The 72,089-nt window shown below is 37.9% G+C and overlaps 2 protein-coding genes and 1 long non-coding RNA gene across 3 annotated transcripts; 2 read left to right on the top strand and 1 right to left on the bottom strand.

Annotated features, from left to right (window-relative positions):
• Positions 1 to 3,658: 3,658 nt before the first annotated feature.
• Positions 3,659 to 11,884, bottom strand: LOC140244332 (uncharacterized). Its single transcript, XM_072323974.1, has 9 exons — positions 11,482 to 11,884; positions 10,850 to 10,891; positions 8,551 to 8,762; positions 7,356 to 7,445; positions 6,809 to 6,959; positions 6,086 to 6,274; positions 5,005 to 5,304; positions 4,387 to 4,589; positions 3,659 to 3,811 (listed from the first exon to the last, which is right to left on the bottom strand). Exons 1-9 carry the CDS (start codon positions 11,882 to 11,884, stop codon positions 3,659 to 3,661), a joined length of 1,743 nt encoding a protein of 580 aa, XP_072180075.1.
• Positions 11,885 to 41,733: 29,849 nt separating this feature from the next.
• Positions 41,734 to 58,493, top strand: LOC140244190 (probable E3 ubiquitin-protein ligase HERC4). The gene is made up of 13 exons (XM_072323823.1): positions 41,734 to 41,939; positions 44,521 to 44,593; positions 45,135 to 45,381; positions 46,325 to 46,470; positions 47,789 to 47,926; positions 48,676 to 48,759; positions 49,324 to 49,590; positions 50,278 to 50,379; positions 52,023 to 52,144; positions 53,204 to 53,362; positions 55,173 to 55,344; positions 56,697 to 56,799; positions 58,249 to 58,493. The coding sequence occupies exons 1-13, from the start codon at positions 41,734 to 41,736 to the stop codon at positions 58,491 to 58,493; spliced, it is 2,064 nt and encodes a 687-aa protein (XP_072179924.1).
• An 8,966-nt stretch (positions 58,494 to 67,459) lies between these two features.
• LOC140244569 (uncharacterized) lies at positions 67,460 to 69,200 on the top strand. Its single transcript, XR_011902287.1, has 3 exons — positions 67,460 to 67,568; positions 68,440 to 68,658; positions 69,138 to 69,200. It is a non-coding gene; the product is annotated as an uncharacterized lncRNA (long non-coding RNA).
• Positions 69,201 to 72,089: the final 2,889 nt, after the last annotated feature.

Below are 72,089 nucleotides of genomic sequence, written 5' to 3'. Positions count from 1 at the left end.
ACCACAACCGGCGCACGCCCCCCCCCCCCCCGTTATCTTTTGTTGAAACAAAAGAAATAAAAAGAAAAATATGGGGGAGGGGTGCGTGCGCCCCCCTTTAATTTTGTAAACACGCCCCCTCTTTACGGAGTTCCTGGATCCGCCCCTTTATTCATTTTGTATTTATTCATTTATTTTCTCTTTGTTTTGTTTTGTTTTTTTTTTGCAGTTTGTCCAACACAGCTACTCTATTGGGAATATCGTGGGTTTTTTTTTTTCTCCTTTCTTTTTCTCCGGGCGGGCGAGGAGGCTTCCTTTTCTTTTTCTTTATTTTTTTTTTCGTTTCTTTTTGCTCCGACTGTGATGGGCCCGCTTGCTCAGAGCGTTTTAAGTAAATGTAAAGTTGGAGGTGCATGTACATTATGTGGGCATGCTTGTGATCTGCATGTGGGCAAATACTATTTCAGACTGTTCGAGTTGGGAAACTCGGAAATGTGTACATGTATATCTTGATAGTATGTCTGCTCCTAACACTTCTTTTTTGTATCAGTTAAACTGAATTTAGATTTATTTCTAATGGTATTTCGGTTTTAATTGGTCGGTATACAGCAAGAAAAAAATATCTCAGTTTTTTTTTTAAAGAAACAAGTGGTGAATTGTGCCCAATTGCCTTGAGAGAACTATCGTGTTCCCAACTGTGGGCATTTTTCAAGAATAGATGTGTGTTTAAGCAAAACAAAACAAACGGATTTCGTTTTTTCGGTCAAAGGATTCATGATGTAAAATATCTGTACAATGCTTGTACATGTATATAATTTTGTTTGTCTCATGTTTTGTTTTGGTATTGTGAATGGGAATTTTGTGGTACCAAACGAAATTCGAATAAAGAACTCGAAAAAAGTGTGTGTGTGTGTGTGGTGTGTGTTTACATGTAGTTCAGTTTATTTATGCATATACACTCCTTAATGTAACTACGATTATGCTTTTTATTAATGAATTCCCGTTATTGTGCATGGTTGCCTGTCTTCATAATGAAGATTATATGTGTGTGGAGATGTGCAAGTGTATATTACATATCGTCGGCCTTATGCCAAATGATAGGATTTATACAGTGTTAAGGGCCTTTGGCATAAGGCCGACGATATTTGTATCTATTGTGTGTGAGCATAATATGTTAAGCTATACGTGTATATGTAGAGCTTGTTTGTGATTGTAAGTATGTTATATTATGTAAGATTGATGCACATATACACTCCTGTTAGTTTTGTTATTTTCTGCTGTCTCTGCCCCTATCAATGACGTTATCATTTTTACTATTGTCTTGATCGTCATATTATTTTTTGTATACAATATCCATATATCATGTTTTGTATTTTGTCCGATTTCTTTAATCCTCAGTCTTGATAAAGGGCAGGGCCCGAAAGCTCGGTAATTAAAATCATATAGTGAGGATTCAAAAGCTACGTCTACCGCCTCTTCCTTACTCTCATATATGTATATATATATATATATATATATATATATATAGACAGAAAGGGGGTAGACAAATAAAATAACGCATACATTCCTTTTATATGAGTATCTCTATACACCCCATCGAATCCACTCAGTCAATTTTAGTTTACGCGTTAAGTGGGGTGGATGTCTTTCAAAAGTCAAAAGGAGTGTATATCATAGCATCTTCCATTTCAACTTTCATTATCTTAAACCGTTGTTTTCAATAGTTCAATTGTACTATAGTCTATAGCATGGTGATATAGCAGTAAATTATACATTTAAAGGACAAGTCCACCTTCATATACATGCGGATTGAGTGAATGCAACAGTATTGGTAGAGCCCATCAGCAATGTCAGTTAAAGTTTCAGGAAAATCCGACAATCCGTTCAAAAGTTATTAATTTTTAACGTATCTGTGTAATCATTTCTGGATGAGAAGAATACTACAGTGTATGATGTCACATGCGTTGAACGATATAAGGAAAACACAAAGAGAATTTCACACAACTCTTACTCTTTGAATGAAGTGCGATAATTTCTTCGACTTGTTACTCATGTATGTTACGGGTAGTATTAGTCCCTCTGCCTTCTGAAAGAGAGAAGTCGAGTGTTCTTTAGTCATGCGAGAAAAGTGTAATATGTTGAATTTTCTGTATGCTCTCTTTATATCGTTGTACACATGTGACATCACAATCTATAGTAGTCTTCTCATCCAGTCGTGACTGAGCAGAAACTTAACAAAAATCATAACTTTTGAACGGATTGTCTGATTTTCCTAAAACTATCACGGATATGTTCCACTAATATTGCTGCATGCCCTCAACTCACGTGTCTATGAAGTTTAACTTGTCCTTTAAATCGTAATATATATATATATATATATATATATATATATATATATATGAGATCAAAACCTAAAATGGCATTAAAACGCTTTATCCTGGCGATTTTAATGCATATATATATATAATATATATATATATAATGTGTATGTGTATATATACACATACACACATGTATATAATCATATAAATACTACTCGGTCTCGGAAGTCATTACTTGCGCTCGTGTGGGTGTGTGTGTGTGTGTGTGTATGTATGTGCGTGCACGTGAGGGAGAGAGGGACCACTCTACTAAGTCGCCGAATTGGATAGCAATAATCGACACAGAGAATATTATCTCTTGTTACATAGATGCTTTAAGAGGTTGAGATATGATGGAAACTCGATGAAAATATCCAGCCAAGAATGAAATACGAATTAGCTTTAAATGCCATACTTTCTTCTTGAATTTATCACATTTTGAATTCACCCACTCACCAAATAATAGATTTTGAACAAAACAGTACAGTCGTCTGCCGTTTCTGTGAGTCACAAAGTATACATATTGCAATACCAAAAATTCAGGTACATGTTGTATTTTGTTTTGCCTTGAGATCAGTGATTCCGCTTAGGAGCTTATAAGAAAACAGAAATATGTCACACGCCCCCGTACCGGCAGTGACAACAAACCTACTACCATTTGTTTAATTTTGCTCACCTCCGTTTGTTGCTGGTTTTGCCGTATAAACTTCGTATGCCGTAACAGCAGAATAAGAAGAATGATGACGAGAAGAAACTTATCCTGCCATATGCAGATAAATTTATTCTAATGATTTCTACTAGCATTTTAATGAATTTCGAGGAGTATGCCCGGTATATAAAGAAAGAGAGGAAAACAACACGTAAAGTCACGTCAACTACGCCAATGGTTATACTCCCACGAAATTATTCCACGAAGACCGATGCTGTGTAGTAACAGTTTAAGTAATAAAAAAACTCGGGGAAAAAAAGAAATAGATTGGACAAAGATTTGTCTTACTTCATTGGAGTTTCAAAATTTAACTGCAATAAGAGAAAGAAGGAATTGAGTGACTGATGCATACACATTTGACTGTTACATTGATTTGATTTTTTTTCCACCAACCACAAGTATAATCATTATATTGTTTTACTGAAGAAAATGTAAAGTACTTAATCTACTTACGTCCTTTAAAAACAACTAACAAGATTTTGTAACCGTTGATAAAATGATGAGAAATCCAGGACACATTAAAGAATATCATAATCTTGTGATGAAATCAATGTCGTTGTATCTCTTCGCTGGTCTAACAGCTGGCGGACCATTTGAAAATGCTGAGTTATCATTCCGGTTGATAGTAGCAGTACCAGATGCAGATGTTCTCCCCTCCACCTTGCACTCCCTCGTAAGGGGAGGCGCCCCACTCGGAGTCTGCGTTATTCCGGTCCTCGTTGTCCCAGCGGAAAAACTCTTTCGTGTACCTCATTCCATGAACCTTTAATTGGCAAAATTGGCACAAAATAGAGCGGGGAGGCAGTTTATTAGAGCTTGTCCTATTGAAGATGACATTTTTCTATGTCTTCATATTTGTAGTTAATCATATTCTACCATAATAACTGTATTCATCTTTGAATGAGGAGGATAGATCTTCAGATCATGGTTAATATCGATTAATATTTCATATCTGTACCAAACCACTCACTGAATCAAACTTCAATTCACTGGCATTTTACTTCCATCAAAGGTATCCTACGTTGTACATATTGGCTCTACGAAAGAAACATATTTTGTCAAGTCACACTGCTATGCTATTTGAAAGCAGCACAAGTCATAAAGTCACACAAAGAGACATAGACATATCCACATGATAGGCCCTACATAAACATACCTACACGCATACACGCACACATCCTCTCACATATTTTTTTCCAATAATCTTTATTATATTTCAAATTTATACAGCAAAACATTTGTTTCAAAGCATGCAAACAACTAAATCAACTCCCACACACACACACACACACACACACACAAACATAGCGAAAAACCCATACACCACAGTACGTGTACCTTTTGGCACTGGTGGTTGTATTTCATGAGGAAGAAATTATCGTCGGTGGGCAGGTAGATTGGGTTCGATGCCTCTCCGTCCGTCCTGCAGCAGTACCTGATGTCCGTGTTCCCTCCGAAGCCCCCGTCGGGCATCTCACCGGAATGGGAGTTCGAGTTGTCATCGTCCTCGTCGTCCCAGTGGAGGTTCCCTTCCAACATACCTAGATGTGGATCCGTAAAGGGTTTAGTGCTCATGAATATGTAAACCACATTATCCCCCGCACATGACATCACCCAACGTCTCTGTGGCATGATCACCATTTGACACTAGTACAAATACTGTCTATAGTACCCACTCAGGGAGACGAAAAAGTGGCCGCAATGTGCAGGGAACCTCTATAGAGAGATTATTATTAAAACATGGGGTTTCTCTCGGGGGACTTCTTAGTGGCCGTACTGTATACAGCAGGTGGCCGCTTTACACAGGTGAATGCTAAGGTAGGCTTGATTGATGTTTTACATTTGTTTGGGGCTTTTATGCGTGTGTTTGTTTGTGTGTTTGTGTTTGTGTGTGTGTGTTTGTTTGTGTTTTGATGTCTTTAAGATTTGAAATCTGTCATTTCCGCCGCAACTCACCTAGAGGGCACGATCCACCTTTACGCATAATACAGTACTTCCCGGGCTGAAATGTCCAATCGTAATCGTCCTGTTCGGTTACGGTCTTTGAGCAGAACCACTGTTCCATGTTATTGCTCGACTTATAGCCGTAGAGGTGGTTAGGGGAGCTCCAGACGTTATTGGAGTTCTTGTCTTCTGTGTCGTGATATCGGCGTCCTTCTGGCCATCCGAAGTGGGAGTTCGGGCAACCATCGACTGGCTTCGGGAGGGTATATTTTCCACGAGGCCAAGTTACCGGGATAGCAATCGGATCGGGATCTGTTGAAGAGATTGAGTGTGACGTTAATGCTTTCTTGAATCACTCAGGATGAATAAAAGTCTTTTTTTTTATCTCATTGGGCTGGAGACTAGTTGGCGACCTGGTGGTGACTCGAATCTCTCTAGCGTCTCAGTGACTTCTCCGCGACGTTTCATTGAATGTAGTTGAGTCTCCTCGGAGTCACTAGAGAATCGGACATGTTTGATTTTTCAGAGACCCTTTTTAGTCTCCATCTGGTCGCGGAGGGGTCTCCGCGACGTCTCCTCGATGTCTTTATAGTCGAGGCTAAATCGATGAGACTGATTTCTATTTGCTAGGTCTCCGAGATCCATTGGCGACCTACAGGAGACGTCGCGGAGACGTCTCCACGACTGATGAGAAGACGTCTCGGAGACTTCGCGGTAATGTCTCCGTCTCCGTCACCTTATTTGGAGACGTCTCTGGAGTTGTCATGTAATCGCCTTTTTGTTGAGAGCCCAAATAATTCTTTTCTTTTTTAGATGGGGTAGGGTCTTTCGAGTCACACTTGCGACCCATTAGAGCTATTCTTTGTGCATATTGTTGTACTTTTTTTCAGTTACAGCTCAAAATACCGTAGGTCCTGTCTTACAGGATTGTGTATTTCATGATTTATCCGCCATCTTCCTAGACATTAAAGACGATATTCAATTTGAAATATTGATGCAGTATCTATTCCAGAACATCAACCAACAAACGAGCACCTACAATCCGTGCCCATTTCTACACCCACGCGATCAGACTTTGAACGAGTTAACTCACCCGAGGCTTCCTGAGCCTCCCTCCACACGGCGTAGTTGATAAGCGCAGTGATAATATTGGCACGCACCTGCTCCAGGCCGCCGAGCCAGCCGTGAGGGCAGTAACCCTCCGCCACATACTGGTCGAACAAGGCCCAGTATTCAGGCTTGAAAAGCTCGTCCATTTCACGTACGGTCACACGGAACGGTTCTATAAATGTTGGAGTGAAAGATGCGATAAAATTTACATTTTCAAGAAACTTTACGCTTATATTATGGGAATCTGCGTGCCACTTTCATGAACAACATGAGGAACTGCAAGTGTGGAAGGTATAAATGAGGGCAATTCATTTACAGACATCATAACACACCGGTCATTACCATCAGCTACCTTTAGTAAGAATGTCTCCACATCACCAATGGGACGTTCAAATTGTGTTTAACAAGGCCGTGATGTTTCAAAGTGTCATCCAATTCTGGTTTGCTGCATGTGAGTTTGAGCTAAAAACTCAATACTAATTCCAGTGATATGAAATCAACGTTGCGCATGGATTCATATAGAAGTTAATATAATTTGAAGGCGACATGTTTATATCTTGGAAAAGATGCATTTCCTTTGTTTACTCATGATTACGTGTGACACTTTCTAGAGGAATGATACAGGACAAGTACTTTATTTTGGTATATACAAACTGCCGTGTCGCGGAAAAGAAAAATGCATCATTCACACAATGGCTCAACAAACCATGGAAGTCTTCACTGCCGGCAACGTAGGAGTAGGTTTTGGAGCCAAATTTCATCCCAGCCTGCAGACCAGCTCTGAACTCGTTCATCTCTACTTTGACACCGCTCCTGTACCCTTTGTAGTTGGCGAATGTGGAGACGCTACTTCCAACCTTGAAAGGAAAGTCATTAAACACAAGGTTGATTATTTTGTTGCACAATACGTCATGCAATAGGTCTTATATCCTCCATTTGAAAATAATCCTACTATTGCTTATTATTGTTGTTGTTTTTTCCTAGAGAATTTCCCCTATTATTACATGATGATTGTTAAACGCAAGGGCCGAAAGACGGGAGCCTGATGCTCGCCCAGAAACTCTCTTCTTTGATATACAATGAGTCTCACATACGAGTATAGGCGATAGCATCTTATAGTCTCTTTCCGATCCATCTTCATTATTTCAGAGACTGTTATAGAGGGAAGAGCTCGCATTATGCCCTCTCAGGCTCGACATAACATTGAGGAGTTGCTCACGTATTGAGCAGAGTATTGTTAAAAAAACACCCACCTCTTCCATGGCGTAATGCACAAATCCTTCGGTAGTCTCCTCGTAGCGTTCAATGTTCTTGATTCCCAGGTGAACCGCGGTTACCACATGCTGTATACAGGACATGATAAATTAAAATGTCATAATTGTTTCATTGTATATAATATATATATACACGAAATATATATGTATATGTATGTATATATATAATCTATTATATATATATATATATATATATATATATATAAAATTTATCATATATATGTACATAAAAAGATAAGTAACAAAACTGCAATAAAGTTCATGCTGCATTCGCCAACGGTTTATTTCTTCACACAAATTTTCGAGCGTCTCGCCGCCCTTTCTCAAATGTTGATACTGAGAGAACAATAACAAAACCGTTGGTGAATACAGCATGAACTTTGTTGCAGTTTTGTTACTTATCTTTTTATCTTGCCAACACCTGGGGCCCGTTGCATAAAACTTACCGTTGAATTTCAATGGTAACTACCGTCAAAATTAGGCATCACAGCCAATCAGCATCAAGGATTATAAAATTTACCGCTAATTTGAAGACTTACCGCTAGAAAGGAGCGGTAAGTCCAGCGGTAAGGGTTTTATGCAACAGGGTGCTGGACTACCTTATCAACATATATATGTACACACACACACACACACATATATGTACATATATATATATATATATATATATGTATATTATATGTACATATATATATATATATATATATATGTACATATACATATGTATGTATACACATATATGTACATATATATATATATATATATATATATATATATATATATATATATATATTTGGATATTGCTTTGTCCAGTGTTTTGTCAAAAGAGAACGACTTGCACCACGAGGGTGACCAATAACGAATGCAGGGAGAAAATGACACGTCATACAATGATGACTGTAAGTCCTCCAGTCCTCCAGTTCTCACTGCCACTGCAACACACGAACTGCTCCCCTCCCAGTCCCAAAAATATTAAAAAAGAAAAAAGAAATCAGGACTAATGTAAAGCATGTCATTTTACCACCGTGAAAAAACCCAAACAAACATGGATTTAAGTAATCATTATCTTGTCATGCCTCTCACAGACATTAGTTATCTTTCATTTGCGGTAGTTTCTCTGTGAGAAAAGGTATAGACTTGACAATCTATGTCCCTGCAATGAATGGAATCTTACCGTTCCCCGTGCCTGCAGAAATTTCATGTACATCGTTTCGTTGTAGACATGCGGAAGATCACAGGCGAAGGCCACGAAGCCGTTGTCGAGAGGATGTGATTCCTGTTCGGCGGTCTCCAATCTGTACCTGGCCTGCGCACGGCTACACACCGTCTTATCTTCGTAATATACGTGGCTCTGACTGTTGGCACCGACGTACACAGATTCGTAGTCTAGTGAATAAACAGCAATTATATCTCCGTTAAGTCTACAGTGGCTATTGGATTAAGCCAAGAATAACAAGAATGGAAAGCGCAATCATATTCTCGAAATGATGACATTGAGGGTTTTTTTTTTTGTCTTCCAAACTTGTTTAGTTAAAAAATAGGAGAAAACACGACAAAAAATTGTGAGATTTGTTCGTTGTCAAACATTGCATTATTCATTTTGGTATTATAATTTGCTTTTCGTACTACGTGCATTGGTCATTGATACCGTGATGAACTGGAGATGGGAGTTATTGTAATTCTGTGTTTTAATGAGAAGTCGAATTTTTTTTATTTGCTTTTATTTTTGAATTAAGGTTATTTTTTCATTGTTTATTACTCTTTCTTTCTTCTCCCGCTTTCATTCATCACCCTTCTGTATCTGTCAATCATTTTTCTACTTTCTCTCTCTCTCTCTCTCTCACTTCTCTCTCCTCTCCATTCCTTTCACAATTTTTGTTGTTGTTGACTTTAAGGTTCATATCAAAATGAGAATGATTTTTTAAAACATCAAAGGAAGTTAGAAGCAGGATTAATGCTTATTTTGTGTGTGTGTCTGTGTGTGTGTGTGTGTGTGTATAACGTTTTTAAGGAAGAGAATGATATTGCCATTAGAAGAAATAAACCGGGTTTGCATTTGCTGAAATGGGAATGTTTAAATAATTTGTAAAGGATTAGTTTATTTATGCACCCGTACTTCTCCCCTTTTGTGTGTGTTTGATTACTGACTTCTTTTCTTTAGATGTTTTTGAGTTCAGAGATAAGTATTGTGTATATAAAATACATATGCAGGTATGTGGATATGTATATTGTGTGTATGAAATGTGTATGTGCATGCATGTATTGTGTGTATGCAGCATATATCCTAAGCATAATTAGCATAATTATTTATGTTCTGAATGCGAGCAGAAATAACTGTGTGTTGTGTTGAGTGAATGTGTGTGCAGGGGGTGTGGATGTGTGTTTAAGTGGATGTGTGTGTGTGTGTGTGTGTGTGTGTTAAGTGGATGTGGTGCAGGGTGGGTGTGTAAATGGGTGGGTGGATGAAAGGTGGATGAGATGAGAGGTGGATGAGAGGGAGTGTGTCTGTCTCGTGTAAGGAGGTGGATGTGGGGTAGAGGGTGGGGAGGTGGTTTAGAGATGAGAAGGACGTTTTTTTTTTTGTTTTTTTTTTTGGGGGGGGGTTAAAGTTTAAAGTTATGAGTAGTTGAGGGTTGGGTATGGTGGAAAGGTGGGAATGAGGGTGGTTTGTGTTGTTGTTGTTGTCATTGTTCTTTTGATATAATAGAAATTTCATTTCATGTTTTTTAGTGTTTGGCTAAATTGCTCACAATTGCATATATGAATTCTGCTTGTTTGTTTTGTAGTTAAAAAGGAATGATCGGATAATTCATTCTATTTCCTCTCTTCTGTTTGATTTCTGCCTTAAAATGAATTGAATGATTATTCTTGTTTTATGGATTATGGATTATGTCTCATAACTGTAGGAATATCTACATGATTTATGACAGATGTTATGTAGAATGTGTGTAATTTTTTTTGAATTGTTATATTCTCAAAGGAAATGGAATTAATAAAAAGATCACTGAAAACAAAAAAAGTTTTCACATAAATACTATTGATTTTAGCTTGTACATACAGTTAAGTCTATATATTATCGATTGTTTTAGATTCATACCTCAGAGTTTTCAGTGTGTTCTTCAGTGTAATTTTTGAATAACTGTAGACTATAAACAGAAATTCAGTCTGCTGCTTCTCTGTTTTACTGTGTGTTTTTTCATCAATAAACCAATCCAATTGCATGTTGCAAGAGACAATCAAGATGAGTTCTACTTCTCGAAAGTTTGTATTTCATATCTTTGATATGCGTCTTCGAGCTGCAAAGACCATTGTATGCGATATTTTGACCGACACTATAGGAACTATGATAAAATTCTACAAAACTGACAGTTTCTAACTGCCTCATGCTCTCTTTTCTCTTTTACCCCTCTACAAACGCATAACTGACGTTAACATGAATTTTCAAAAATCATGTATGAAACACATGAACTTACGCTTGCTCTTCGAGAAGGAACCGAATACAATCCTGACAGTACCTGCAATTGAAACAATAAGGTTAGAAGTTTGAAAACTAAAGCGCAACTCATAAGTAATTATCTTGATGTACATACGACACAGTGTAAGGGCAAATACAATTTGGACCTTATTCTTAAGATGTGTGTCCCATTCTATCGATTACATTTATAGCTCACTGAATAATGCCAAAATTAATGATTTAATCTTGATTATTGAAGCCTCTAGTTCTAGTTTGCTATCGACAGCGGTATACAGTGCCTTTGTCTTCTCCGTCGGAAAGGGCACTGACGATTGCTTGTATGATAACCATTTCGCTTTGGCCGGAAAATCCAGAAAAAAATCAGAAAATGAATAATAAACCAACCCTATTCAAAGTGGAACACTACTTGCCGTGATAAAGAGGATTACCAAATTAAAGTCACCACACCTGATAAAGAAGTGAACATTTGATGATGTCGAACAATAGTGTTAAGAGCGATATTTTCCTTGCAACGTTCATTGTTGCCGAAGTACTAGTGCAAATTGAAATCCAGGTTCTTAGTGGTTGCTACAGGTGTACGGACCTTCTTCTTCACGAGGACTCCATGACCTCCGTGTGATGGGGACTTACCCTCTCGATCCACATCCTCCTCCAGTTTCTCGACGTAGCTCTGCGTCCCGTAGAAGACATACTGCTGACTGACGCAGCTGTCCCGGCGGGAGTAGACGACCTGGTCGGGGAGTAAGTAGCCGTCCTCGATCACCCTGTCGTTGTAGGTGAGGCGGAACACGGGCCACGTGCTCTTCAGGCCGGGGTCAACGCCTCCGTTTGAGATGTCTCCTCCGTCGGGGTTCCCGTCAATGATGTCGTAGCCGACGCCTAGAAAGTTTTCGATGCCGACTGGTGTAATGGAGGCGATGTTGGCGTCGCCGTCGGAAACTGGAAACTCGGGCTCGTCGACGAGACTCGCAGTGTCGACGCCGATTTGCCCCCAGGCGAGGTAGATCAACATCCATATCAAAAGCTGCCGCATCTTGAATCTCTAAATGGTATGACGCAACAATCATTTCGCTAAGTTAGTACCCGCGGCCAATGGCGTATCTGGGGGGGGGGGGGGGCAAGGGGGGCACGTGCCCCGGGCGCCACTCCTTGGGGGCGCAAAAAACGAAAAAAAAACGAAGAAGAAGAAGAAAAAAAAGAAAAAAAACGAAGAAGAAGAAGAAAAAAAGAAAAGAAGCAGAAAAAGAAGAAGAAGAAGAAGAGAAGAAGAAGAAAAAAAAAAAACTCGCCCGGAAGGGGGAGGGAGAATGGTGGGGGGGGGGGGGGGCAGAAAACCAAATCAAACAAGATAAAAACAAACATGATGATGACGAGGAAAAAATGACAATGTTTATTGTGTTCACACAGAAATTCCATGTACTGTGAGCTGAAATACAATTTTCGGCTCGCTCGCTGCGAAATTTATATGAAAAAGAAGGTAAGAACAAAACGTGATGATGATAAAATGGCAGTGTCTATTGTGTTCACACATGTCATTTTGTATTTAGCAGGCAAAATGTTTCACGGAGCAGCGGCTGCAATTTCATTCGTTCTGAAGCGATCGCCAAGTGGATCAAAAGAGGGCGTCAAAGGTTTCGAACATACGGGGGGGCCCAAAAAAAACCCAACAAATCAAACAAGATAAGAACAAAACGCAATGATGACGCGGAAATATACAAATTTCAGCTCACTCGCTCGTACTAATTTAGAGTATTTTTTCAAGTCCTCAGTTTGTTGGTATAAATCGTTATCTATAAGGCCGTCACTATATCTTGATTAGAATTGTAAGATTTGATAAGCAAAACATGACAAGAGTTTCATGATTTGTAAGCTGAAATACAAAAATTTTTCGGCTCGCTCGCTGCGCTCGCTCGGCTCGCCAAAATTTGTATAAAAAAAGAGAAGAAGATAAGAACAAAACGTGACGATGACGCGGACAAAATGATAATGTCTATGTGTTCACTCATGTCATTTTATATTTAGCAGCAAAAATGTTACACGGAGCAGCGACTGCAATTTCATTCGTTCTGAAGCGATCGCCGATTGGATCAAAAGAGGACGCCAACGGTTTCGAACATACGGGGGAGGGGGGGGGGGGGGCGCAAAAAAAAATCAAAAAAGATAAGAAAAAAAAAGTAATGCTGACGCAGAAATATACAAATTTCGGCTCACTCGCTCGTACTAATTTAGAGCTTTTTCAAGTCCTCAGTTTGTTGGTCATAAATCGTTATCTATAAGGTCGTCACTATAATTGTGAGATTTAATAAGCAAAAAATGCCAAGAATTCCATGTTTTGTAAGCTGAAATACAAAAATTTTGGGCTCGCTCGCTGCGCTCGCTCGCCAAAATCTATATAAAAAAGGTAAGAACAATACGTGATGATGACGAGGACATTTACAAATTTCAGCTCACTCGCGCGCACTAATTTAGAGTATTTTTTAAAGTCCTTAGTTTTTTGGTATAAATCTATAAGGCTGTCACTAAATCTTGATTAGAATTGTAAGATTTGGTAAGCAAAAAATGACAAGAATTCCATGTTTTGTAAGCTGAAATACAAAATTTTCGGCTCGCTCGCTGCGCTCGCACGCCAAAATCTATCACAATTCATTACATTAAATCACCCTCAAAAGATCCCTTTTAAGTGCTTGAAAAAGCATCATGTGGACTTTGTTTAAAGTCCTTACCGGGATGAAGTTGGGGTTGAACTCTTTTTCAGAAATTAGGGGCGCAATTTTCGTGCTTGCCCCGGGCACCGTTTTCCCTAGATACGCCACTGTACCCGCCTTAACAAGATGATAAAGTTGACATCAAAGGTATAGCAATATGGTCGTGTTTCTTATCCAGAGAGCTCGAAATGAATATCATCCCGAAAGTAATGAATGGATCAAAATTTGTTTTCCTACTGCAATCACGGATGGTGCTTCTTTGTTATACCATTACTTACACAATCTTGACTTGATAAAATGTGACCCTGCATCACAAAATCGACAAAAAGTCGCCAGACATGGATTTTTACTTTATAGAGCAGATTCTGAGAGCGAAGACTTAAAGTTTCAAGATGATGTATGTGTATGAAAAGATGCTTTAAAGTATCCGGCTTTTATGTATAGCAACAACAATGAAGGGATTATCAGATTAAGCTGAAATTGATCATGCTCTATCAACATATTCGATCCATGACAAACACAACTTTCAAAGCAGTAGCATCATCTTTGTACTGTTGTAACAGAGATGAAAGCAAAGGGTGTGTAAAGGGTTTAACCCTAAAAAGGCCGGGGGGGGGGGGTTGAATCAACCCCCCCCCCCCGACATTTTTCGCGACTACTCCCCGCGCGAAGTTTTTTGACCGCGCCGTTTGCTGACTTTCTACTTTCAAGTCTCGCGCATCTTTTTTTTTTTTTTTCGACACATGCCTAGTATGAAATATTTGTCTATCCCTCCTCCGCCCTCTTCACCCTCCTCAGCAAAACACTTTGTTTTATTTTTTTATTTTTTGCTCTTTTTACAAGTGAGCGCCTATAATTCCACTGTTTTTTCCCCACTTTGTCAAACAATAGAAGTCATACTGTAGTTTCCATATATGTATGTGTATATATATATATATATATATATGCAACCAGTGCGATGAACTCCGGGAGGGCTGAATCGGGAGCGAAGGTGGGATATACAGTACATCTTTTTCGAACAATAGCCCGGTTTATTCGTGTATCCAAATAATAAATGACGCTTTCCCTAGGACTTTGGAATGAAGTGGTTTTTTTTTTCTTCTTATTTCCTTGTCACCTTTTGTAAGCATGGTATCTAGTTCACATACAGCTGCTGCCCCGTCTGCCCCTGCGAGGGCTGTCAGTATTACTATATTGTTCACTCATTTCAGCAGTTGTCCGACATGTGTAATGTCAGCATATTATTTTAACTTAATTGATTATGCCCCTTGTGTATGATGTACAATGAATGTTAGACTTCCGGGCCTTGATAATTATTATGATACTACATAACGATTTAAGAAATGAAAGGGGTTTTGTTTTTACACGCATTTATTATGCATTCACTATATTTTCATCCTATAAATCAATGATTATTTCCTACAAACAACGATTAATTTTTCCAAATTCGGGAGCTATCTCTATCTCCATGTCCGTTTATATGTTTTGCACTGGTTCTGTCAAAGTTCTTTTACAGGCTTTGACTATTCGTTTGTACGCTTTCTTCCTGTGTTGTTTATGTATTCTATGTTCTTTGATTATGTTGCCTAAAGTCTATGTTTTCGTGAATTTGCCTACTCGCTGTACTATCCGTGAACCCGGAATTGTTCGTGCATCTTTTGTGCCAAAAATTTTCATTCCTTTGCTAACTCGTCAGTTGACATGCTGACATTTTGACATGTTGACAGTTGACATGGCTAATCGACTTAATGCAGCATTTGATTCCCTAGATGATGATGAACTCTTTGATCTGTTTAGACGTTCCCCTTCGGAATTAAGTCGGAATAAGTCACAATCGTCTGCTTTTTTTGACGATCTTATTGCCAATAATGTAAACTCATCTTTAAAAGATATATATAATGATTTTGATTTTGAATATGACTCCCCTCAAATTCCTTATAAATATGTAACTGTTGATCAGTTTAAAGATTATACAAAAAGTTCTTCACAAAGTATATTTTCCATGTTACATCTAAATATAAGGAGTATTAATAAACTTTTTGATGAATTACAGATATTATTAGATAATCAAAATAAACAACAAATTTCAGTAATAGGTTTAACTGAAACATGGTTATCATTTGACGTAAATTTGCCGCATGCATTAAATGGTTATAATTTTATTGTTAATAATAGAGTAAACAGGAAGGGTGGTGGAGTCGCTTTCTATTTATATAAAAAAAAAATGAATTTAGTGTTTGTGATGAATTAAATGTAATGAATGGAATTGTAGAGACTTTGTTCGTGGAAATTTGTATTCCGCAAAGTAAGAATATTATAATTGGTATTGTTTATAGACCCCCAAGTTCTAGTTCCAAAGATTTTTTGAATTGTATGACAAATTTATTAAAAAGTCCTCTATTTATCAATAAAAGCATTTTCATAACGGGTGATTTTAATATTGATTTGATTAAGAAGTTCAAGTTCAAGTTTAAGTTCAAGTTCAATCATAGTTTATTTCCAATCAAAGAAATGATGATAACACATCTCAAGAATTTCTTGAAATGTTTTTGTCAGCCTCTTTCTTGCCATCAATTTCGAAGCTAACTCGTGTTAGTATACAAATCACTCCGCAACACTCCTTGATAATATTTTTTCTTATTCTGTGCAGATTTTAAATTCTGCTATAATTTTATCTGATATAACTGATCATTTCCCTGTTACAACATGTTTTGATCTTAAACATTTGGTTAATAAGTTCCAGTTTTCTTCATTTAGACGTAGAGCTTCACCGGAAAATTTGGCTAGCCTTGGTGCTTGGGTAGATAGGGCTGACTGGTCTAGTGTTTATGATAATGACGACGTTAATGCATCATTTGAAACTTTTTCAGGGATTATGAATAAATATTTAGATGAATATATTCCTAGATTAAAAGATAAGTCAGTTAATTATAAAACGTCTCCTAAACTTCCATGGATTTCAAAATCTGTTCTTCGTTCAATAAATAGGAAATATAGGCTATACTATAAATTCAAAATGAAAAAAAAAGTCAAAAAATAAATACCTTCGTAAAAAAAAAAATATCTTAACGAAGATTATACGGTTGGAAAAGAGGAAATATTATATGATTCAGTTAGAAAAATATAAACATGATATAAAGAATACATGGAAGGTATTGAAGCAGACTATGAATATATCAAAAAAGAAATTAAATATTACAACGCTAAAACATGATAATAAAATTGTTGAAGATCCTAATGATATAGTTAATATTCTTAACTCTTATTTTTCAATGATTGGGGAAAATCTGGCAGAAAAAGTACCACAGTCAAATACGCATTTTTCTACTAGGTCAACCTAATTCTAGTTCTTTTTTTTGTTCCAACTACCAAATATGAAATAATAGATATTGTTACTGCAATATAGAAGTAATTTTATTCTAAAGGGAATTATATTATCAATTGCCGACCCATTTTCACATAATTATTTTCAATAAATCTATACTAAGGTTTTTCCTTTATTTAAGATAGGAGATGAATTTGATGTAAGTAATGGTAAGTAATTATGGACCCATTTCTTTGCTTTCATCCTTATCTAAGATTTTGGAAAAATTGGTGTTTGTAAGAAATATTAATTTTCTTAATTTTCATAATGTTTTTACAAATTCTCAATTTGGGTTTCGTCAGAAACACAGTACCATTCATGCCCTCTTGAAGTTTATTGACCACGCACGCCGCTCATACTATTGATAATCATTCTCATCTTATTGGTATCTTCCTGGACTTCTCCAAGGCCTTCGATACCATAAATCATGACATTTATATAACATTGACTAGCCTCGAGGGAGATACCAGAAAATATTGCCCAAACTGAAAGAATATTGCCCGAGTCGAAGACTCGGGAAATATTCTTTCAGTGCGGGCAATATCTATTTGGTATCTCCCTCAAGGCCAGTCAATATCATAATTATTACCTATCCCCTAGGTAAATTAGGAAAATATGTGAATACGGCTATACACTATGATATAGATCAAGCCACATTTGACTACCTGTAGATCATCACCAACATGTCGAATAATTGAATATTGTTCAATGTATAATCTTTCAACTCCAACTTCAAAGGTACATAATATGATTATGTAGTTGTAACAGGCGAACTTCAAACATTCTGAACGCTTTTACACTTTATTTTGCTTCTGTTTCAATTTGGATAGTTGTAATAACTGATGGCCACTGTGCAGTTATTGAACACAAATGGACTATCATTGACGTGTAGTGCTGCTAGAAGTGGTCGACCTTGTATGAGTTGATTTATCGGCGTTCTTCTGCGGTGCGTGTAATCGTCACGCAGCGACGTTCTTGAATGTTTTCTCATCGTGGTCGATCGGAATGTTTACATGTAAAGCAGGGAGGTGGGAAGAGAGATTCCACTCCTTCTCTTCCCACCTCCTGTTTTGCAGTGCACTCCCGTTATAACGAACACGGTTATAACAAAATTCTGGTTATAACGAAGTAAAAATTTGGGCTGCAATGTCCTCCGCTCTATGTAATTCTATTGTTTATTTGTTCTGTTATAACAAAATTCCGATATAACAAAAGAAAACTGCCGGTCCCGAGGATTTCGTTACAACAGGAATCCACTGTATATGTAAAACCCCGGATGCTCGTGATATGCTCTAATGTCGCCCGCTGAACTCCTGACCCTGCAAAATACCAACTGTAATTGCCTCGCAAAACTACCTCGTACAGGTAATAATCTATTATATAAATTGTCTCATTATGGAATACGGGGGAAGGCCTTGGAGTGGTTCAGGTGTTACCTACAAAATCGAAAACAGTATGTATCTCTGAACGAGAATGACTCAAATCTAGAATTTATTAAATGTGGCGTCCCACAGGGTAGATTATTGGGACCATTACTTTTTATTATTTATGACTTTTGTATATCATCTGATATACTCTCATTTATACTTTTTACTGATGATTCCAATGTTTTCTTTTCTCACCGAAATCCAGATACTCTCGTACGCATTGTTAATTCCGAATTGAAAAAAAGTTACTCAGTGGATAAGAGCTAATAAATTATCACTTAATCTCCAGAAAACTAAGTATATGCTTTTTAGCAATTCCGTTGAAGCTTTGCGCACAAATATCATTTTTGATGACACCCTGCTAGAACGCGTATCTCATATAAAATTCCTTGGTATCACAGTGGACGATAAACTTTCATGGAGACCGCACATTATTAACAGTAGTACAATAATTTCACGTAATATTGGTATCATATTATAGACTCAAGTCTCATATTCCAATGTCCTCTTTGTTGACCTTGTATTTTTCTCTAATTTTACCGTATCTTAATTACGGACTCCCAGCATGGGGTAGTGCCCATCAAACTTTACTAGATAAATTACTGTTACTGCAAAAAAAGGCACTTCGTATTATTTGCGGCGTCCCGCCACGTTCCCATTCAGAGCCATTGTTTACTAAATATAAGATTTTGAAAATTAAAGATTTGTATTTTTTTCAGCTTGGTCAGTTTATGTTTAATTACAATGCAAATGCACTTCCCAGTATTTTAATTCAATCTTTCCACGGAACCAGTTTTTTCATAATTATCCCACTAGGCAATCTAATGAGTTTCATCTGCCCCTTGTGGAGCTGGGAAATGTGCAAACGCCGGGAAATGTGCAAACGCCTGGAAATGTGCAAACGTCTCGCCGGGAAATGTGCAAACGCCGGGAAATGTGCAAACGTCTTGCCGGGAAATGTGCAAATCTCTAAATTTCATCAACGGGAAATGTGCAAACGTGACGCCGGGAAATGTGCAAATGTTAAATTTTGTCGGGAAATGTGCAAAACGTCGCCGGGAAATGTGTAAACCATTCATTTCACCTATATTATGTAGAGATGGAAGAGAATGTTCTCTCAATCAAAGCTGCGCACGAACCATTACCATCTTTACCACCTGTCTTAGCGACCATCTGTCTTGTTTTTTTTAATTACATTTTCAGCATTTTCTTGCAAACCCTACAACGAATTTTCACCAGATTTGGCAGATAACACCTTAATGGTGATATGATCGTAATTTGTCAAAATAACCCCCCCCCCCACACCAGTCCTAAGGAGGGGGGGGGGGGAGGAGTTGAAGCCTCAGAGTCAACGCTTGATTTTTTTTTCTTCATCTGTCGAACCGAAAAAGAAAGAGCTAAGTTAGGTTTGATTATGGCGGACCCAGGGGTGCCCTGATCGGGGGTGAGGGGGAGGAGGGGGATTTTCCACATTTTCAGCACATTCTCGAAAAATCTAGGACGGATTTTCACCCAACTTGTGAAATACAGTCATATTTATGGTAATATAATCTTGATTTGTTAAAATGCCCCCCCCCCCCCATCGCCGAAGGGGGGGGGGGGGGGTTAAAGCTTCACTTTTAACATCCCAAAAATCTGGATTTTTATTTTTTTAAATCTTCTTCTGTCAAACCGAAAAAGATAGATCTAAGTTAGTGCTATGAAGACATTAACGTGATGAATGAATGAAATTTCATGTTTAATTATGGCGGATCAAGGGGTGCCCAGATCGGGGGGGGGGGGGGGGTGATGGGTGGAGGGGGATATTCCACATTTTTAGGATCTTATTCTTGAAATATCTATGAGGGATTTTCACCAAACTTGACAGATAGCAACATTATGGTAATAATTATGATCTTAATTTGTTCAAATGAGCCCCCCCCCCCTTCCCCTACCGCCGAAGGGGGGTGGGGCTGCGGGGGGTTGAAGCTTCAGCGTCCCTAAACTCTGGAATTTTTTTAATCTTCAGTCAAACCGAGTTAGTGCTATGAAGACACAGCGTTAATGAATGAAATTTTATGTTTGGTTATGGCGCGGATCAAGGGGTCTCCAGATCGAGGGGGGTGAGGGCAAGGAGAGGAATTTTCCACATTTTCAGCATCTTCTTGAAAAATCTAAGAAGGATTTTCACCAAAATAATTGGCAGATTGCGTCTTTACGGTGATATGCACTTAATTTGTTAAAAAATGAGCCCCCTCCCATACACACACACATACGCGCACCGCTTAAGGGGGGGGGGGGTGAAGCCTCGGAGTCCCTAAACTCAATTTTCATCTTCTGTCAAACCGGAAAAGAGAGCTTAGTTAGTGCTATGAAGACATTAATGCATGAAATTTTATTTCACGTTTGATAAGTGGTGGATCGAGGGGTGTCCTTATGGGGGGGGGGGGGGGGTGAGGGGGGGGGGGGAGGAGGGGGGATTTTCACATATTCTGCATCCTCTTGGGAAATCTTTGACGGATTTTCACCCAACGTGGGAGGTAGCATCTCTAGGGTAATAGAATCCCACTTTGTTCGAAGGGGCAACAAGTCCAAGTTGTTCCCCTTCCCCAAAGCTAGGGATAAGACCAGGGTAGCCCCCACGTCATTTAGTAAGCAGACGTGAAATTTCATCAAAGTAGTGATCTACCTTCTAAAAATGTGATAAAATTGTGTTCTATTACTCTTGGTTGTATAAAAAAGTTCTTTAAAAAGTATGTATTCCGTTTTTTTTTTCATATGTGTAGGGTTTTCAATAAAATTCTGAATTCCACCCGAACGACCCCACCCCCTCGTCTTGGTCTCTTTCAAGTTCAAGGGGCGGAGATGGGGTAGGGGGCTCCATCTCCTCCCACCTTAGGGGTTGGGGCAGTGCTCATTTAGACAAATTGAGGTCATATCACCAGATAAATACGCTTCGCTACGTTTCAAGCTTGGCAAATAATATCTATTATATAAGGGTTTCAAGAAGAAGCTGAATATGTGACAAATCCGCCTCCGCCGCACTTAACATTAATTCATGAATTAACTTACCATAACAGGCACTAGCACTCTATTAGCTCCATCATTTTTGTATAGAAGTTTTTTTTTTTTTTTTTTTTTTTTTTTTTTTTTTTTTTTTTTTTTTTTTAAAGCTGATATATGATTCTATTATCCGAGGGATGCGTCTTGAGTTTTCAGGAAAAAGGCAAAAAATGTGAAAATTAAGCCTCCTTCCTACCCACTCCCCTTTTTGGGCATCCCTTCATCTGTCATAGTAAACTTGAACCTACATCATGCATTAACTGTATTTACAGTACTATCACCATAAAGATGCTATCTGCCAAGTTTGGTGAAAATTCGTCATAGATTTTTCAAGAAGATGGAGGAAATTGTGAAAATCCCCCTCCTCCCCCTAGTTACAGCTCGTTATTCCGAAGGTTCGTTATTCCGAAGGCTCTTTATTCCTAAGATTCGTTATTCCGAAGGTTCATTGTTCCGAATTTCATTTACGGATTAACCAGTTTTCGGAATAACGAACCTTCGGAATAACGCCACAAATTTTCGGATTAACGAACCTCTAGGTATAGGGACTTTGCGTGTTTCGGATTAACGACTCAGGGTGGGATTTCACGGGGCACGCGAACGATTTGCGAAGGACGCGAATGGCAAAATCCAGCATTCGCATTTTGGTCTGCAAAAGATCGCCAAACGAACGTGAGGGTTCGGAAGCGTCGTCAATTGTTCGCGAATGTCGTTTTTAGGGTGGGATTTCACGGAGCACGCGAACGATTTGCGAAGGACGCGAATGACAAAATCCAGCATTCGGAAAAGTTTTTCTCCGAATGTTTTCCGACAATGAAGCCGAAAACTATTCTTGCGCAATTTGTACAAAGTTTCCGCGACGTATGTGCGAATGTCGTGTGTATCATTGCTAAGGGTGGGATTTCACGGAGCACGCGAACGATTTGCGAAGGACGCGAATGGCAAAATCCAGCATTCGCATTTTGGTCTGCAAAAGATCGCCAAACGAACGTGAGGGTTCGGAAGCGTCGTCAATTGTTCGCGAATGTCGTTTTTACTTCGGCGAGAATTTCAAAAAAGTTTGAAATTTTCTGCGAACCTTTTCCGCACACTTGGTCGTGATTTGCTCGTGAATTGTTCTTGAAAGTGTCTTTAAAGCCTCGTCATATGCGCAAGACCTTCGCAAGACACGCGCGATGTTCGCAAAATGTTCGTGAAACCCCAAACAGACTCCGAAACTTTGGAGAATGTCTCGCGTATGTTACGCGAAATCTGCGAAGTTTTTCCGATCATTTTACGACGTAATCGCAAACTGTTCGCGTACCTTTTGAGACATTCTCGCGAACGTTTAGCGCACGTTTGGGGGATGTATGACCTTAATTGACCTATATGTACGTTTTCTACAAATGAAAATCGTAGCATACACCTAAACATCGAACAATTATTAACAACTATAGTAACAAAAGAAATTAAAGACTAGCAAAGAGAAAGAAGTGTTTGATATACAAAATAAATCACAGAATACAGTTGAAATTAATCTAAAGTATGTAAAATGTCATTTGAAGTAAAGAGATTATGTGTTGGAGGAACTGCAAAAAAAAAATCATATGCTTTACTAGTGGAGGAGATACGTCCTAGGAAAAAAAAAATGTAGGCAAGCACACAATAGAAAAATGAGAGAAAAAGAAAGGAGATATAGAGGAAAGAAAAAAAAAGATCAACTCAAGACAGCTTCCACCTCTCCTTGGGTACATTTTCTCCCATGATTATTGAAAATTTTTCGTTGTTCGCATTTCCGTCGCGTGTTCTTCGTGTACGTAACATGCTGCACTTTAGCAATGATACACACGACATTCGCACATACGTCGTGGAAACTTCGCACAAATTGCGCAAGAATAGTTTTCGGCTTCATTGTCGGAAAACATTCGGAGAAAAACTTTTCCGAATGTTGGATTTTGTCATTCGCGTCCTTCGCAAATCGTTCGCGTGCTTTGCGAAGGACGCGAATGACAAAATCCAACATTCAGAAAAGTTTTTTCACCGAATGTTTTCCGACAATGAAGCCGAAAACTATTCTTGCGCAATTTGTGCGAAGTTTCCACGACGTATGTGCGAATGTCGTGTGTATCATTGCTAAAGTACAGCATGTTACGTACACGAAGAACACCCGACGGAAATGCGAACAACGAAACATTTTCAATAATTGTGGGAGAAAATGTACCCAAAGAGAGGTGGAAGCTGTCTTGAGTTGATTTTTTTTTCTTTCCTCTATTTCTCCTTTCTTTTTCTCTCATTTCTCTATCGTGTGCTTGCCTACATTTTTCCCTTGGACGTATCTCCACTAGTAAAGCATTTGATCTTTTTAATTTTTTTTTTTTTGCAGTTCCTCCAGGGCATAATCTTTATACTTCAAATAAAATTTTATATACTTTAGATTAACTTCAAGTGTATTCTGCGATTTTTTATATCAAACATTTCTTTCTCTTTGCTAGTATTTAATTTCTTTTGTTACTATAGTTGTTAATAATTACGATTTTTATTTGTAGAAAACGTATAGGTCATACATCCCCCAAACGTGCGCTAAACGTTCGCGAGAATGTCTCAAAAGGTACGCGAACAGTTTGCGATTACGTCGTAAAATGATCGGAAAAACTTCGCAGATTTCGCGTAACATACGCGAGACATTCTCCAAAGTCTCGGAGTCTGTTTGGGGTTTCACGAACATTTTGCGAACATCGCGCGTGTCTTGTGAAGGTCTTGCGCATATGACGAGGCTTTAAAGACACTTTCGAGAACAATTCACGAGCAAATGTGCGGAAAAGGTTCGCAGAAAATTTCAAACTTTTTTGAAATTCTCGCCGAAGTAAGGGTGGGATTTCACGGAGCACGCGAACGATTTGCGAAGGACGCGAATGACAAAATCCAACATTCGGAAAAGTTTTTCTCCGCATGTTTTTCGACAATGAAGCCGAAAACTATTCTTGCGCAATTTGTGCGAAGTTTCCACGACGTATGTGCGAATGTCGTGTGTATCATTGCTAAAGTACAGCATGTTACGTACACGAAGAACACGCGACGGAAATGCGAACAACGAAACATTTTCAATAATCATTGGAGAAAGAAACCCAAGGAGAGGTGGAAGCTGTCTTGAGTTGAATTTTTTTCTTTCCTCTATTTCTCCTTTCTTTTTCTCTCATTTCTCTATCGTGTGCTTGCCTACATTTTTTTTTTCCTAGGACATATCTCCACTAGTAAACCCTTTGATCTTTTTTTTGCAGTTCCTCCAACACATAATCTCTATAGTTCAAATGAAATTTTACATACTTTAGATTAATTGTAAGTGTATTCTACGATTTATTTTTGGTATATCAAACATTTATTTCTCCTTGCTAGTCTCATAGTTGTTAATAATTCTTTTGTTACTATAGTTCTTAATAATTGTTTGATGTTTAGATGTATGTTACGATTTTTATTTGTAGAAAACGTATAGGTCATACATCCCCCAAACGTGCGCTAAACGTTCGCAAGAATATCTCAAAAGGTACGCGAACAGTTTGCGATTACGTCGTAAAATGATCGGAAAAACTTCGCAGATTTCGCGTAACATACGCGAGACATTCTCCAAAGTTTCGGAGTCTGTTTGGGGTTTCACGAACATTTTTGCGAACATCGCGCGTGTCTTGCGAAGGTCTTGCGCATATGACGAGGCTTTAAAGACACTTTCGAGAACAATTCACGAGCAAATCACGACCAAGTGTGCGGAAAAGGTTCGCAAAAAATTTCAAACTTTTTTGAAATTCTCGCCGAAGTAAAAATGACATTCGCGAACAATTGACGACGCTTCCGGACCCTCACGTTCGTTTTTCGATCTTTTGCAGACTAAAATACGAATGCTGGATTTTGCTATTCGCGTCCTTCGCAAATCGTTCGCGTGCTCCGTGAAATCCCACCCTTAGGAATAACGAACCTTCGGAATAACGAACAGCACCCCCTCCCCCTCACCCTCACCTACCCCCGATCAGAGCACCCCTAGACCCGTCATTATAATCAAACATGAGATTTCGGTCATTAATGTCTTTACAGCACTAACTTTTTCTGTTCGACAGAAGTAAAAAAAAAACAAAAAAAAAATCAAGAAAATACGGACTCTGTGAGGGTTCAACCCCCCCCCCCCCCCGACGACACAATAAATATACTATCTGCCAAGCTTGGTGAAAATCCGTCATAGATTTTACAAGACTATGCAGAAATGTGGAAAATCCCCCTCCTCCCCCTCACACAGCTTATCAGGGCACTCCTGGACCCGTCATAATCAAACCTGAAATTTTAGTAACTATAGTGTCTTCATATAACGTAGTTCCATATTCTTCGGTTCAACAGAAGAAGATTACAAATTCCAGAGTTTAGGGACCTGAAACTTCAACTCCTCCCTCCCCCCCCCCTTTTGGCGGTGGGAGGGGGTGGGGCTCATTTTACCATATAAGACCATATCACCGTAAAGATCGTATCTGCTAAGTTTGGTAAAAATCCTTCTTGAGAATCATCAAGAAGATGCAGTAAATGTGGACAATCCCCCTCCTCTCCATCACTTCCCCTCCCCCATCCCCAATCAGGGCACCCCTGGATCCGCCATAATCAAACATGAAATTTCAGTCATTACTGTCTTCAAGGCACTAACTTAGCTCTATCTTCTTCTTTTTTTTTTTGTTCGACAGAAAAAGATTTTTAAAAATCCAGAGTTTAGGGACTCTGAGGCTTCAACTCCCCCTCCTTTCGGCCGGGGAGGGGGGGGGGAGGATTGGGGGCTAATTTCAATTCATAAAGATCATATCACCGTATAATGAGGCTATCTGACAAGTTTAGTGAAAATCTGTCCTAGACTTTTCAAGAAGATACTGACAACGTAGAAAATGCCTCTCCTCCCCTCACCCCCCCCCCCCCCCCCGCGCGATCCGGACGCCCCTGGATCCGTCATAATCAAACATGCAATTTCAGTCATTAATGTCTTCATAGCACTAGATTAGGGACTCTGAGGCTTCAATTTGAAGACTCCTCCCCACTTATGGGCCCGTGCCCTGCATCCCTGGATCTGCCATTAAACGTGAACTCCTGTCATCAATATCTTGAAAGAACCAACCTAGCTCATTCTTATTTGGTTATATAATACAAGAAGAATTTCGATAATACCGTAGTTCTGGGACTTTGAGGCCCCCTCCCCTTTTTCAGGGGGGGGGGGAGGGGGAGGTGGCTACTATTATAAACAAATTGAGATCCCATTGCCATAATCGTGCTACCTGCCAATTTTGTTAAAAATCTGTCAAGGATTTCATTAAGAAAATCTAAATGGGGGAAGTTAATGGGCAGTTTTGATATGGAGTTTATCTACTATCTTTATACACAATATCGCTAAAGTAAATGATTTGCACATTTCCCGGCAAAATTGAACTTTTGCACATTTCCTGGCGTCATGTTTGCACATTTCCCGTTGATGAAATTTGCACATTTCCCGGCGAGACGTTTGCACATTCCCGGCGTTTGCATATTTCCTGGCAAGACGTTTGCACATTTCCCGGCGTTTGCACATTTCCCGGCGAGACGTTTGCACAATTCCCGGCGTTTGCACATTTCCCGGCGTTTGCACATTTCCCGGCTCCACACCCCTCCTGAGAACTTTATTAGCTCAGAGTATACATTTATATACACCGGTCCTAGATTTTGGAATTCATTAAGCTGTGAAATAAAAAATTCCCCTTCTTTGCATTCTTTTAAGCGCAAGTTGAAATCATTTCTGTTAAATCCTCTTTGATATATTTCTTTATTAGTTAGATCTCATCAACCTCAGGGTTCATCATCCATCCACCAATCTTTCGATTACTGACTTCACTATTAACACTAGTCTTAATTCTGGATTTTTCCCCTTGTCACTGAAGAAGGCAGTTGTGACACCACTTCGCAAGAAAAATGATGTTTCTGCAGACGAATTGTCTAACTATCGTCCAATTGCAAACCTCTGTTTCATAGGGAAGTTAATTGAGAAAGCTGCAGTCCAACAAATACAGGAATACTTATCGGCAAACAATCTGCACAACCCGTTTCAGGCAGCCTACAAGTCACACAACAGTGTGGAAACTGCTCTGCTCAAAGTTCAGAATGACATTCTGGTTTCCTTGATGAAAAAAATGAAGTCTTGCTGGTCCTGTTAGATTTCAGTGCAGCATTTGACTTAATTGATCACAAGACCTTGCTAAACCGTTTAAAATATCTGTATGGCATAGATGGGACTGTACTGAATTGGATATCATCGTACCTTTCCCAACGTTCACATGTTGTGAAGGTTAACGATTCTCTGTCCCAACCAATAGATGATAAGTGTGGGGTGCCTCAGGGCTCGATTATCGGACCGTTGCTCTATACATTATACAGCTCTCCAATAACAGCAATTATCAAATCTCATGGTCTGGAGACAATAGTACGCTGACGATACCCAAATGTATCTAACTTTCAGACCACAACATCTACAGAGTGCCATAAGCAGGATCAATGACTGTCTTGCTGATGTTCTTTCATGGACTGACAAAAACTGTTTGAAAATCAATCCACAGAAGACTGAACTAATACACTTTTCGTCGAGATTTAATCCTGCGTCTTCACCAGCATGTATTGTAGTGGGTGGACTGGATGTACATGAAACAACCAAAGCACGCAACTTGGGTGTACACATGGATCAACACCTTCAATTGAAAGAACATGTTAAAATTATGACTCAATCTGCAATGTGTGCATTAAAGAGAATAGGGAAAATACGAAATTATTTGTGCGAAAAAACCACTGAAAAGTTAATCCATGCATTTGTTTCTTCTACAATTGATTTTTGTAATTCCCTTCTATTTGGCCTGCCCGAAAAAAAACATAAGAAAACTCCAAATTGTTCAAAATTGCGCCGCCCGACTTGTAATGCGAGCAAAAGGAAGAGATCCCATAACACCCTTGTTGTCACACCTGCATTGGTTGCCTGTAGATAAGAGAATCATGTTTAAGATCCTTGCATTATGTCATAAAACATTGATAAATAAGTCTCCAACATATTTGTCTGACATGATCATTGAATATATTCCACAAAGAAATCTACGATCTTCTAGCCAGAATTTATTAGTTATACCAGCAACCAAAACATGTTCATATGGGGATCGGGCTTTTCAGTCAGCAGCACCTGTACTCTGGAACAAATTACCAAGTCAACTTAGGGCCATCACATGTACTCACTTTTTCCTCAAGTCCTTAAAAACATATTTGTTTTGTTATTAAATGATTATGATAAGTTGTATTTTGTATGTTTAATTATATTGTTTTGTTAAAATTATGTAAGTTGTAGTTTTTGGCACTCTACCCATTTATGTAAAGCGCATAGAGATTATGCGCTATATAAGCAGCTATTATTATCATTATTATCCAATATTACGTAATGGATTACGTGGATTATTATGTAATAGCATTTAAATCCTTGCACAGCTGCGTGCAGTACCAGCCCTCTGAAGCACATTCTCAATCACCCCCTGTTCCATATTACCCTAGTTCAGCGTGTAGGCATTCTCTCTTTTTTTTTTTTCTTTTCCTTTCTCTCTCTCAATTCTTTCCGGTTTTTTTTTTTTTTGTCAAGTCGTGTCATGTCTTTTGTATTTCTCCTGTCTTCTTCCGTTCTGTCGTAAATTCTATCTGTGATAAGTATTTGTAAATAAGTAATTCATAAGTTTGTTCATTTTTTGAGTGGTTCACAACATACAAGCTTGCTTTTTATTGGACCTCTCAGTTCTTTTTTTCTCAACTGAAGCATAACTTTGTACCTTTTTGCCAGTATGCATTCTTTTGTTTATCTGTATCATTTATCTTTTACAAAGTCGAATGTTTATGTTTATGATGAAATTCCAAATTTATTATGCGTTATGTTTTGTTGGAAAAAGAAGAATGAAAAATAAATGAATTGAATTGAATTGAACTGACACCATTTTCGCGAAAATCGTGCATACCGTTACGACGCTGCATGACGTTTTATACACGCCTGTCAGACCGAAAATGGCTCAAAAACGTGATTTTGTGTATAAAGTCTATGCAAATGGAGTTTTCTCTTCTTATTCATAAAGATATGATTTTTTTTTCACTTTCATAGGCTGAAACAAATCTATTTTAGCATGATTATGCTTGAAATAGGTTCTGTCATAAATTTTGCAAAAAAACATGATAAAACAAAAGGTCGAAAAACATAGAAATACATAAGAAATTCATAAAACAATAAAATACATAAGAAATTGATTTCGATACCAATTTTTTTTTTCAAATACATTGTTAGGAATACTACAAAGAATGTTTTCACCAAAAATTATGATTCTAGGAGCTTTAATTTGTGATTTAGAGCAAAATGTAAGATTTTATGCATATATTAGCATAATTAATTATCATGACGAAAATTTCCATTTCTTTTTGTATAGCTTGGTAGAATACGCCACAGGTAATGCACGTGCCAAGTTTCATGGCGATTGCGCGATCGATGGCCGAGATCTCGGGGGGGGGGGGGGTTGAATCAACCCCTCCCCGGCCACACTAAACACCCAAAAAAGCCCGTCCTGGTTAGGGTTTAAGAAATAAAAAGGACACTATAAGACACACCTAATCACAATATTTTACCACCAAAAGAAAAGTTCTTGAAAAACTGCCCACAACACAATTTCCCACTTGTTCTATGATCTCAAACTTTAGAATAATGAAGAAGAAGAATTGGTCTCTCTAAAAATATGAAAAACTAAAGAGAGACCGTTTTGACCCGTTTCACCTATTACACCTATTTTAAGTCCTCACACGAAGTCAGTGCCTACAACTTTTTGTTGGCTTTGTGATGCACGATAATAAATCATCAGGAATTGAACAGCTCTGTCAGTGTCTGTGTGCATAATGTACACTATTGAAATTCAGTTCAATTCAATTTCAATTTAGTGCATATGAATTGATGAACTTTCTGCATTGAATACAGTATTATATTGCAACTGAAATACAGTAATTTCTTTTTACCTTCAAGACATAAATCATACAGTGCATACATCCAAACATAGTTGAGATATACGTGTACAGATTGAAGAAAGAATAAGAAAACACGTCCATTGGGAACCACTCGGGATAGAGTGAATCAAATGATCTGACTGAATAAATGGCGCATGTTTTTGGAGTGTAAATGCAGAAGACAGTCGTCAAATAAGCATATAACTTGAAGATACGACAGCCTTAACAGAGAGGGAAAAAACAAGAAAATGGGCAAAACATACATCTACCTATTGTATACTCATCGAAAACAAAAGAAAAAAAAAACATAGTCATTCTGGTATCACATTGCGACAACAAATATTGAATAGTAGGCCCTAAAGAGGCGAGTGAGGTGAGTGCTGGTGCAAGTGAATGAGCCCAGCAGGCGCACGATACGAGGGGCATTTTACAATGAAGATAACAAAACTTGACAGATATATTTAACAAATAATTTGGTGGAAAGAGACTGGAGGTATCAAAACATTAGAAGTAAGTTTTTTTTTTTTTTTTGGGGGGGGGGGTTGTTACGAAAGTCAGATATCAGCTAATCCCCATATTTGATATCATATGCTTTTTCAAGTTTGCTTTCAAAGAAAAAAAGTGATGTAAATGCTTTAATTCGTTGGAAAAATGGAAATATCCAACCCAGTCAAATTAGGTTGATCATTGTTAAGAGTAGTAACAGCTCTAATGCTTCTAGAACCACAAAATGTAGTCTATATACCAACACCATACTTAATAAGAAAAAAAAGAAAGAAGAAAGCCATAAAAAAAAAAGACCACAGTAGTTTCTTGTAATCTTTCTTTTCTTTTAATAACCACTGTCAACCTTCATTCTGGATGGATCAGAGTGCTGAATTCAGCATTGTCAAGAAGGCATGTTTAGTTTCTCATTAAACCGTCGTATGAAACGTTCACTCACCTTTGGAGTAGCTCCAGATTGGAAAGCTTCAAACATCGAATGGCGCTTTAGATAGCAGTTGGCTTATGATTATTACTAACACCAATGGTTGTAGGAGCTCCCTTTCCTCCGAGACACAAAAGCGTACTGCCTCTTTTGGACACCTGTGTAAGAATGTGATGTGTTGTCCAGATTATCGGGAAATCAGTCAATCTCAAAGGTTATATAGCAGGTGTTTCAACTCCTTCCAAGGATGTGGAGGAGGTAAGGGGTAAGGGGGGGGGGGGGCAGGGGGGGGGGGGGAGTTATGTGTCGGTCTCGTGGGCCTTGTTTGCTTAGTGTTGAACTCATGAGCCTGTAAGACTCGTGTGCTGTATAACTCGTAGGCTGTATGACTCTTGGGTGTCGGTCTCGTGACGTGTACCACATTATCTTCGAGGTCGAAGCGCACTAGTGATGATGATATCATTATGACGTGCATGTAGTCTGTGATAGTGTATAGGAATTCACGCACCATCATACATAATGTACATACATACCGGCGTAGTATACACACATAGGGCCTATACATACAAACATTCACAACATACACACTTAAGACGCATACTGAGGGTATGCTGTCATGTGTCTGGTGCTCATGCCTTTGTGTGAAGGCTACATTACTTGCTGGTTTGTGTATTCGTTTGAGTTTGTGATCGTGAGTGGATGTAGTGACAGTACAATGACAGTAATTTATTCTCATGCCACCCCATTAGGGTATTTGACAACACAATTTGAACATATAACATGAAACATATTTACACTTTGATGCAGATTTTTTAGACACCTTTTTACACTTTTATACATATTTACATCTAATCTAGTATGAAACTTATTTACACCGTATGATGAAACATATTCACATTGAAGTACTAGTATAGAATATTTTTACACAAAGAGGAAAAAGTCTGTATATTAAAGATAATTCTTTTATAGCCTTAGATAAGAAATAATGTGACATCAATGCATATCAATACAGCTAAAGGAGAACTTTAATAGTAAAACAGTGATGCGCAACAAGACGCCAGCAGTAACAGAAAACGAAAATTAACATTATAAAATTTGTTAAATGATTAGTCAAGCTTTTTTGATTAATCACATGAGTAAAGAATATCAAAAGTGAAGCATAATGGTATTGCAATATTTAGCCAGATTTAAAAGTGTGCCTAAGTTGGTTGTGTTGAATATTTCTGTGTGTGTGTGTGTGTGTGTGTGTGTTTGTGTGTGTGCGCGCGCACGCGAGTCGCGTAACGTTTGCATGATGTAAACGATATCATTGCCTCTCTTGTTTTTATTCCCCACTCACAGGTTCATGCACCCACGTCGATGTGACTGCAGTGCGACTGCCACGCTGAAAGGAAGGCCTACGTGACATTCCACATTTTTATCAAAATTAATCTTGGAAATTCATACGCTTTATCATAAACCTTTAATATGTGTGCTCAGCCCAGCTGCACTTAATTGACTGATAAGACTGGGTTTATCGAACACCCCACCCAACGTTGGTGAAGTGTGGTGGCTTAAAATTTCCGGTCAGTGCCTTGTTATGTTGAGCGCGATGTGTTATAGGCCTATATTCATTACACTGCAAAAAATGCGGTGTTAAAAGTGTAACACTAACCGGGTGTCAAACTGTGGGTGTTAAATGTGGTGTTAAAATGGGTACACCATTTGACACCCTTCGGTGTCAATTTAACGCCGACATTCTCTCATTCATTAATTTCTCCTGCAGAAAAAAGCAATTCGAGTGTGCAGGCGAGCACGTTCTCGAGATCACACCGACCCATTGTTTTTCCAGCTTAAATCCCTTCAGATAAAATTTTAATGACGTAAATTTTCTGCAAAAAGCTGTACTTATGTTTTGCCTCAAGTCAAACCTCTTGCCTCCAATATTAACAGAATGTTTCGGTCAAATTCAGAGATTCACTCTCATCCTACCAGACAATCCACAAATTCAATTGCTTTTATCTAACCCCAAAACTGCACTCACGCATCATTCTATCAGACACTCCGGCCCCGACACTTGGAATTCCCTTCCCACAGAAATTAAAAACCTGACCACTTAAAATATGTTGTCATTTACAGTCAGTCCGCAGCACCCGATAATTCGCTCGTATTTATTCAACTCGTATGCAAGCCCGCTCTAGGCTTGCATACGTAATAAGCTGCGTAAGGGGATTTTGTCCTTGGGCTTTCGGCAACAAAAATACACCTTATGTTCACAAATTTGGTATCAAATTCAAAGAAAATATGTAATCTATCGTCACATGTTACTCAAATTATTGTAAATGAAAAATATCATAGCGTAATTTGAGCTTGAAAAATGATGAAAAAAGTAATTCGTGCAGTACACGTTCAAGACGTCAAAAAATATCAAATTCACCTTGCGTCTCAATGAAAATGCTTTATTTGGTAGTCCATCTCCTAATCTTTGTATCCATGTAAATATCTTGACAATTTGTTGCTTAATCCGGTCAGGAACCAGTAAAATATACATCGATGTCAGTGCTGATCAGCTTGAAACCGTGTAATCTCAAGAGTAAGCTCTCTCATTGGACAGCGCTTGCATTCAGCGCTTGCATTACGTCATTACGCTGCTACATAACGGTTTCATGCCACTTGCGGTTTCTTGGCACGCGTGTAGTTCGAGCGCTGAATGCAAGCACTGTCCAATCAGAGAGCTCTTTATCGCGCCACTGTTGACTTTGTGTGGTGCGTACTTCCGGCTTAGGAGTGAATTTTACAGACATTTCAAAACGGAAAAACTAGTATAAATCATGATTGCGTCTCCTTGACTCCAATATATGATGAGCATCTAAGTTTCCTCTCTACGAAAAAGCCAAAATCAGAAACAACAGTTTCTTAATCCGGTCAGGAACCAAAAAAGAACTTTAGACGACAAAATCTTCCGTGAAAAGCAGGTAAAATTTACGCAAATTCAACTGATTATTTAGTCATGATAAGATCCGATGTTATACCCAAATTTAGTATCAAAATAAAGATCTAAGACTGGAGAACAATTTACCGTGACTTGTAGCCATGACAAATGTATGTACAAGTCGCTACACTGTGAAAACCATAGCCCTATCAAAGTCTCGCAAAATCTCGCACGACGAGATACCTTTCGAACGCAAAGATCGTCAACGAGAGTGCTGAATAAATCTTGCTGGATCGGCTCATTAGCATACGTGCTGCGGACTGACTGTTTAAGAAGGCTGTAAAACTTCACCTACTTAAGCAGTATTCCCTAGGATAACATTTTGATTTCTTTATTGTTATGTATCATAATCAAATGTATATGAGCATGTACGAGATACATGATGCATGTATGTATGCATACATAATTGATCTATTTATCTATCCATGGTTATGTATGTGTATACCTGTACTTTAGGATAGGTGCACACACATTATTATGTATATGAGCATGTATAATAGGTATGTATATCATGTGCCTTACCATTAATTTACTGTGCACATTTAACCACGATATTTTGTTATTTCATGTCAGATAACCACATGTAGAATGCTTTGTATTCATTTATTACTATTTTTCATAGTGCATATTCGATCATTACTACGGTAAAGGCAACGGAACGTGTTAACTTTAAGAGCAGATTTATTTATTATTATTATCAATACTATTATTGTAAAGTAGTTGGAGTGGTACACATACCCTCTGTAGTTTTCCCTTTTCCTCATACCCTTCCATCCCTCCCTTCCCCCCCCCCTCTCTCTCTCTCTATCCCTTATTCTATCCAGAGTAGCTAAGTATAGGGTCTCCATACCGTCAAGCCTCGGCTTATTTTGGAGACCCTTCTGTTTATGTTCCGTAAGCTGTTTGCCCTTGTTTTGTTTTGTACTAAAAACTACTATTATGTCGATATATTTGTCATAAATGGTTTGTACAAAATCATATCTGATGTAACGGAATTAAGCAGGAATATTTCAAATCAAATCATTTTTCTTTTTTTAACGGTTAGGCCTAATCTATTTTTGTGGGAACCACCTCTTGTTCGGGCAGTTGAGTATACTAACGATAACCCCTCACGCCATAACCCCCCCCCCCCCCCCCATACACAGTGCTTCTCGGAAAACCCTAATAACACGCCCACAGCCCCCGTTGCGTTCGAGACAAAGCTAAATTTCCAACACCCACAATTTTACAAAAAGAAATAGATGAAGACACTGGCGGAAACAAATGGCATATACAAACGATCGACATAAAGCACTGACTACAGTATGTGTGTACGTCGCCTTATCGACCTTATATTGTGTTATCATGAAGGACCCTACGTAGGGTCCATGGTGTTATGTATTTATTTTGGTCATTGATTTTTGTGGGAACCAACTCGGCGTGTACGGGCAAATCCCTCCTTCTATAGCTCCTCCCTCTTTTCCCATATTTTCCCTTATCATGATAAATGGGTCTTTTGATTTTGTATAGCTACGTATTATAATTATTCATACTTCGTTGGAAATCGAATAAATGAATGTAGTTACATGAAATGAAATGAAATTACATCTTGTACGAACACTGGGGTATTTTCTAAAGCGTGTTTGGTGATAACCTACAGCATGCGACGTGTTTTAACCCTATTTCAGTTTCAGTTTCACTAAATTTTATTTCTCCACTTGTACATAACAGAAAACAAGTACATCAATATCGAACATATATATTATTCACAAGTCATGAAAATATCATGAAAATCATGAAAAGTCATGAAAATAGCCATTTCAATGGCTACATGTCAATAGATTCTAATGATCTGCCCAAGAAATGCGGCGACCCGCTATTAAAATACATATAGGTAACACACTGCTCCTGCCAGTACTGAGACACAATTTATTGCCACATCAGCCGCGCTGAAGAGTTAATGATTTCGCAATAATGTACCGAAGGAACAAACACGGCGACATGTGTCTTAGTCTCAACCTTTCGATCGCCTAGTTTTTGGTAGTTTGTATAGTATGACATTTCCTATTTATGCAAAACATGATACATCAAAACCTCCAATAACTTTATGATTTCTCATACAATAAATCAGCAAGTCCGTCGTATATAATACAAACTTTTCTATAAATCTTCTATAATTTCAGTCGTGAACGGTGCCTGTATTTTAAGACTAAAACATGCGGGCGGGGATTCCCCTCGCTTCTGCTCCTCGTGCTGCTGCTGCTGCAGCTGCCTGAGTTCATGACACAACAAAACCAGTACACTGTACATTTGTATTAACGCGCAAGACAGTGTCTGAGGTTCTTTACGTGGCCTAGATGTATATATCTGTTACTAGTAAACGACTAGAAAAATCTAAGGTAAGTCTCTTGCATAATATCATGTTATAGATTCCTGACCGATTCAATTCAGCTGATGAAGCGTTCGCTCGGAGGTCATAGAAGTGACACGTTTTGATATTGATAGTGTCACATCAGACATACCATCATCTAACTATACACAGCCAAGTCGCTGTGAAAACGCGACTTACAGCGACTGGGCAGTGTATACACTGTAGTTAACTATCACCGAAAGTGTATTGCACAACGGGTCACACAGTCCAAGTGACTGACTTGATTGTTTTGCAAAGACGGTTGTATTCAGCTAAACTAATCCTTGGATACAGACAGTAGGCCTATTAATTTCTGAGATTGTCTCCGCCAGGTCTTCCTTCATTTGTGGTTGAGAGTATAACAAGGAATCAAAGCGGTAAAGCAATTTTGTGCAGCAGGAGACCTATATAGTTTAGTGTTGTGCATGGATCGTATAAGCAACATACTCTTCAGTTGAAGAGGTATTGGTTTTGTAAGCGCGCTATGATTACATTAGGGCCTAATAGGGAGCCTTAGATTTCCGGTGCGGACGTTTGAGAGGACGCTTGAGCTGGACGTTTCTCCTCTTCACTGCGTCGTGTTGAAAAGCAGCTTTAGATTACGCCGAGACGCAACCAGTGATTTTCCCCAGTAGGCCCAGAGGAGAAAAATCTCTTTGAACGCAACCAGATCGGTGCATGAAGTAGCTCTCTACGTCGTGAATTGAGCGGACGTAAAAATAGCCCAGAACGCGTAGTGAAAACTCGGGACAACGCGAGCTATAAATAGATCGCGTCTATCATAAGGCCAAAAAAAAAAATGGTTTGTTTGCCCTTCGCGACCGACCGAAAATCACGGAAATTTCGGGTCGCGTTTTTTTTTTTTTTTTTTTTTTTTGCTCTTTCAAGTTTATTTTTTTCCACAAATTTCATCTTCTACAAATTTGTGAATGGTTTTAAACCCAAAATTATCCATTTTAAGTTAGAGAAAGAATAAAAAAAGTCTAAAAATGTTTGTTTTTTCATCTCATCGACCCGTCGTAATTGTGTTTGGGCCGCGCAGGTCCACAGGCTACGTTTTATAGCATGCATTGGATGCTACAATGTAGCTACCTTTTTGGCTCACATGCGTGCACGCGCACGAAATCCAATCAATGCATGTATTATGCACTTAGTACAGGGCTGCACACTGGCGACCAGTTATTCGCGCTAGCTTGAGCATTGGCGCTGCTCACGCACTGCCATGCCATGCAATACATGCAAAGCATGTACAGTGTAACTGCTTTTCGTTTGCTTGCGATCGGTCATGCCAGACAAGAAGCATTGCACGCATTTCTGGGTTATTCAAAGAGGTTCTATCATTTTACTCACGATCCGATCCCGGCTTCGCAGCAGCGTGGCAGTTGACATGTTAGAACTAATTTACTTGTGTCGATTTTTAGAAAAGTGAAAACATATTCGATATTCAGCGATACAGTAAATGGATCTGATTGCGTTCAGTTTCATTTTACACAGTCATTTCACAAAATATTTTAATGAATATTTTCATTCGTTCAGAATGATCTCACAATGAAGATAGGCGCAAAAAGGATCACGAAATCGGCCCTTCCGTGTACTTTTTAAGAACGCATGCACAAAATGTGAAGAGATAATTCTAGGGAGAAAAAAAAAAAATCATGAAAATTAATCATCGCAGTCCAGCTTACATATTTGAGGTAGAAATCGTCCCAAAAAGGATCATGAATTCGGCCGGCCGCGTCGTACACACCTTTCAAAAGCTCATGTACGAAATTCGAAGAGATTGTAGAGGAGAAAAAAAAAATAAAGGACACATATGGTACGTGCATCATAAAAGATTACAGCCGAATAAAAATTCATGAAATCAACGCAATCCCGTTGAAATTTGAGGAAATAATAGGCGCAAAAAGGATCTTGAATTCAGTCCTGCATGCCGTGTTGGTTATCAAAACGCATGCACAAATGGGACGAGATTATCGGGAGAAAAATTAAAAAAAAACTCATTTTTACCCTTCTGGTGCGTGCATTACAAAAGATTACATCCGAAGTAATTAATGAAATCGCCACAAACCCGCTGATATTTGAGGTAGAAATAGGCGCAAAAAGGAACGTGAATTCGGCCGTGTCGTATACCTTTTAAGAACGCATGTACGAAATGGGAAGAGATTAGCGGGAGAAAAATAAAGGACACATTTTCATCCCCTTTTGGCGCTTGCATCATATAGATTACAGCCGAGTAGTAATTCATGAAAATTTCGCAATCCCGTTGAAATTTGAGTAAACAATAATAGGCGCAAAAAGAATCTCGAATTCGGCCCTGCATGCAGTGTATAGTTTTGAAAACGCATGCACAAATGTGAAGAGATTATCGGGAGAAAAATAAAGAACGCATTTTCAACCCTTCTGGTGCATGTATCACAAAAGATTACAGCCGAATAATAATTCATAAAGTCATCGCAATCCCGTTGAAGTTTGAGGAAACAACAGGCGCAAAAAGAATCATGATTTTCGGCCGTGTCGTATATCTTTTAAGAACGCATTTACGGAATGCGAAGAGATTATGGGGAGAAAAATAAAGAACGCATTTTCAACCATTCTAGCTGGTGCGTGCATCACAAAAGATTACATCCGAAGTAATTTATGAAATCGTCACAATCCCGCTGACATTTGGGGTAGAAATAGGCGCAAAAAAGTATCATGAATTCGGCCGTGTGGTACATCTTTTAAGAACGCACTTACGAAATTCGAAGAGTTTATCGGGAAAAAATAAAGGACGCATTTTCAACCCCTTTTGGCGCGTGCATCGTAAAATATTACAGCCGAAATAATTTATGAAATCGTCACAATCCCGCTAATATTTGAGGTGGAAATGGGCGCAAAAAGGATTGCGAATTCGGCCCTGCATGTCGTGTACCTTTCAAGAACGCATGCAAATGCGAAGAGATTATCGGGAGAAAAATAAAGAACCCCTTGTATCGCGTGCATCAGAAAATATCACAGCTAAAATAATTAATTAAATCATCGCAATCCAACTGACCACCAAGAGCAGGTTACGCAGCAAGTTCGTGCGCTGATGTTTAGAAAAAGTCACAAACGCATTTGATACAATCTGATCTTGTTCATTATCATTTTACACTAATTCACAAACAAACATTCTAATTTTTTCCTGTCTTTATTTTTAAATTTCTTGTGCAATAAATAATGCAAGTTTAAAAAAAAAAAATATTAATCTGTAAAATGTACATGAGTGGGGGGGGGGGGTACAATAAAATCCATAAAAAAAAACCAAGAAAATAAGTTTTCAAGTCATTTAATGATTTTTATGTTGTCGTTGTTGACCGGTAAATTTTCTGTTCGGACCTGTAAAAAATTGTAAAACGGGGCATTTACCGGTCCGACAGAGACAGGTCGGACCGGCAGAAAAAAATGGGTTAGTGTGCAGCCCTTCATAAGATGGCTACTTTTGCAGCATCCGTTACCAGCTGTCATGGCACCAAAACTGTTTGGAGTTCAGTTGCCAGCATCTCACTGGAAGATACTTTTTTGGAGCTGTTTGCAAAATTTAACAAAGATGAACGTTATTAGTGTTTGTCAGTGAGTGTTTCTGCCTCGCGTACCGGGCCCTGGCAAGACGTAAATTTGAATGAATCTCTTGGAGTTTTGAGTGCATTGACATGGAAAAAAGGGTACCCTGTATTTAAAAAAAAAAAAAAAAAAAAAAAAACGACCTACCGACCCTCTTGGGTTTTGACAATTAAGAGCAAACAAACAATTTTTTTTTTTTTGGCCTAATTAGCGATTTTGGCAATGCTCAGAACATGTTTTGGTTTTTTTTTTTTCCTCTGAACGTCCCCGTCGCGAAAATCTAAACCTCCGTATTTTCTCATTAATCGTTGCAGATTCGCAGAGGTGGATGTTGCACTGGTTGCATTAGTATAGTCAAAGATGATGAATTTTTTATCCCGCGTTTTCCGTTTGTTATTTACAAACACTGATTATTCGGGGCTTACAGCCAAATAAGCTTGCTTTTATAGGTCCCGTCATACTTCAATAATATTTATACAACCCGAACCGTTAATATCGATATTGACCAGGTGCCATCGAAACCATTGAGTGTATATAAAATGTGTGTTTATCCTTTTATTTGTATCGACAAACTACAGAGATTTCGTCTTCACATTATTTCCAATGTAACCTGATATGAGAAAATTACATATGAAATGAAATGAATTGAAATGAGTGTTGGTGTAACTTTGCAAAGGCAGCTCGCTATGAACTCGCACACAGCGAGTGGTGGACTCGCACACAGCCGAATCGGAGCGAGCTACGCTCGCAGCTCGCCGCTCGCGCGCTGTGTGTGCGAGTCCACTGCTCTCTGTGTTCGTGTCCTTAAATTACAGCGAGCTGCATTTGCAAAAGGCTAATGTTGGTTGTTACAGTGTAAGAGGCAATGTGTAATGCATTACAGAAACAACAAATCAGAATTAGGGGTTAATTATGTCAACATCAGTCAACCTCGCCTAAGTTGAAGCCAAAGGACCCGGAGAAAACCCTTGGACTTTTTAATAGGTAAATTTTGCCATACAGAATAAAATCGAAAACATGGATATATTCATCCGGGTAGGCTGTTTTCTTTGACTTATAGTCATGTTATCAGACTTATTCGAGGTCGACTTGGAAGATGATGACTGTAGTTTCTATCTTATGCGTAATGGAGAAATGGTAACTCCCCTTGCATTGAATTACAGTCAATATCACCTAAGTATATAAACCTTGCAAAAGCTGAAAAATTGGTTCAGTTACAGAAATAATCAATTATACTACAGTACCCCTATGGATATTCAAAATGAATAAAGTGTGTTAATTCTTTTGCGTAAGTCGAAATTCACATAAGTCGAAGGATTTCTCTGATCTCGTTGGATTTGTCTTAAGCAAGGTTGACTATAGGATGTGGTATACCTGATGGAAGCAGCGGGTAGATTAGCTTTTTTCATAACGTGTTCATTGTAACCGGTTTGAACTTCCAGAAATCATGGGAAACATGTACACGTACTTCACTGACATGACCGAGGCCCATGAAGATGAAGATAATGAATCCGATACTTCGGATCGTGTTCGGGATGCGATCAACAAACTTTCTCTTCTCGAGCTCACGTCTGATCTGAGCTCCGAGTTTAAGGCTGAGCTAGAGGAGGCACTGTCCCCATATGTGCTCGGCAAAGCCTTCAGAGCGGAATAGTAAGATTTCATTTTATTTATTTATTTATTTATTTATTTATCTATTTATTTATCTATTTATTCATTTATTTATTCATTCATTCATTCATTCATTTACCGGTATTTATTTATTTATTTGTTCAATTTGTATAGTATTCCATCATAAAGTTTTCACGCCTAATGTTTAGAACGACCTGCGTGAATGTTGGTTTAGCAGTGTGAGCATAGATATGATTGATTTTATTAACATTTGGTTCATAATATCCTAAGTTGCAGTGATAATATTTCTAGTAAAAGGCAGATGAAAAATGTTATTGCTGATAACACATCGAGCCACCATGCTCATGGTTTAAGCAGCTGAAAAATGATGATGAATATATATATATATATTCTTTATTCAACATTCTGCACTAAATCAATAAACATGGTAACACAAAATCACTGAGCTGCATGTCCCCATCAGGATTGTACAGGGACAAGGCAAAGACAAAATAAAAATCGAACACAGAAAACAATATCCAAACAAAATGATATCGAAAAGAATATCAGGGTTATGTCATCAACAATCTTTAAGCCAACTAAAAATGATCACAAACATCATTCCGACAGAATGGAAATTGTGAAGCTGTAATAGCACAATATCTTTAACTCATACATCTCCGTCACCTTATATACCCCTGTGAGGATTAGCTGAATCTGAATGTTGCCCGTCCGAATACACTCAATTCTATAGTCTTGAATGGGTTAAACTGTTTCATTGATTCTTCTTTCACTCGTCTATTCCCTCCTATACTCTGATCTCTCATCATTCTGCTTGAAGAGTAGAAAGACGAGACGTTGATAACACAACAATTATAGCAGTTGTGATTATGATAGCAATGATAATCTTAACAGTAAAGCTTGCACTGTTGTAGCAAGTCTTCTCATAACAGCATGTCTTAACAAGTAATCCCAATGGCATATAGAATGACAGGTAAAAGTTTATGTTCAAATTAATAAGATACATCCCTTATGACATGCGCACAGATTTATGGAGAATGTATCTGATGTCGTGTAGATGAGAGAGTGATCATATTAGGATACATTATAATGATCGAAGAATAGTTTTCTCCTAAAAGCATACGAGACTGCACAGTCGTGTGAAAAGATGGCCTGGTGTGTGCCCAACGTGACAATGGCATAAATTATGAATAAATAGAAGATAAAATGTTTGTAAACCTATGTGTTTTACAGGATATTTGAGAATATAAATCGAAGTGTAGATGAGCGTAACCAGTCATGCAGTGGGCTCCCGTTATAACGAAGTCCTCGGGACCGGCAGTTTTCTTTCGTTATATCGAAATTCCGTTACAACCGAACAAATAAACAATGAAAATACATAGAGCGGATAATGTTATGGCCTGAAATTTTCCTTTGTTGTAACAGGAATCTCGTTATAACCGTGTTCGTTATAACGGGAGTATACTGTATCAATAATTGCAGATTTACATGTATCCTTTAAATAATGTAAAGGATATAACTATAAATTTAGCAGGATCTGAAATTAAACAAGAGGTGTCTTTGCAATTTTTAGGAATCACAATTGATAATAGATTGATTTGGAAAGATCACATGAATATTATATGCAATAAAATTTCCAAAAATATTGGGATATTTTTTCGACTTAAATCTCTACCCACCGTTGTTCTTAAAATGATATACAATGCTATTATTGCGCCCTTTTTAGAATATGGTCTTTCTGTTTGGGGTTGTGCTGCAAATATATTTTTAGACAGACTTTTTAAACTACACAAACGTGCAATAAGGGCTATCAACTATTCAACTTATTTAGCTCACACTTCACCAATTTTTCATACCCAAAAGATTTTAACGTTGTATGATAGATATACGTATATTTTAGGTAATCTTATGTTTTATGACATAGAAAGCTTTTTCCAAATTATCTGCATTATTACTTTAAATTGCCATATTCATTCATACGGTACCAGAAACGCTGAGAATTTTCACATGCTAAAAGTAAGAACATCGTTATTTCAGAAATCTGTGTTTTATCAAGGCTCGCTTATATGGAATACAATACCAGATGATATTCGTAAAGTTACCTCTTTCAATGTATTCAAACGTAAACTTAGGGAGAATTTCATACAAAATTATCATTCCTAACTTCTTGACATGCTTGGGTGGCATTATTTTATCTAATGATTATAACATTTTGTGTTTGTAATGTCTTCGTAATGCAATTGTAGTGTTTTGTGTATCGTTGCTGTATTTCTTTTTGTTTTGTTCTTACATCTGTAAACTTGTTCATCCCTCGTTGTTTAAAAAGTATGAAAATGATTACCACCAGTGCATTTACTTTTAATTCTTCATTGGCTGCTTCCCTTCAGCTTTATGTATTCCATAGATCCGTCTTTACTCTGTACTTGTCATGATTGTTGATCATTGTCATTCTCTGTTGTTGTTTTTTATGCTGAAGAAATAAAATCAATTCAAATTCATTTCAATACTGTACATTCCCCTCAACCGACCCCAAGATCCCCAATATATACAAGTGGTGCATTCATTTTCTCTCCCCCTCCCACTTCAATAATAAATACCACAGCACGCAAGTGCCATGTACATCAGAAGCTCGTCAAACATTCAGCAAACTTGTCGACTCAGCCCACTTGAAAATGGTAAGCTTGCTATTTCAATTCAATTCAATAATTTATATATTTCCATAAAAATACAGGATACAGAACGGTACATGTGTGTTAATTTGACTTTCATCCAGTTGGGAAGGACAGATCATTGAACACAATGTGAAATGTATGCACGAATGGTATTAGTTTGCTATAGAGAAAGTAGCTAGTTTCAGTTTAAGCTGCATTGAGGTTGCTTCGGAACATTGATATCTGGCAAAGCATCAGGCTTAGTGCAGGTTGTGCTTTCTTGACTTAGAGTAATTTCATAGTAATTTGGGACAATCTTTCTTCTTCTCAAGGATGGGTTGTACGTGTCAAACATTTTTTCTCTGTTTTTGCTTTGTGTTTGTTTGTTGCTTGTTTGTTTTAATCAGGTGTCCCACCCATAGTACAGCAATTATTACGTTACCATGGTTACACTTATTGGTTCCACGAGGTAACACATAATTGGTAATGTGTTTAAGATTTCCACACGTACGAGTGATTTGTACGTGTTTGTACCACGTGAACACTCCTCTCGTGTTGTAAAAAGGCGAACTTATTATCGGGAAATCCCCAACAGGTAGCGGCGATCATGAAAAAGAGGTACCGCGACGTAGGGAGCAGGTTATGCCACACTGGGCCGCGCGACCACGCCCAGCTGCGAAGCCTTCCTCTCATTCTGGAATGTTCGGCTTTCGACATGGTCAACGAGTCGTGGGGCCGGCAAATTGTCGTCCTCATGGCGGAGATCATCAACGAATTGGTAGAAAAGGGACCGGCTAGCTTCCAACAACTTGGTAAACATAAACAGGGCAAAGCAAAGACAAAAGTTTAAACAAACAAACGTTAATATGACAAATAAAACAACGTCAACAGCAAACACAATCAATCCTCACATCTGATATTGTGTGAGCAAATCGCAGTTTAAATGATTTTGAAAGATTGAGTTCATAAACTTGTTCTATTTAAACGTTTAAAGATGAAAACGACATTTTCTGAATAAATGTAATTGATCGTTGAAGAAAGAATTACCTAGAAAATGGGAATCACGCTGTTGACTGGTTAGTTCTACTGTCATTACAAGCAGTTTCATACGGTATTTCCTGTCACTAGAATTGCAATTTTCGTCATTTCATTAGCTTCACCTCCTTCTTTAGTAGAGTACAGTAGTGAATGTTTTCACATGGAATATGTTTGTGTTGATCAAAAGATTATATGTGAATTGATTCCAGAAAATATTGAAATTACGTAGATCATCAATAATAATTGACCGCACTAATTTTTCTAATTAAACGTAGGTAATTGTAACGAAACTAACGGATATCATTATGAAGAATATCAACAGGGAATATTCTAAATCAGTAATAAAAACTTACAGATGCAGTACATGTATTAGTTGGAGTCATTATAGTCATGTCGAACATTAACCCTACATTGATCAATGATGATAAATGAATGCATACAATATCTCTTCTTGTTATAGATTTCTTTTTTTTTCAATGCACAACTTTAATGCTCAAAATTATGGTACAGTAGACGCCGCTTGATCGGGACAACTATAGAGTAAGATTTACCCGCTTATAAGAAGTCAGATATAGACGTCCGACATGTGAGTGTATGTGTGTGTGTGTGTGTGTGCGTGTGTGTGTGTGTGTGTGTGTGTTGGGAATGGCTATGTCTACCTTTGTATCTATCTGTGTATCTATCTGTATCAACATTTTCCCTTCCTCTTTTCGTCAGTCAACTGGTGGAACAACGACGATGACCTCCTTCGGAGATTGGTGTGTGTGTTCCGAGAGGGGATTCGTAGGTTGCGCAAGAGCCGAGAGTACAAGGAAATCTACACGCTCTTCGTTCTGGTTGAGGCGCTTGGACACCTAAACAAGGTACCTTGGAGAGACAAGGGGGGGGGGGGGGGGTTGAAACAATGAATGCTAAATATTTTGAATGTGAGCTCACATCTCACACTGATAATTATGTAATCATTATTTTGGATCAACAATCAATCCTCTAGTGAGTGGTTCAAAGAGCTTCACGTGATTTATTATGTATTCTCAGCTATACACTATTTCCAAATATTGGTCGGTTTGACATTTCATTGTATACTATTTGGAAAATGACGTCACTGATTATGACAGTTTCTAAGTAATGCACTATTAGTGAAATGATGACACAAAGCAACTGTGACATCAAAAAGCAATTCTGACATCGCAAGCTGCTTCGTACTGTCGCTTTGTTAAATATACGAGAAATGGCGCAAAGAAAAACAACCGTGACATCGCGCTCTGCTTCGTACGGTCAGGATCCCTCTACAACATCGCATCCACCACACGACTTCTCGCCTTATATTTTGCCTTCTTTTATTTAAATATTTCATCCCAAATGTATATTAAAAAAAAAAAACTACTCTTCCTACTTTCGAATTTCTGGTTATGGGCCTCATCAGTGCCTTCAAAAGTACTCTTCACTTGGGGACTGCGCCCCTCAGTGAAGAGTACTATTTTGGAGGCACCTTTGCCCATAGTTTAATCAGAAACCCTCAAGGCAAAGTATATTTTTATACAATGACTGCTTCTTCCAAAACCCCACAACGGCACTCACCAATATACTAGTTACAACTACTGACATACTAGTCAAGTACGTACCACTGCGGTATTACCACGCACTACGCATGCGTAAATTTACTGTTCCACTATCTAACGTGCACATAAATGCTCATTGTATACTCATATATCTTTACATAGATATTGATGTTGACATAGATATTGATTTAGATGATACTGATACTATTTGGTAGCCCCCTGTGAATGCTACTGTTTACTTATTCTAACACTCATAACACTCGTACAAATATTAAGATTATGAGTTTTATGAGTAGATTTATAATTGGTGTTGTATTATATTCGTATAACATATATAGATAGGGCCTCATCCACGTCAAGCTCTGCTTAATGATGACGGTCCCCTGCATTGATTTCTCCTTTGTTCGTAAATACAGTATATATGCCTTATTATGTTGTTTTGATTCATATGTCATTACAGACTGATGTTGATCGATGAAAATGACATTTCTTATATTGATTTGTATGTTAAACTCTCCCTTTTTTTGCATACTCTGTATCACCTTGCTTTCATTTGTTATTGTATTTGGAGAAAGAATTTTAATGCAGAAATAAACCAAACCAAACCATTGCACTTATCTAGGTGAACGAAGATGCTCAGTGCATCATACCTCGCCGGCTGTTCTACCTCACAGACATACCGGATGACGAACTCATACGTCATTTGGCGCTCCAGTGCGAAATCGATAAGGATCGCGATTTGGGACGACATGTCACGGAGGCTAGTATTTCCTACACTTTTAAGAACGAAACAAAATGTTTGAGAAAAATCGGACACATAAGACAAAAGTTATGTAAATTGTAAAAGTTTAGAGAGTCAGACAAATTGGTAACCCTCTAATGATACTGCTGGTATTATGGCAGTTCACAATTTGTTTTGTGTACTTTTTTTTTTCATTAGTCTTTATTCATTTACATGCAAAAAAAAAAAAAACATAACATCATAAGCTGATACCGCTGTACAAAATAACAGAATAGTCACACCAAGGAGGTTTCTCACATGCACACACACACACACACACGCACACACTCACACACACAATTACACAATTTTTGGGGGGGGGGTCAAATTTTTGGTAGGACTGTAAAATTATCCGTTGTGGGAACACAGGCAACATAATATCAGGATGGAACATCAACATGTTTATACAAGCGAACTGACATTTTGTTTTTTACTAAAGTGTTATTCTCAAAACGTACTACGTTAGTGAGCAGTTTGCTGTTACTATGTGAACAAGATACATGTATTACGAGAATAGATAACATCAAACAAGCTTTTTGAATAGAGTTGTGGAAACGAAATATCCTCATTCAAAATGGTTGGTGTAACACGAAAAGAAACTGTGATAACCGAGACAGGTCAACTACATTCAATGCTTGTATGATAAGGGTTGAAACACAATTAAACTGACCTAGACATATTCATTATTACATGCTACCCGGTATTGTCATTTCTAATCACTACAACAGGCCTTTACTTGGATGAAATACCCATTTCTGTTGAGTGTTCCGGCAAAGTGGCTCCTCCTCTCCGATAAGCTTCGCAAACATCAGGTTTGTCCAACCAACTTTTCTTTTATTTCTTCGATCCGTCAATGTTCACTTCGCTTGTTCTCCCCAATGACTTTGATTTCACTCAAATTCAATTGATTAATTGCGTCTGATATCAACGCCATTCATCACCCATCATAGCGCAAATACATATTTGACGGCCCAGCTCAAAACCCACAAAACGTCGCAGATTATGATTCCTATATGTAATGGACCAAAATAATTATGTTATTTGTGTTTATCGACTCAAGATTTTTAAATTTGAGAGAGAAATTTTTTCTCAGCCTACTGTCAACATTTGGCAGCTTAGAACAAAATCGAAATCGAGATATAAACTTTTTTTAACCACATTTATACTATCACAGGATAGAATGTGTTTTCCATCGATACTTCTGCACAGTTTCTGTTTGACTGGAGTAAAATGATTTCTAATAAGAATTTGAAACAACATCGATTGTTTCCTTATAGGGTCTACATCCACAAGGACTAACTACTGCTGCTATATCCTTGGATTCAGACGGCATATAAGTTTCTTATGAACATATTGTATGTTTAATTCATTCACAGGATGTACTGGAGAAGGACGCACATTTCAGAAACTTGGTTAATGTTTTTACCCAAGTTGCGATGCTATTTAGGCAGATGGCTCCACACCAGTACAGGGACGAGCCCATCTGTCTCAATTTCAGTGACGTCAGAAGAGGGCGTTATATCATTCATTCGGCTCTTCAAAATGTCGACAGATGTTGGGCTGCTGGGAGTGCCACGTGGCTGCTCCCGCTCAGAGTGAACTTCAGGAATGAGTATGCTCTGGACTTTGGCGGGCCGCGTAAGGTTAGACGTGAGGAAGTGTAACCATTATGGAAGGTTGTCATGGAAATATCTTCTCTTCATTAAAAAAAAAGATTGACATTAAAAAGTTATTAGCTTATATATATATATATATATATATATATATATATGAGAGTGGACATGGACCTCGCAGGTTTGAGCTGACGCAGTCTATTTGTAGGTAGGCCTACTATATAATGTCATTTTTTTTATTTATTCGTTATTAGTTTTTCATATAAGGAAGAGTAAATAGTCTTTAATATGAGCAATTTGTTGTTAAGGTGTAATTGTTTGTTCCAGTTGCAGAACTGTCAAAAGCCTCTCAAAATCACTGAAATTAATAAAACTAGATTTTGAATTGGCAACAGAGCTCAAACGTTTGATTATATTTGCTTGTCAGCAAACTCAAAGAAACAAAGACATAGAAGAACGGGTATTTAACTCGTGTTCTATTTACACAGCATTTGAATTTTATTGCATACTAATATGTAAATAATACTGGTAATAGACTGAAAATGGCTTGTGTATCTGTACCGTAACAGTGTGTGTGTGTGTGTGTGTGTGTGTGTGAGGGTGTGTGTGTGTGTGTGTAGTTTGTTTTGTTCAAGTGCGTGGCTTCTGCAGACAGTTTTACCCACATCGTGCAAATGGATGTATAATACTCTGCCGTTTTCCCGTTGACATTCACAGGAATTCTTTCAGAAGCTCTTCAAGGAACTCATAAACACCAATCGGATTTCTGTTTTCAGGAAGTTGGACAATAGTATTTCATCACTCCTGTGGTTCAACGCGGTGAATATTAATGTACACTCGGCAAAAAAAAAGTAAACACCTTTTCAAGTTCATATTTCTCATAGAAAATTTAGCTAAATATTAATGTTTTATATTGTTAAAGGTAATTTGATTGGCTATCAACCTGGTAGGTCAATAAAAAGGCAAACTTTGCGCATGAGTGAACACATTCGTTTTTCTCTTCCAAAGCACAAAAGTTAAAATTGCAAAAAATGGACAAGTTGTCATTCATGCGTATATAATGACAAAAGACAGTTCAAAGCAACAAATAATACAAATTAAGTTTCAAAAATCATCTTTTGATCTCTATAATGACTTTGCAGCCCGCAAAGACAAAGAAAGGCGAAAAAATAATAGAGAAAAATTAAGAATCTTCTGTCAAATCCAAATTCAAATGACATGAAAGAGACAATTTAACAAAAATGGTAGAAATTTCAAATGTTATTTCAAATTAAGAACTTTGAAAATGATTTTGGTTCTTGAATTATTGTCTCATGAATTCTTAAATTCCTAAATCAAAAGAATGAAATAAAGAAAGTCTGTCCATTTTATCACCTTTGCGGCTCACTCCCTGTGTCACTTTGAAGTGAGATTCGACATCAAACTGTTATTTTTCCCCTTTAATTTCCCACTTTGTTTGTGCTTGAGGATATAAAGAGATGCAGGGGGACGAAAACTTATTTTTGCTATTACATTCATGTCTCTCATTGTGTTAAATTGGTCTTTTGTTATCATTGCTATCTTGAAGGGCGTTTGCAAATGAACGGCAAAATGTCAATCTTTGCAATTTTTACTTTTGTGTCTTGAATGACAAAAATCAATGTGTTCACTCATGCGTGAAATTTCCCTTGCATTAACCTACCAGGTTGATAGCCAATTAAATAATCTGTAATAATTCAATGGTATATGACACAATGATAGTGATCAAAATCTTCTATGAAAAATATGTGCTGGAAAAAGTGTTTACGTTCTTTTTTTGCTGAGTGTATTCGCATTTTATTCAGAGAAGAGAAAAAAATATGTCCAGGGAGCGGTATTAGTAACAGTGCTTTTCATTATTCCCATTGTCAGAAGTACATAATATACAGTTATCTGAAAATCACATGAATAATGAAAACCTGAAAGAATGAAAGCACCTCACTGGAGTACACAATGAACATCAAATGCAATTTTCTAAAACAGGAGGCAAGTTTTTGGGGATGGATAAAAGGCTCACCGATGAGCAAGCAGGCGGCCGTTCTGTCCTCACGTGCAATATCCACCATGAAAAAAACTAGCCTACATATCAGGTAACATTTGAACACGCTTGGGCAAACAACTGGTGAACAGGGGTGTAATGCAATTAATGCATGTGTTTTGGTAAGTGCATGCATATGGACAGTCATTTTGTTCAAACTTAAATCACAGATAGGTTTGTATTGGCAACGTGGATTATTTTTACATTCAGTATCCTTCTTTGAATATTCTGGTTATGTTATTACTCTTGTATAATGTTTTAGCCGCATATAAACACAGAGCAAGGTACAAAGATTTGATTCACATTGGCCATCTAGCTTCTAAAATTCCAGCATTCAACTATTTGTGATTTTATACTAGTTGGGAAGTGGCGAGCATTGTATGATTTCCTTCCATTTTATCATCAGGAATACAGACAGCTGGACAAGATCAAAAAGATAGGGTTTCTGTTTGCACTGATGGTCTACAATCGCGCCATAGTCACGATACCATTTCCTGTCCTCCTGTACGAGAAACTCTTGAACCAGAAGTGAGTATACTTCCAGCTGTAACCATGGCGACGCCTCCTTTCGCTGGTGATGTGCTTTTTTTTTTTTTTTTTTTTTTTTTTTTAGGGAGGAAGCAACTCTATTCTTATTTCGTACTTTCCGAGATGAATATGAGATGCAAGCCATTTCATACGCTATTGCCAACATTAGATCATATCTTGCGGGATGGAATATGAAATGATTTAATTCATAACGTCTTTGTCATATTGTCGGGAATATCAGGCAATCATTACGTCAGAATGAATATAGAAGCCGAGATTCTCTGTAATTTCTTTTGCAGGTAATTCCTAGGATGACATGTTGTTCAAACATAATACATTGATGTAAACACTTTTTTTTTTACCCATTCGATTCAATTCAATTCAATTCAAGCATTTTGATGATAATTTGCAAATCGTTTGCAAACACCTCCTTGTCACCATAGCAACACCACTCAGTATCACTTGTAGCACTGCCTTTTTGCCTGCTCTTCCAAGCAGGGAATGGAATCTTTCAGCACTTAACACGAAGTAATTCATATCACAGGATAATATCACGCTACTTTATACGTTAAAGAGATGGTACAGTATTGGTGGAGATGAGAATTGGGCTTTTAACTTTTTGCGAGATACCAAGAAAACACATCATATAGTACAGAGTACAGAGCATACCATTTTAAGAGGAATTCAAAGTTTATTTGATGAAAATCGGGTGTGGAATGACTGAAACATCCAAAAACAAAGTAAAACAAAGTAATAAAGTGTAGGTCCCACACTTTATTAGAATCACTCTTTTTTGGATATCTCGGCCATTTCAAAACCAATTTTCAGCAAATAAACTTTGAATTCCTCATAGAATTACATGCACTTTCATATTTCATTAGAGGTTTCTCGTTATCTCACCAAAAATGTTAGAAACCTGAAATTAGGTCTCAACCAAAACTATACAATCCCTTTAAAGAAAGGGTGGATTCAAAATCATATTAACGGCTGTGTTGGGGCAGTGTCTGATTTTTTTTTTTTTTTTCTCTCTCTCTCTCTCGCTCTGACGTCATCTCAAAGATCGCTGTGTTTCGAGGACCTTTCCGGGTTGGATGCACACCTTCTGAAACAACTCCGTGACCTTCGGAAGTACTCGGCCGATGACCTAGAGGCCATGGCCCTCAGCTTCGCCGATATCAAGCCCGGTGGTGACAACATCCCTGTAACTCCTGACAACTTGTAAGGACGCTTCCGTAGTTTAACTGTGGCTACGTAGTGGTTGCACATGCGAAGGAGTAATAGCAGAAATAAATTACAATGCCTTTGGATCATAGGTCACTTATGTCAGCCAACAAAATGGCCAATGTCATAGATTGGCCACTGTGGATCAATTCGATGGATCAATTCGATGCTTTCTGCCAAGGGTTCAACATGATCGAGAGACCGCCGATGGTTTTTTTATATGTTTTTAACGGAAATAAATACCTACCTACCTACCCTAGATAACGACAAGCATACAGTATTAACCAAAAGTTAAGATCGATAGATACAAGGTGGTATAAGGTGAATTAACAATGAAAGTTGATATTCTTCCAAACTCTTCAGCGACTGGGCGTACGCTGATGATGCATCGATATTCTTATGATTTGCTTACATCATGCTTCCTTCCACTTCCGTCCGCCATTTTTGTTTAATTCCCCTTTCGGGACTGTAATGTATCATTTTGTTAATGGCTACTCTTACTCAAATAGACTATACTATAGTTCAAGTTAAAGATCAAGTGTTACATTATATGTATGCAAGAGCACACACACACATGCACGCATACGTACACTCACATGTATATATGTTATTATATGTATATACACTCAGCAAAAAAAAGAAAGTAAACACTTTTTCCAGTTAATATTTTTCATGGAAGCTTCAGATAAAAATCAATGTGTCATATACCATATCAAAGATTATTTAATTGGCTATCAAGCTGGTAGGTTTATACAAAGGGAATTTTACGCATGAGTGAACACGTTCGTTTTTGTCCTCCAAGGCAGAAAAGTAAAAATTGCAGAATTGGACATATTGAAATTCATTTGCAAATGCCTTCCAAGATAGCAATGATAACAAAAGGTCAATTTAACTCAATGAGAGACATGAATGAAACAGCGTAAGTTTAAGCATAAGCATAACGGAAATAAGTTTCCGTTCCCTTGTTTCCCTTTATATTCAAAACTAAAACATAGTGGGGAAACTGAAGGTGGAACATAACTTTTTTCCATCATTTCAAACTTAAAATGACATAGGGAATAAGCCGTACAGGTGATAAAATCGACAAAATTTCTTCATTTTACCTTTTGATTAAGGAATTTAAGAATGCATGAGACAAGTTCAAGATCCAAATATAATTTAAGATTTTCTTAATGTGGAATAACGTTTCAAATTTAACTTTCTTTGTTACTATAATTTTTTTCTTATGTCTTGTGACTGCGGATTTGACAGAAGATTCTTCATTTTCCTCCGTTATTTTTTGCCTTTCTTTACCTTTGGAGGGTTACAGAGACATTGTTGAGATCATGGGTTGATTTTTTGCAAATTAATTTGCATTTCTATTGTGTCAAATTTGTCTTTTGTTCTCATTATTATATTGAAGAGGAAATATGCTTGAATAACAACTTGTCCATTTTGCAATTTTTACTTTTGTGCCTTGGAAGAGAAAAACGAATGTGTTCACTCATGCGTAAGGTTAACATTTTCATTGACCTACTAGGTTGATAGCTAATTAAATAACCTTTAACATGGTATATAAAACACCATTTTTAGTCAGATAGTCTATGAGAAAGATAAACTTGAAAAAGTGTTTACTTTCTTTTTTTTGCCGAGTGTATATATGTATATAATAGTCGTCGTGCGCATGGCAGAATGTTTCTAAACCTATGCACACTCCCACAGCCCGGCGACAATCTGCCGTGCGCAGAACTATTTATGAGAGTTCCATAACATCTTTTTTTTAAAGTTTATCATTTAATGATATCTTAACCTGATACCTGTCTTACAGAGAAGATTACATCCAGCAAAAGGCCATGTTCTACATGGCCGTGGATCAATTCGATGCATTCTGCCAAGGGTTCAACATGATCGAAAGACCGCAGATACTTTCGATATTCCAGCCGGAGGAGTTCCGTGACGTCATTCTTGGGGAAAGATTAGATTGGGAATCACTGGAAAATGTAAGGCAATGACAATGATAAATTTCTTTAAAGAAAAAAAAAAACTTCAAAATTCTATCAATTTCATATTCAAATACATAAGAAAGAGAAACAAATTCCATGTAGAATCGGATGACATTCTGAAACATTTTTCGGAAAACATTTCTTGACCAGTTATTGTGAATATTCAAATCAGCACGTTGATGATGTCATGCTCTCACAAATTCTTATTACGCATAAATCATACCTGTCTCATGATCGTGTTTGAATACTCTCATTCCATGGTGAAAAGCGCTAGGGTATACCCGATATCATAATCGTCATCTCTATTCAAATAATTGTTATCATATCATACACATTATGGATATATAGTATATTGAATGAAAGAAAAAGCAAATTACTTTTAAACACGAAATGTACACCTCTCCAAACTACAATTATATGCACGATGCTGTTTGTTTTTAAAGTTGACAACTATTGTCCATATTGGCCATGTAAGCATATAGCACGTAAAAATTTAATTTACCGAATCGTCTTAACATGTATTACCACAAAAAATAACAACTTTTATGCATGCATAAGCACCTTATACTGATAATGCTGATAATAAATTTGTCGCTGATGTAAAGGTACTGTAGCAGCCGAGACGCTTATAATGTTTGCAGCATACCAAATGTTTATTTTTTACCTCAACCATAGACAGAAGAAATTGCATGTATACAAGACATGAGAGTGCTGAGTTCAATCCCATTCTGAAACTGTGATGTATCTAATTTTTCGATATTCAACCTTGGTATATATCAAAAAGGAATTCTTGCCCAGTTATAAGTGAGTCTGATCGCAAAGAGTAAAATCTTCCAGTACAACGGTGGAAATTGGATCAAAATTGGTTAAAGATTAGGGAAGTTACAAACAACCTGACGTGGAATTTCAGAGGCATGAAGACAGTGATGGTACTTTTTGTCCGAGCCTTATTGGAATACAATGTAATTAGAATTTTTGTGACGTCTTTTACCTGTCTCTTTGAAATTTGTTATTAAAAAGTTTGTCTTATTTTTAATTCTCCTGGAACTATATTCAGCATTTTTTTACCCTTTTATGCTTACTGAAATTTATGTGTTTCATCACTTTTGATATACTGTACCCTTTTGGGAATATCAAGAGAAAATGAATATACAAATAGATAAGAAATGAACTACTGTAGAAAACATAATACATACATGTGGATAAAAATATGAAGAAAATGAGTAAATGAATAAACAAACACATTGATTAATTCATTGACTGATTAATTAATCAATGTGTTTAACGTTCGCAACGTTCGCTGGTGTTTAACGTTCGCAATTCTCACCCACCTGTTCAATGCCATGCAGAGCACCCGATACGAGCTTCCCTATCACCCGCAACATCCTGTGATCAGAAGATTCTGGAATGTCTTCCATCAGCTTGATGAAGATGACAAACGGCGGTACTTGAGTACGTCTTGTCCTTGACTTTCACTTCCCCTTCCTACGCTGACTTTCCAGTCAATTGCCGATATGCTTCTACATTGCTCTAGAATGTCTATGACGTGAATTGTTGCAACTTATTGACATATTGCTCTTTATCGATGTGAATAAACACATATTATTCGGTTTCCCAGTAGTAGCCATGGTAAAGAAAAAGCATGGGTAATCTTAGTTAATCGGGATCCGTTACGCTGATTGTCTTATTACATACTCGGTAAAAGTTTATGATCTTCAAGTCACAACCTTTAAAATGACTATCCGGAGAAACCAAAAACGAGGCAGATTAAAAGAAAAAAAAAAAAGGTTTTTCAAGCAGCTCCTGTCGAATAATGAACTTATCACATTACCATAATCTGCATGGATCAGATCCTTTTGGAAAGATTCGTTCATTATATTGCTCTACAATCGAAGACAGAGAAAAGCAGACAAGAAATCACGCTGACAAGCTACATTGGAGCATATTATAATTAAACCAGCAACGTATACTTTCTATTTTGAGGTTGTCCCATGAGTTCGACACCCATAAGTCATACGACCCACGAACTAGATATGGAAAAAAAAGGTCCATTAATCATACACCCACGAGTCATACAGCCCATGAGCTATAGACACCAAGTAAAAAATGCCCACGCGATTATAGCTAGACAATAACAGACTATTGTGAAAGTAAAGCAGGCCCATGAGGTAGACACTAGGCAATTGAGGCCCATGCGCCAGCTCGTGAATTGTATAGCTCATACGAGTATTTCAGCTGATGTCGAAATCGTGGACCTTGTTCACACAGTGTCTAGTTCGTGAGTTGTATGACTTGTGTCGAGCTCGTGATGTGCACCCTCTAGTTCGTTTTCCAGTTCCATATTATGGAGATGCACACTATTTAAGGCTCTCATTTTCTCCAAACTTCCACCCATTTATTGATCTGTTTTACAACTGTTTACAGCTGAAAATTCATTTTTCAACTTTGCATGAAATTGCACTTAGATTTCTCGCAACTGAGTTGTGGTTTCAAACTGCGTAGGCCCTATGTTATTCAAGGATTATAGAGAATCGAGTTTTCCTATCTACTACATGTACGTATTTTGCTCTTACGGCAATGACGTCATTTGTGGTTATTGTAATTGAAGTAAAGGTGACAGGGATGATGATGCCAATGAAAATAATAAGAATTATATAGTGATATGGGTGATAACAAGGAGTAATATCAGTTAGGTCAATAGTTATGATGATAAGGTCTTATTTCCCGGATTTTCTCTTCCGTGTGAGCACTGCTTCTTACCCGGAGAACTTAGCCCATGTTCATACCACTGCATCACCGGGAACCCATTTGGGAAGAGGGTCACTGTTGGTAGACATCTTGCCGGTCTAGGATGTAAGGATCATGTTTAAAAGTCCTGTTCTACGTTTGTTCCTCTTGTAGAATTCCTGACTGGATCCGACCACGTGCCGGTTGGTGGCTTCAAGTCGCTAAAATTCACCATCAAGTGGATGAACGCTCCGGAGCGACACGGGGACCCACCGGAAAAAGTATGCCCGGAGGTCATGACTTGTCCGGGTTACATCTCCATGGATCTTCCGGAGTACGAGTCAGAGGCTGACACGAAGTTTCGACTTCTGAAAGCAATCGAGATGTGCTCCACCTTCCACCGCGAAAGGCCTCAGTGACATTCGCAACAAAAGCAGACTTGATGAGAACTTGACAGAATTACTTTAGTGTTTGTTTATTTGTTTGTTTGTTCATTTCCATCTGCGAAGATGGCTGGATAGCCCATATTCAGCTACGTTAAGCTGGTCTTCCATGGGGTTCAGTTGGATGTGAGGTGTGACCACTTCACCGGGTTAAATATCTTGCTCTTTGCGATGAATGAATGAAGCAGGATCTTTTACGTGCATGAGTTGTGACTCTCACATACACGGGACCTCCATGTTATGTCCTATCCGAGGGACAGAGTGTTTTGCCTCTTGCTAGAGGGGACGGTATGTTTACACACAACATTGCTCGGTTCAGAATCGGGTTCGAACCCGGGCCCGTAGGATCGTGAGGCAGACTCGCTACCGACTGAGCCAATTCACCGTGTTGATGTGCTGTAGCTCACAATGATATGAAAACAAGAGAAACCATCTTTAAGTGAGGCAACTTCAGGGAAGACTCAGTAATTCATAGTAGTTTAAGGAACTATGACAGCTTCCAGACTCAGTGATACAATGAGCAAGCCGGGGAGATCGTTAAATTTCAGTGTTCCGATATCTATCTGATTGGAACGAATCTGCCGCAAAAGTGACAAAGCGTTTATCATTTCTCCAAGCCAACTCTGGGAAAGAGTTCAAATCTGCAGGATATTCAAATAAATGACATTGTTATTGAAGGCTGACTTACTGGTATGTTTGAAATTAATTGAGTGAAAGTTTTAACCCTTTTCCTGTTCATTTTTGTGCACAGGATTTAAATTGGGTTAAATGATAATTGTGTTATATTAAATATATTCTTAAAGTCACAAGTATTATGAACAACCGTATGAGGCTTTTTTAAATCTACTCATCTGCTGACAATGATGAGGTTATATCGAGGTCCATGGCTGAAGTAAGACATTCAGTACTAAGAGAATTCAGGAGACATACTCATGACGATACTTGCAATAAGTCTTATGATAATTCCAGAAATAAGAAGCAAGCACTCGTATCTGAAGGCAGCTGTACTTACTGTATTAGGCTTTATCAAAAAATCTAAAAGGACAACATTTTTCTGTTGTCGGCATTGCAGTCGCTGATTGCAAATCAGATTGTATTGTTATTTATATAATGTTCACAGTTACATTACCACTCTCATTTGATTAGTATTTTCTTGGACTTCTCCAAGGCCTTCGATACAATTAATCATGATATTTTACTTTACAAGTTATCGCATTATGGAAAACGTGGGAAGGCCTTGGAGTGTTTCAAGAGTTATAGAAGACAATTTGTCACAATTGAAAATGACAACTCATTGATCAGAGAAGTTAAATGTGGGGTGCCTCAGGGAAGTCTGCTAGACTTCCCTTGTCAAGTATCTGCAGCCCTTTCCTTTATACATTTTGCCGAAGATACTAATGTATTTCTTGCTCACAGTGATATTGATATTCCTGTACAAAACGTTAGTAGCGAATTGAAAAAAGTAACAAATTGGGTTAGAGCAAATAAGCTCTCGTTGAATGTTAAAAAAAAACACGAAATATATGCTTTTTAGTAATACTGTTAGCACTTTAAGTACAGACATAGTTTTGGACGATACTCATCTAGAAAGAGTTTCATATTTTTAATTCCTTGGTGTTATTGTAGATGAAAAACTTTCTTGGAAATTGCATATTGATTATATCTGTAATATAATTTCACCTAATATAGGCGTTATCAATAGATTAAAATTGTGTTTACCTAAAAGAATCATTACTTATGTTATACTCTGCATCGATATTGCCTTACCTTTATTATGGAGTTTTAGTTTGGGGCAACACTCACCAAAATTTGTTGGATAGAGTGTTCCTCTTGCAAAAGAAAGCTCTCCGCGTCATTTGTTATTCTCCCATACGTTCTCACACAGATGTATTGTTTGCTCCTACTTAAAGCTGTTAAAATTTAGAGATTTGTTTTTATCTAATTTAGGACAATTTATGTATTTTTTATGTATAACAATAACTCTCTTCCTGATATCTTCCATTCCATGTTCCTAAAAAATCAGTCATTTCATGAATATCCAACTCGACGTTCTAATGAATATCATTTACCTCTTCTTCGTACGATTTTAGCCAAGAACACATTTGTTTATGCTGGCCCAAGTTGTTGGAATTCCTTGCATCCCGATATTAAAAATGCCCCCTCTATATACTCATTCAAAACGAAACTGCAATGTTTTCTATTGCAATCTTATAATTCTAATGAATTGAATTAACCAGCTGTTATAACCCCTTATCTAAGAACCTACGTTATCACGTATTGATTTCTACGTATATAGCTCCTATCATTATACTCATATATAAGGCCAGGATATTTCCGCGATTTATACCTCCATTACCTTGTTCTTTCTCGCGTCACTTTTTTTTTTCTCTCTCTTGACATACTTCTGACGAGATCGCTGTCTCTGCTGAACGTTTTTGTCTGTGACATTCTGTTCTGTTCTCTTACTGTTATGTTAGCTTTGTCTCATTTTGTATCGTCTCATAGTCGGCTCTCCGTTGTACTGTTACTCCTACTATTTCAGTCCCGTTTCATGTTGTTCGTGTGTATATGTGTCTGTTTTTGTTGATCTGTCTTTCTAGTGGGCTTCCAGACTTTTTCTTTGCTCTCAACTGATGTTTTTCTTCTTAGGGGCCCATATCCTGCAAGCTTTGTCTTTTTAGCGGGTCCCGCCATTTTTCGAATTTTGCATACTATTTACTTACTTCTAATCACTTTAGTTTTATGATAATGTATAATTATCGTAAGGTGGTGCATTCATTGTACATTCTTTTCATCCTACAATATAGTTTTACGCACCTTATTTTCTGTTTAAAAAAAGTGATGTCTATATGTTCTTGTCGAAAAATGAAATGAAATCGAATTGAATTGAATTGAACTGAACTGAAATGCACTTCAAACTTTTTGTACGATTTTTTCAGATTTTTTTTTTTTTTCTGCAAGTACGCTCACACCCGTGATGCATACAACTTCTTGTAACAGAGAGAGAAGGGGGGGGGGGGCAACTTAAGAGAAATTTTCCAAGATACTCCATGTCTTTATATTGTTAATACATTATGTATTGATAATGAGTCCTCCTGCTCTATCAGTGCAGAGTTGGGTTAACAATCCTTTAGATAATGTCAAGTTTGTTAAGATTCCTGTATTAATCTATTTTAGCTCGCAGAATTGCCTCGATCATTTTTTTTTCTTTCTCCTTCATGTGTTGAACTTATTTTTTATTTGAATGTGGTGGTGGTGAATATGATGGTTTTTTCTGCATTTGTAGCAAACGACTTGAAACGACCTAAATGCGGTTCTAACTTTCTCTTAATGTCATGAGAACTATTAACATGAGAACTAACCTTGTGTGATATTTTCGAGAAAAACAGCACTGACTTCTGATTACTGAGATTTTCAATTTTCCCATATATTTTGAATGGCGTCGGTCAGTTTTAAGTAGCAATGGAAATTGGTATATATCAGAATGTAATAATGCAGGCTAGGTGTGAACGAAGTTTAGCTCAATACACTATAATACTGAAGATACTGCTCTTTAAAGTACATGCGTTTTACGAAACAGAGAATCTGTATCTATATTTGTCGAAGCTCTGTCACCTTGAATGCTACTTTGCTGAAATAAAGCAACTTTAAAATTGGTATCAAATAGTGTCTCCGGCTGAATACCGAAACATCAACAATCTTTAACTCTTGCCAATGTATATATCTGTAAACGGAAAAGTGCATTAAGTGAGCTGAAATGTGTCCAGAATATCTGCTATCGCTTTGCTTTTGATAATGCGGCACTATGCAATGTCATGTGAAATCGTTGTTCCTCTTCTCGTATTTCCCTCTATTTTCAATATCTTTAGTAATGTATCTTATACACAGGACCCGAAAAAGATGCCACTTGGCTTACCAGAAGGCATCAGAACATTTTGTTTGTATGTCTTTGTAGCGAACAGACAGATTTAATGAGCAGTTCTGCACTTGTTCTTCTGTCGTATGATGCAATACAACGGGGTGGGGGGGGGGGGGGATGTAACCTCATAGGTCTATATCCAGGCTGCGGCTGCAGTTCAGGGCTAGTTTTTTGTCAAGGCCCTCTCGCTGTATGGTGAAGAGAGCCAAGCTCTCTCGCTGTATGGTGAAGAGACCCCAGCAGCGAGAGGGTTTTCGCAAAATGCTAGTTCAGGGCAGCATCACTTGCTTGAGCAAGTTCTTCAAGCCCGCCTGGGAACTTCCGCAGGTGGCAGTCTTCCAAAATTGCCGTCCGTTTTCACCTGCATGTTTGCGAGAAACCGCTCATCCCGTAAATACCCGACTAGTCACTCTGATGAATTTCATCTGCCTTTAACTAGGACTATTTTTACACAATCTATATTTACATTTGCTGAACCTAAATATTGGAATAATCCCTGTGATAGTTTGAAGGCGTCCCCAAGTTTAAGTTCTTTTAAGAATAATTTGAAGAAAAAAATCTTGAACATTTACAAGAATCTATCTGAATCTCATCATGAAAATTAATATTATGTATATTAACAGTATGAAACTGTAAAATTGTGCTGATCCTTTAATGGTTGCGAAGAACTGGAAAATCAACTTTATTTTCTGCTAAAACCAAGCAATCACTGCAGAGCGGCTCCAATCATCCATTACCTCTCGTTTTGTTATAGTCTCTTCTATCTCTTTTTTGTCTTTTATTTTCACATCACGTAATAAGTTTTTTTTTCTCTCTCTCTCACACACACACACCCTCTCTCTCTCTTTTTCTTTTCTCTCTCTTCCTGCATGACAGCGACTTAAGAGTAGGGATTTGTCCAGGGTGTTTGTTTCGGGTTAGTTACGGGTTAGTTATAGGTCTCCATATCTTATAGTTTCTCTTGTTTTTCCACTTTTTATTTATATCACTTGTGATGATGTTATTATGGTGTGCATGTAGTCTGTGATTGTGTATAGGAAATCACGCACCATCATACATAATGTATACATACATATTCGCATGATAAATAATAATATGAAAGGCACTTGTAACGTGTAGTAATTATGGAGAATTATTACATTGATTGGATAAAATGCAATGATTTACTGGAATCACATTTGGCACTTATCCAAAACTGTGTATAAATTAGTAAAATTGGATTGACACGCGAACACTTGGAAATGCATGTATTGCTGACATAATGATTTATTCGAAATTCATTTGATCAGTTAGAAAATGTGATGGAGCTTCCTGGACAAAATAACGAACTGAGTCATTGGTTACTGACACTTAAACACTCAAAATTATGCAATACGTATCCCGGAAAATATAAAGATAGTACAGTTGATTAACACTTCAGGAATCAGAAATGTTATAGTGTACATGTAGGTGTACTGTGTGGGAAAATGTGCGCTGATCAATTAATTTTGTGTAATTGTTGTCAGCCTCACAAATCTGTTGCGAATATAGCTATATTGTTATCCATTCACTGTAAGTATTTGTAAGTGTGGTTTTACCTGCCATGTGTCCAGAATAGGACCATGGACCTGGCATTATGTCAACATGTCCTTTGTTTTTACTTATCTATAAAGACATGATTACAACAAGACACATAAGACCTACATATAACATTATAAACACACTTTAGACGTATACTGAGGGTATGCTGGCATGTGTCTGGTGTCTATGCCTTTGTGTGTAGGCTACATTACTCGCTGGTGTGTATATTCGTTTGTGTGAGCGTGAGTGGATGTGCGTGTGTGTGTGTGTGTGCGCGCGCGCGCGCGCACGCGCGTCGTGTAACGTTTGCATGATACTTGAGTAAACGTTTTGCCTCTGTTCTTATTCCCCACTCGCAGGCTCACCCAACAGAACTATACAGGTAGAATGCTCAAGCGGGGTCTCGAAGTATAGCCAGCGCTAGCTCGCGATCTCTGCCATCTTGGCGAGTCCGCTACTTGCTTTTTTGTTTGGTTTTCAATTGTGGATCAAACTACTCTCTCAGTTTGGAAGCATGGCCTTCCAGAGTACTTAAAATTTCGGAACAGAAATTTATAGAGGCATGTGTATTGTCAAGTCTCTTTGAGCAAGACTCACCAAGATGGCGGCATGTGCGCGCAAGTTGCTATAAAGCTACGCGTGGGTTGTCAATGGGCTTGAGCATTCTATCTGTATAGTTCTGTGGTTTACCCCCGTCGATGTGACTGCACACTGCGACTGCCATTCTGCAAGGAAGGAGGTGACGCATGTCATTTATCAAAATGTATCATGGAAATTCATCCGCCATCATAAACCTTTAATTGTGTACTCGGCCCAGCTGCATTTAAAGATAAAGTTTTGGTACCTCAAAAGTTTCCCTGAATTTCCTTGTCTTAGTTTGTGTTTCAGGTTAAAGTACCTTTCATATAACTAACACTATGAGACTTACTCGCCCCAAAGTGCTCTCATGTCTTAGTAATCATGCAATAATGGTTTCGTACCAGAGCCGCCGCCGTTCGACGGCGCGGCGAGGTTGTACACGTATTGTACGAAACCTGCATGATAACTGCGACCAGCAGCGTGCAGCCCCGTACAAAACATGCGCACAAATTTCAAATCCATGAACGGATAACATGTTTGTGTGCGCATGCGCTGGCCGTAGTATTCAGTGTATGTAGCTCTCCCAAATGTCCACTCGACCGAGTCACATTCAGTCATCAGTTCCAACAGAAAGGGACTATTGGCAGAACCAAACGTTGCCCGAAGCCTGTTTTCAATACTTCAACTTAATTGGTAAGTCTTCAAATTGAAGAAATTTTGGGATCTTAAGTTGATATTTACCCGCGATACTAAATCTGTCATGATCCTGAATGTTGCAATGCGAAGCCCCATTACGCTATTCGTATGGGGCTGCTGGTCGCTATGCGTATGGGGCTGCTGCCTGGTCGCAGTTAATTGCATGATTACAGAGACATGAGAGCACTTTGGGGCGAGTAAGTCTCACAGTGTCAGTTATATGAAAGGTATTTTAACCTGAAACACAAAAATTCAGGAAAACTTTTGAGGTACCAAAACTTTATACTATCTTTAATTGACTGATATGACATTAGGTTTATCGAACACCCAACGCTGATGAAGTGTGGTGGCTTAAAATTCCCGGTCAATGCCTTGTTGAGCGCGATATGTTATGTAGGCCTATTCATTATTTTTTTTTTTTTTCGGTTAATCTATTTTTGTGGGAACCACCTCTTGTTCGGGTAATTGAGTTCTACTAAACGATAACCCCTTATTCCCTCCTCCTCCTCCTCCTCCTCCCCTCCCTCCCCCCCCCCCCCCCCCCAGCATGCACAGTATGTCTCGGAATACCCTGATAACACACCCACAGCCCCCGTTGCGTTCGACAAAGCTAAATTTCCAACACCCACAATTTTACAAAAAGAAAGATGAAGACACAAGCGGAAACAAATGGCATATACAAACCATCGATATCAAGCACGATGTGTTACTTCGCCTTATCGACCTTATGTGTTATGTATTCATTTCGTCGGTCGCATTACGAACCGGCGAATGTTCGAATTTGGGTCAATTTTTCAAAATTCACTTTTTTCCATTTTTTGAATGTCCACACCAAACTCTATCCATCCCCAAAATATCAAATCGCAAAATTCACGAAAACATGTATTTTTGGTAGTGACGAATTTTCAAAATGTCCAAATGCTGCAATTTGTGACATTACGAACCGGCAAATGTTCGTATTCGCCGGTTCGTAAAATCCCTGTTCAGACGGAACACACGTGAGGTATGTGGGGCGAATCGAGGAGCTTGCGAGGCCGCGAGCGAGGGCTCGTCATCACCATCAGTCCCATGCACTCGGAATTGTGCTGGTATGTAACTACTAGGTGCATTTTGTTGCTCATTTGTTATTTAATCTTCTGTTTAAAAACAAAAGTAATGATAATCTGGGCAGGTTCATGTGTAATCATAAAATATTACATCAGAGAAGTAGAATTGCTCGACATTATCATGTAAAAGTAGCTTTCCTGTGTATTTCATTTCCTTGTAGATCCTACACAGTCGTACACTTTACCTAGCCACCATTTTTGTCGAAGGGGGTCCTTGATTATTCTTGGTCAGAGATAAAGCAATCCTCCCATACAACCCGGATGCATTGTTTTTTAAACTAAAGCATAGTAGAATCTATAAACTGAAAAAAAAAAATATCGTGTAGCAATTGCAAATACCCAGGTAGAACTGAAAATAGGCCCAAAGTAATAAATGATTATCATTGTTTTCAAAGATTCATGTTGTTGCATTTAAAAAAAAATAGTATTTAGGCCCTAAGTAAGAATGAAATTGCATGATGAGACTGTTTAGCGTCAGTGTTAAGTCAGTTATAGTTACATATAGCTTCCTTAAGCATGCAAGAATAGCTGCTCTGGCCTAGTAGTCTAACTAAAATCCTGCATAAACAGTAAATTTATAGGCTAGTTCGAGGTTGTATTCACCGGTATGTTACTTATTTTGATTACCGGGACAGATATCAATGAACTTTCAGAAAAATTAAACGAAGTTGATTACCGGTACCGGTACTCACAGTTTTTTTTAACACTCATGTACCGGTACAAGTATAAGCCTATATCCAGGGATTTTCATTCTATATAAGTTACCGCGGTATCCTATTTGTGCCCTGATAATACTGACATGATTTTCCTTATTTATATCTTGGGGATAATTCTAGGAGCAGCAGGCCACTACAAGCAGGAGCCGAGTCCCCACAAACAAAGGCAGCACCGCTATCATTACAACTGTAGGAGCAGCATTAGCAGAGCCTGTAAAGTGCAACTGTAGCAGCTGCTGAACTTCTCCATACAATTGTAGTCGCGAAGCCTCTATGTACTACAGTAGGCCTACCGACAGTAACTACTATTGCAACAGAGCGTCTACGTATGCTACCGTAAAACTCTACATTTGTAGCAGCATGATCCTAACTTTCAACTGTAGCAGCTGAGCCTTTCAGACTGTAGCAGCAGAGCCTCTACGTACAACCGCAGAGAGTAGTGGTGATGAGGATGTTTTTCCTTCTGCCTATAATGGTAAGTTTGATTCGTAACAAGTGATTATGGTACCGGTACTTGTGGACCATAAAGTGTACCGGGAACCAGGTATTCACAAACATTTCTCAGTTTACGGTGAATGGAATAGGTCATTTATTACTTTCAGTGGAATAGATGATTGAACAATACCATGTCATTTGACAGAAATCACTGTTTTGATATCTGGAATGTAATGTGGTCATACCTTTTCTGTAATGTCGATCTTATCTAACTCTACTGTCAAGTATCTTATGCAGATATTAACCTGGTGAGGACAGGCTCATGTTGATATTACAAGCTCTTCCCTAGGCACCTAGCTGCTTGAGCATACTTGGGGGAAGTTTCTAATGGCCTTACTGTAATTATTTCATACATATATATCAATGTTGACTGCTACTCAATGTATTAAAAGAGAAAAAAGCAAGCACTAATACTTCTGTGTATAAGATTGTTAGGTTTTTATGTGAAAGACATCACATTTCTAATCAAAGAATGTGTAGCAGTTATCATTATTTACCTTTGCCAACCCCAAGGTGTAAAAGCTCGACCAATAGCACCTGAATTACTATGCCCTTCAGAGATCAGCAGACTTTGATGACAATTTTTTTCTTTTGCATTTCAAATAGGTATGCTGGCTGTAGCTATTTTCATTTTGTCTCACAAAATGTCGTAGGTGATTGCCTGTAAAGAATTTCCTTATGTTACTTTGTTTTTTCTTCTGAAATTGTGCTTTAGCTCTAAGAAATACTCTTCTTCACATTTTTCAAACCTGCAGGTACTTGTAATGTTTTATCACATAGTGTATGACACAACTGTAAAATTTCTCACTGAAATTGTCCATACAATTTTTTGTGTTTTTAAACCACCGTAGGCATAGATGTTCTTGTAAAGTGGAAGAGGGATGGTTCTATGAATCCTGTCAGCTCAAGTGACCTCTATCATGCTCAACGGACCAAACCGAAACAAGGTTCCTGCGTACATATGAGAAGTGAAAATGGCTGGTGGAAAGGGAGGATGCTTCAAGTCTTCAACATGCCCATGGATGGACGTAGGATGTCAGTTGACGAGGGCATTCCTCTTTCTGCCTGAGGTAATTTGAATACATAGTTACTGATTTGTTCTACATCAATAAGTTTATCAAGATATATTATGTCTTTTTCATTTTAAAATGATGTAGAGATTTTTATGCATAGTATCATGTAGGTACAATGTACTTTCATCGCATTACCATTTCAATATAAATGTTCAATTCTGTGTAATGAATAAAACAAATGTCGTAATTGCAGTTTGTAATGACTGTAGGATGCTGAAGACTGTTAGCTTTCCACTTCCTTTCTTTAAAAGTCTGATATTGATTATTACTTACAATTTATTATGTCAACGTCTCTTCTCAGTCCCAAAACAAAATCAATTACTGATAATTTGCTTTATGTGCATGTAATACACTGTAGATTCTAGTGTCCATGATAGATGTTTGCAAGTATATCTAGTATAAATCTTGTTGATTCTACCCTCAGGATGGTCACATAATTTTTTTCATTGATGCATTGTTTACAACTTCCCCAGCAGTATCGTTACTTGCGACAGCAGTAGCAGAGCCTCAACGTCGATTTGTGACAGCTGAATCCCCAGAAACATCAGCAGCACCGCTTGAAGCAGCAACAGCAGCAGCAGCAGCGGAGCCTGTACATACAGCCCTAGCAGCTGAGCCTCTAAGTACGACAACAGTGGTAGAGCCTCTACTTACAACTGTAGCAACTGAGCCTCTACTTACCACTGTAGCAGCAGAGTCTCTACTTGCAACTTTAGCATCTGCACTTCCAGGAACATTAGCAACACTGCTAGAAGCAGCAGCAGCAACAGAAGCAGAGCCTCTACAAACAACTGTGGTGTCCGCATTCTAAGAAACAACGCAGCAATGTTACCTTTGAAACTGAAGGTAATTCAACTGGAGTTGAGAAGTTCAGGGCATTGTACAACTGCTGTTTGTATTTCTTGCATTATCTGTCTGTGTGGTGCAAATTCCTAAAAAAGCAATTATGAGCCAAAACTTAATTTTCCAATAACAAATGTAAAATAATTTAAACATGTGATAAATACTTTGATTATCTTTTTTTTTCTTTTATCCTTCACTCTTGTAAGAAAAAGTTTGTGGCAGGCAACCTGTAAAATTTAAAGAAAATAGTTTGTCTTCTGCAAAGAATAGTTTAAAAAAAAACAGTAAATGAAGTAACAATTATTCAACCAGACTTGGCAGTTTCATCAAATCATGTATTTGTTTTCCTTGCATTAGGTGTACCTGATTTCAATTTGAAAGCAGACTAAGTCCTCCACTCTTATTTCAGATTACAAAGAATACTGAACCTTGCTGGATGATGGAAAACTGTTAAATCTCAAGAAAGCAATGTCCCTGTCAGACATTGAAGAACCGATTTTGATGGTAACTGGACACAAAGCAATAGAAAACTGTTTGTGAAGTGTAATGGAAGTACAGCATATTCATATTATGCTGTATGTATTCTATACTGCCCTCTATCTAGTCTTGTTGGTATACATCTGGTTGTATTTACATTATTATATGTAGTGCACTAACTGTTGACCAACTTTCCTAAAATAAAGACCATTTAGGCAAACTATTGTACATGTTTCTAGTAAGGAAAGGAAAGGGAATTATTGGTGAATTTCTTGCTCATAGTGCCTTGTACAAATATAGACTTGATGCATGATCAAGTTTGTAATACTTTCTGGCAATTATTTTATCTTCAGTGTTACATATTTGCTACATGCTTTCAATAATTTCAACACAGTTTCACACAAATCGACCAATTTTTATCACTTCGGGAGGACCTTATTCAAATATAAAAGAAACAATAGAAATAAAGTGTAGTGTTCCAGTATGTATTCCATTTATTGTCTCTTCATTGCAAATTTGGAAACTACTGCCATTGAGGCTTTTGAGGGAGTGAAAGATAGATGTTAGTGCAAAGCCAGAAGATTTTCATGTGGAAGAATATGTAGGTACTGACATCAGTTCTATTCCTGATAGATATTCAGTTGTCATGAAAAAATTCATGGAATCTAAAACAGAATTGTCCAAAAAAAGCTGAACAGTGGGGAAGCCTACAAAAAGTCAGAAATATTTGTAGATGGTAGAACATATTTTAACCATCAAAGATGTGATTTAACACGTAACCATATCAATCTTGTGGCTATGATTGCCTCAGTGAAAATGGCAGAATGTCTATCAGACAATATTATCATGCCTTGAAAATTCTGGTCCTAGAAAGAGAATGGCTAGCCAGACATGTTATTAACATGTTGTCATGTTGTCCCCCATCCTAAGGACAGCAAAAAGAGACAAATGACGTACACTACTCTCCTCCCAGCAGTCCAGTAGTTGGCAGACTGTTAAAGTTTGTAGACTCGTGTTTATAAACACATTGGGTATCACTTTCATTCATTCAACCCTGGGCAAAATTACCTTGTGAAGTGTGAGGAGAATGGTACACTTGATCATGTTATTGCACTATTTGTGACTAACACGCGTACTACTGTAATACATTAAAGTCAAGGAAATGCAGAACTTCTCACCAATTTACAGGTCAGATTACCTCGTGAAGTGTTGGGAGAATTTTGTATTTTGTACATGTTATTGCACCACTTTTATAGTGGTCAGAACACAATTCTGAAATGCAACAAATGCCTAACTTCTCATTCCAAGTGAGATTCCATAGTGAAGTATCATGGAGAATGTCACATTTATTTTGTATCAATTGTAATTTAATGTATTGTAATAATAGTGTGCAATGTAATTATTGTGAGCTGTCGAAAATGCAACAAAAAAAAAATCACTCTCTGAATTTACAGGTTATATCTGGAAGTTTGAGGAGAATGCTTTGTTTTCTAGTTACTGTATGTAATTATGAACACACATGTGGAATGGTGCATTTTGAATTAATAAAATGCAGAATTCTTCACAAACTTGGGGACTGGTGAATAGAAAAAAAAAAGAACAAAAGAAAAAAAAAGAGGAGTGAGAGAGACACAGATACCTAGAATTGGGAGAACAAGGTGATTATGACTGCTTTGTAAGAGGGTATGTGTGTGTGTGTGTTTGTTCGAGTGTGTGTACTGGTATGTGCATGTATAGTGTGTGTTTGTGTATGTTTGTGTTTGCATGGGTGTAATTATATTCTCTCAATAATGAATTTACACTTTTTTATAGACAGTGACTACCAGGCACACTTTTAGTACTCATCCAGTAGTCAATAAAAACCCATTGCACAGTTTGATAACATTACTGGCATCAACAATTAATGTGTCAGAAAGTAGGTTGTGTGTGTGGGTTCGAGTGTGTTTACTGGTATATGTGCGTGTATGTGTGTTTGTGTATGTTTGTGTTTGTATGGGTGTAATTATATTCTCTCAATACTGATAATGACTTAACACTTGTAGTATTTATATATAGTGAGTGACTACCAGGCACACTTTGATAGAACGGTACTCATCCAATCAAAAACC

This window comes from Diadema setosum, chromosome 21 (assembly GCF_964275005.1).
Source record: "Diadema setosum chromosome 21, eeDiaSeto1, whole genome shotgun sequence".
NCBI classification, from domain to species: Eukaryota; Metazoa; Echinodermata; class Echinoidea; order Diadematoida; family Diadematidae; genus Diadema; species Diadema setosum.
The sequence above is the reverse complement of the archived record's forward strand: the minus strand, read 5'-3'. Positions and strand labels throughout refer to the sequence as shown.

Coding starts and splice junctions, on each gene's coding strand:
- LOC140244190 (XM_072323823.1), top strand. CDS start 41,734: ATGGGAAACATGTACACGTACTTCACTGACATGACCGAGGCCCATGAA. Junction 44,594..45,134: donor ACTCAGCCCACTTGAAAATG/GTAAGCTTGCTA, acceptor TGTTGTAAAAAG/GCGAACTTATTATCGGGAAA. Junction 55,345..56,696: donor ATTGGGAATCACTGGAAAAT/GTAAGGCAATGA, acceptor AATGCCATGCAG/AGCACCCGATACGAGCTTCC.
- LOC140244332 (XM_072323974.1), bottom strand. CDS start 11,884: ATGCGGCAGCTTTTGATATGGATGTTGATCTACCTCGCCTGGGGGCAA. Junction 6,275..6,808: donor CGGCAGTGAAGACTTCCATG/GTTTGTTGAGCC, acceptor CAACATTTATAG/AACCGTTCCGTGTGACCGTA. Junction 5,305..6,085: donor GGAGGCTCAGGAAGCCTCGG/GTGAGTTAACTC, acceptor TCTCTTCAACAG/ATCCCGATCCGATTGCTATC.